General features: G+C 41.7%; 1 long non-coding RNA gene across 2 annotated transcripts; it reads right to left on the bottom strand.

Moving 5' to 3' along the window:
- Nucleotides 1–1,314: 1,314 nt before the first annotated feature.
- Nucleotides 1,315–52,570, bottom strand: LOC140478713 (uncharacterized). Of its 2 annotated transcripts, XR_011960859.1 has the most exons (4): nt 52,303–52,570; nt 11,879–11,959; nt 10,552–10,672; nt 1,315–7,539 (listed from the first exon to the last, which is right to left on the bottom strand). It is a non-coding gene; the product is annotated as an uncharacterized lncRNA (long non-coding RNA). The 2 variants fall into 2 exon arrangements; XR_011960860.1 differs by lacking the exon at nt 11,879–11,959.
- Nucleotides 52,571–72,089: the final 19,519 nt, after the last annotated feature.

The raw sequence follows: 72,089 nt of genomic DNA on the forward strand, positions 1-72,089 counted from the left end.
TTTGACCAGAGCATTTGTTTTATTCGAATGTAGTGAATGGTCATTTTTTTGGTTCAAGGAATGTCTTCAGAATGATAAATTGTATCAAGTTAATACCCTTGCCCTTTTGCTGCACTCAACCTATTCCACTAAATCATCAACCCCTCCCATGCCACCCATCCCAAATCATCGTCATCTCAAACAAATAATTTTAATGGGTGTGTCATTACACAAGAACAGTTATGATATTGCTACGAAACAAGGATATTGATGTGGATGAAGCTTGGTGATTAGGAAGCTTCAGTGATGAGTGATGAAATCATAACAGCCAGACTTCAAAGAAATAGATTTTAATCTTTGAATAATAGTGACCCATTGGAAGTAAACCTGCTTTATTAACTCAGGGCAGGATAGGGTCCCATTCTGCTTACATATTCTATAACCGCATATAAGGTAGAAAGAGTTATGAATATGCCATTTAATTGAGTATTTGGATTAGATTAGATTTCCTGCAGTGCAGAAACAAGCCCTTCGGCCCAACCAGTCTACACCGACCCTCCAAAGACTAACCCATCCAGACCCATTTCCCTTTGACTAATGCACCTAGCAGAATTTAGCATGGCCAATTCACCTAACCTACATCCAGAGGAAACCCACACAGACACAGGGAGAATGTGCAAACTCCACATAGACAGTTGCCCAAGGCTGGAATTGAGCCTGGGACCCAGGTGCTGTGAGGCAGCAGTGCTAACCACTGAGCCACCGTGCCACCCCTATTTATTTTAGTTCTGTGCCTCTCTCACTTTCTCTGAAGGTAGTGATTGTTACTATAGAAGCTCTGACTAGTGGAGAACTGAAGGCAACAAAATAGTTAGTTTAGGTTCTCCAAACCTTTGTTTATCATGTTCCTCAAAATATTTGCCAAGACTATTGTTCTGTCTGTGACACTGCAATAGTCTCAGAAATTCTCAAAGAATTATATTACAGCTGGAGAGGTAGAAAGAACTGAGATCAGAGTCATCAGGATTGTATCATCGAACTCAATCTCAAAGAATGTTTTGGTTGACTAACTGCTGTAATCATTGAAGTTAAAACTAAAAATGTTATGATGCACTGAATCAATGTGAAAGAGAGGGTTGTAAGCCGTTAGTGATTCATAAGATCAGCAAGTTGCATCCAGTCAAACTTTGAACAGGTTAGGCTGAGCGATCTTATGATCTTGTTGCACAGTACATTAGATTACATTATGAAAAGAATGTAAGACGTGCTAAAGCAACATGTAAAAATGAAATGAATACAATAAAATAGATGCAGGAAATCACATCTTCAGGTATAGATTTAATAAGACAATATTTGTAAACTTTAGATAGAATCGTAGAATCAAACAGTGTAGGGGAAGACATTTAGCCCATCAAATTAACACAGAAAAAAAAACTACTGTAAATCTACACTAGCCCCATTTTTCAGCATTTGGCCCATAGATTAGATTAGATTAGATTAGATTAGATTACGTACAGTGTGGAAACAGGCCCTTCGGCCCAACAAGTCCACACCGCCCCGCCGAAGCGTAACCCACCCATACCCCTACATCTACATCGACCCCTTACCTAACACTACGGGCAATTTAGCATGGCCAAATTCACCTGACCTGCACATCTTTGTGACTGTGGGAGGAAACCGGAGCACCCGGAGGAAACCCACGCAGACACGGGGAGAACGTGCAAACTCCACACAGTCAGTCGCCTGAGGCGGGAATTGAACCCGGGTCTCTGGCGCTGTGAGGCAGCAGTGCTAACCACCATAGCTGTGAATATTAGTAGAATTTAGAATGTATACATCAATAGCAAAATCGTTTACAATTTTATTTCCTTCCATTTGTCAAGGAATGAATATGTTAACATACTTTCTTTCATACTAGGCTTGTGTGGTGTTGACGTTTTAAGGAATGGAAAGGCTTGGATTTATTTGGTGACCGAGGATTTCCAATGGTAACAGTGGTCAATGTTGATATGTTGTGTCATGGGGCATAAGGAGGACAATTTTGCACTGAAGCACAATATTAATCCAAGAATTTAAAACCCCCATTATACAGAATTAGGCTGCTGATTCCCTCTAACAATGTCTCTCACCAAAACTTAGTGTGGAAGACTTAGGTTTAATGCTCTAAACTTATCCAGAAATTAACCCCCATCCTTCTGCCCCCATTAAACTCAGATGCAGGACAATAATTAACAGTATTGAGAAGGCCTAAAACAAATTCCTCTGCACCCTTTCAACACAGCCAACCCTCATTCCCCCCCACTACAATACTTGCCCTCTCCTCCTCACCTCCCCTAAAGCTCCTTACTCACTCCCTGAGGTCTAACAATGGTCTGCATTACTCCCTCCTGACAATGCCCATCCCCTGTGTATTGCTGATACTGGTTACCCATTCGTACATGGCACCAATGTTCTGTCCTTGTACATACACCACCACACTCTGACCTTGCTCACCATCCCTCCTCTTCCCAACAGGAGTTACTGGCCCCACACATGACATTGATCTCTAGCCTTGCACCCTGATAATGCTAAGCACCCTTCATTGTCACTCCTGACAATGCACACCCTACCCCATACCTGACAATGATCAGCTTCCCCGACCCCTCATAGCAATGTCCACCCCACCTTGCACCACCAGCAATGCTTAACCTCCCCCTCAACGTCCCTCCAGAGAATGCTCACATCCTGCACCCTCCACAACTCCTTTTCTTAAAACTTCATTTGTGGAAAATGGGCATCGCTGTCTGGGCCAGCATTTATTGCCTGTTCCTAGTTGCTCCCTTGAGCAGATGGTGGTGAGCTGACTTCTTGAACCGCTGCAGTCCACCTGCTTTGGGTTGACCCACAATTCCCTTAGGGAGGGAATTCCAGGATTTTGATCCAGCAATAGTGAAGAAATGGTGCTATATTTCCAAGTCAGGATGGCGAGTGGCTTGGAGGGCAAGTTGGTGGTGTTCCCATGTATCTGCTGCCCTTGCGCTTCGAGATGGAATTATGGGCATGGGTTTGGAAGGTACTGTCTGAGGATCTTTGGTGAATTTCCTACCTTGGTGGTCAGTTTGCCCTCTGCACCTCAACGAATGCCCCCTTCCACATCCTTAACAATACTCACACACCCAAGTCCCACAGCAGACTTCACTCCTGACAATAAACAGTAATATTCATGTTGCAGTGTAGTGACCCAAAACGTTTGTGTCCTTGTAATATATCTCTATAATTGTCAGCACAGTGCTTAGCAGACACAACAGGAAAACAAGATCTTGGATTGCATTCAGAAAGAACAAACAATATGAGGGAGGCTTTATTATTGCAAAAGGCATTTGCCCACTTCTAACCAGAGCAATTGTGCAGTTCTGGTAACCTGTGATAACTCATCGTAAGGGTAACATTGGTTTTGAAATGGTACGGAGTGAAAGGTTATGATGAATCTGAGATGACACAAAGATAGGTGGAGGAAGAGATGGTGTTGAGGAGGCCGGAAGGCTGTAGAAGGACTTGGACAGGCTAGGAGAGTGGGCAAAGAAGTGGCAGGTGGAGTACAATGTAGGAAAATGTGAGGTTATGCACTTTGTTTGGAAGAATAGAGGCATAGGCTATGTTCTAAATGGGGAAAGGCTTCAGAAATCTGAATTTGGGAGTCCAAATTCAGGATTCTTTTAGGTTAACATGGTTCAGTTGGCAGTTAGGAAGGCAAACGTAACGTTAGGATTGATTTTGAGAGGGATAGAATACAAGAGCAGGGTTGTGCTACTGAGCTGTATAAGGCTCTGGTCAGATCTCTGCTAAAACAGTACAGCATGGGAACAGGCCCTTTAACCCACCATATTTGTGCCAACCATTCTAAACTAATCCCATTTTCCTGCACATACTCCCTATCCCTCTATTCCCTGCCTATTCATGTATCTGTCAAATGCCTTTGAAACATTGCTATCCTATCTGCTTCTACCACCTCTCCATGCAGCACATTCCAGGCACCTATCACCTTCTGTGTAAAACATTTGCCTTTCACATCCCTTTAAAACTTTCCCCCTCTTACTTTAAACCTATGCCCACTACTATTTGACATTTCAATCCTGGGAAAAAGAAGACTGACTATCCACCCTATACATGCCTCTCATTATGTTATGTCCTTCTTTCAGGTCACCCCTCAGCTTCTGATGCTCTGAAGCGAAAAAAAACACCCTAGTTTTGTCCAACCTCTCCTTATAGTTAATGTTCCACTCCAGGCAAGATCCTGGTAAAAGACTTATGCACTCCAACTGAAGCCTCCAGCGTGAGGGGAATGAGTCCTGGAACAGCGCAACTTAGCTTGATGCAGCTGAGTGCCACTATAGAGTGGACTGGAGGTTTGGGGCGGAGTGGGGCATTTGTTGGACTGGGGCTTAGTATGGCCAGTCAGACCACATGCTGTGCTGCTATTTGAAATTCTTTGCCAAACTGTAATGTCAATCCTTTAACTGTGTTATAAAGATCATATTTCTAATTTATTTTTTAGACACTAAGTAATGCTAGTACTTTTTCTTTTATTCCTCCTTTGTATCCAGCATTTGTACCTCGATACTTGTACCTAAGATGGTGACATTAGAAGGCAGCCATTGTAAGAATCTTTCACTGTACTCCTAAACTGGAATACACGTGACCATAAAGGAGAAAGGATATTCTATTATTCCTATCGTGAACTGCACCCAGAACTGCACACAATATTCCAAATATAGCTTAACTAAAATCTTATGCAGCTGCAACATGACTTGCCAACTTTTATATTCAAAGCCCTGACTGATGAATTTGAGCATGCCATATACCTTCCTTACTACCTTATCTACTTGTGTTGACACTTTCAAAGAGCTATGGAGTTGTATCCCAAGATCTCTCCGTATACCAATGGTCCTGCTATTTACTGTTCATTTTTCCTTTGCATTGAACCTCCCAAAATGCATCATCTCACACTTTTCCAGATTACACCCCATCTGCCCTTTTTCTGCCCAACTTTTCAATTATCTATATCCTTTGACAACATGCCTCATTATTCCATAACTTCAATAATTTTCATATCATCTGCAAACTTACTAACCTGACCACGTACATATTTATAACATTCAAATCATTTGCAGAACACCACTAATGACACTTTCAGTCAGAAAAAAAATCCCTTCACAACTACCTTCTGTTTTCTATGGCCAAGCCCATTTTGTATTCAACTTATCAACTCACCATGGATCCCATGTGACTTAATTGTTAGGACTAGCATGCCACGAAGGACTTGTCAAATGCTTTAGTAATGTCCACATAGATAAGATCCATTGCTCTATCCTCAATCATCATTGTCACATCTTCAAGAGACTCAATCAAATTTGAGAGACAGGACCTCCCCCACACAAAGTCATACTGATTATCGCCAAGCGATGTGAGTAAATCTTGTCGCTAAGAATTTTCTCCAGTAATTTTCCTATGACTGATGTAAGGCTCACCGACCTGTAATTTCCTGAATTACCTCTGTTGCCCTTCTTAAACAAAGGAACAACATTGGCTATTCTCCATACTTCTGGGACCTTGCCTGTGTCTAAAGGGGATACAAAAATCTCTGTCATGTCCCCAGCCATCTCCTCCTTGCCTCCCTGGAATAGACTTCATTAGGCCCTGGACTTAACAACCTTAATGTCTTTCAAGATACCCTCATTCTTATTACTGAATGGCCTAGAATATTAACATAATTTCCCGGTTATCCATAAAAATCGAAAGAACTGTAGATGCTGCAACTAAGAGACAAAGATAGAAATTGCTGAAAAAACTCAGCATGTCTGGCAGCATCTGCAGAGACCAATCAGAGTTAACATTTCAGGTTGAGCAACCCTTCCTCAGAATTGATGGGAGCTGGGAAATGTCAATTTTTATGCAGAAGATTGGGTGGTAGGAGAGGGTGAGGAGCAAACAATAGGTGGGGATAGAGCCCAAAGAGAGAGAAGAGCAGTTAGACAGACAAAAGAGTGGATAACAGTCTGGCTAGGAGAGTGAATAACTGTTAATGGGGGCTGATGGTGGCCATCAATGGCTAGTGTTGTGGTTGTAAAGGATACTGGTGAGGCCACCTTTGGAATACTGCATACAATTCTGGTCACTGTTCTATAAGAAGGATGTTGTTAAACTTGAGAGGGTGCAGAAAATATTTACAGGAATGTTGCTGGGACTAGAAGGTTTGAGCTATTGGGAAAGACTGAATAGGCTGGGACTATTTTCTTTGGATTTCGGAAACTGAGGGTGAACTTATAGAGGTTTATAAAATTATGACGGGCATGGATATGGTGAATAGCCAAGATGTTTTTCCCAAAATAAGAGGATGTGGGTTTAAGGTGAGAGGGGAAAAATTTAAAAAGGACCTTATGGGAAACTTTTTTCATGCAGAGAGTGATGCCTGTATTGAATGAGCTGCCAGAGGACGTGGTAGAGGCTGTACAATTGCAATAATGAAAAAGCATCTGGATGGGTCTATGAATAGAAGGGTTTAGAGGAATATGGACCAAATGCTGGCAAATAGGACTAGGTCAGATTGAGACCTGGTCAGCACAGAATGAGGGTCTGTTTCTGTGCTGTACGACTCTATGATTTTATTATTGACATAAATGTTTTGTTCTAGTTTAGCTTGGGAAATGCTTTTCAATGATATAAATTCATTCATTGTTATTCTAATCCAACCTTATTGTTGGTCCATCTTGGGTGATGATAAATCTACAATATTTGTCGGAACATTTGTTGTTTGCTTTCTATCTGACTACTTTCATTAACATAATTCTAATAATGACACAAATACAGTACATGCAACTGCAAACTTACAGAACGACGCCAAAGGACTTATGGATAGGAAAAAGAAAACACTCCACAAGTGGTGAAAAATACATTATTCTCTTCTGGCTCAATTGTTTCTGCAGAAAATTGATGATTACGTGAAGAGGAAAGCATAAAATGCCATTGTTTCAGCGGAGGCTTGGAGTAACCATTTCCAGGTGATTTCCTGACCAGGGAAAGTTATGTAATATGTTAATTTCCGCCAGGTAGACTCCTTGGTCAGGACATCTTTTAATACTGCTGCACATTAGCAGACACACAGTCCTTGACAAAAGATAGATTCCTGTTTCAGGGCAGGAAACCCTCAACAGCCCGGGATCTTCCTACAGCTGCAGTCTTCATCCATCAACCACTGATATCAGCTGAATATCTTCCGCCTGGAATGCCATTGAGTGCTGTTTTTTCCTGAAAAAGGGCTTATGCTAAAAAAGTTGATTCTCCTGCCCCATGGATGCTGCCTGACCTGCTGTGCTTTTCCAGCACCACACTCTCGACTCTCCAGCACTCGCAGTCCTCACTTTCGCCTCCTTGGATTGAGCTTTGTCTCCGACCTTATCGTCATGTTGGCTCCGCCAGCAGTTGAGAATTTCTAATGACATTTGTCTCATGATCAAAGAACACTCAAACCTCTCCACCACACTATAGAGGCAATCCACTGAGAGGATTGTAGCATGTCGAGACCTAAAGGAATGCAAAGAAAGGAAATATTAAAAAAAAGATAGAGGCGAATGAATACATATCAGTTAATTAAGGTTATTAAATGGCATAATTATATTTGCATTCAATTAAGATTCTCACACTCGTTATCTCTTCATTGCAAACACGGGGAACAAACCAAATAGGCTAACAAAGCAGAGCCTAATTTTAGTTAGAATTCAAATAATTAATTCAGAATCTGTCAGTTCTTGAAGAAAAATTCACACTGTCAAATGATCTTAGTATGGACCAAAGTTATTTGACAAATGTTTTGCTTTTCTGTTGTGTCCTCTTGCACAAATTATTACTATTTGAAATATTTGAATTATTATTTTGTAAAATTCCAGTTCGGATAGGAAGCTATGATTATGCATGTAGTGTGTAATTTCTGAACTCATGTTTCAATGGTGGATTGGAATTAATGTAGCTTTGCAACCTTATGTATTGCAATAAGAAGTGACCCCCCGTTTGAATTGAAGCAGAACACTGAAAGCAAAATGTAATTATCTATCCACTTTTTTTTCTAAATGTCTAATTGCAGCATTAATAACTACCTTCTGAATTTTGAAGTACAGTTCTATTCAGCAGGATATTTTTTTTCTATGTCTGGAACTGAGAAACAGGCATTCAATATAATGTACTTTATAGGGTGGATGGAAGTATATTGGAAAATATTTATTCTGTCACCATGGAAAGCTGGACTTCAATTGTTCTGATAATGAAGTACTATATCTATGTGTGGCTGGTTAATTATTAATGCTTGAAAAAGAGAATAGGACTTAAGGAAGTTTAAATTGTAAGGAAAAGAAATTAAAATGAGACAGGGTGATTAGTTTGACCAGTAGCAATTAAGTTATTTTTCCTTGAACCTTGACTTGAAACACCACATATTCGACTGAGAGGAACGAATTTGATTATCATTCTGAATTAATTCCACATTTTACATTTTAAAATTGCCCTGGAGTATTTCAGATTTTTTTACCTTATCTTCCGACATACTAACTGTTCAAAGTAGACCTTTTAGCTGAACTGATAAAATTCAGGGCACTATTTGCATAATGTGCACTCACTTTTGTAATGGGCCAATATTGCATCATGATTTTCAAACAATTAAAGCAGCATTTGACAGTGCGGAGAGATATGTGAAGCTCTTGGAAGAAATGATATACCGTTTGCTTTTCCAGCTGCTGTAGCTTTACAAAATAAGTAAATTTAAACAGCAGGAAACACAAATACTCAGGCATTAAAATTACTTGTTGACAGGAAGCAGAAAGGTGGCGGGAGTAGCCGTGAGCTTTGATTCAGAACCTTGTAAGAGGCTTTGGCACAGTATCAGGAAAGCCACTCCACAGGAGCTGGAGTATCTATTGGTTTACTCTTGGCTGTCGCTTTCCAAACAGGCAAACTTCTTTGACTCTGTTAGCTATTTTTAACACTCAACTATTTTACCTCAAAATAAAACTTTCAGTCAACTGTTCCTGAATTCACATCATTAATTTAACACTGACATTTTTAAACATCCACGAATAAAAAGAAATGTAATCATTACACTTTTATTGGCCAAACACATTGCTTCTTTGAAATCTTCCAAGTGATAATGTACTTCACTTTGCCACAACATATTTTTAATCTATATTTAATCTATTATTTAGTTCAATTTTTAATCTACATGTTTTATGTCCTCATTCCAGACCTCTGTAGAAAATCTTTAATGTGTCTCTTAGAAATTAATACTTATTTTCTGATACTTTAGGTTGTGAAGAGTTAATTCTCTCTTTATGTGTGAGGACTATGCCTGGTAGAGTTGGCACCCTGTAGTTATTCATAACACTTGACTATCAAAGAACCAGTCTGCATTTGGGGGAGGGGAGGGGAGCAATCTCAGCATTTCCGGTTCCTTCAGAAAGTTGAGTCTTTGTGACCATTTAATATCCTTGAAGTTAACGTCATGGATTAAATAGGAAATTAAAAGCATTTTCAATGATTATATAGTGGCTGGTTGAAATAGCTTTCTTTCAAGTATGACTATTGTTTTTTGCTAATATTATTGATATCAGATGACATGTTCCTTAATGTTTCGATGACAAAGTAACTTTTTTCCTCTCATGAAGCCCCCACAATTGCTCCCCCATCAACTTAACCCCCTACCACCACAACCACCACCAGAAAGGGACTTTCTAATTGGTTATGAATGGCTCTGTGGGCTGAGAGAAAAGTCTTGACAGGAACCATATACGAGTCAAGTTTTCGTGCTACTAGAGTTAATTAGAATTACGAACATTGATGTGGTCAACTCACTCCCATTATTTTAATGGATACAGTACAGTTTGTGTATCACAAAGAGCATGCAAGTTGCCTCAGGAAAATACAGATTCAATAAAAAGAAAACAGCTTATATTTAATATTAATTTGCTATGATTGTGATCTTGGGGACATTATTCATTACTGAAATATGGTGGGGGGATTGCCTTTTATGAAAGCAAACCTTTGATTCATTTGCTTCTGGCTGTTTTTCATGGGCAGTGGAAAGGGGAAAAAGTGTAAGATGCCAATGAATGTAATGTCTTTTGATTTTGAAAAAAAATGTCTGCTTTTAGTGTGAACTGTATGAAGTCCCCAGCTGTGTTTGCCTCATGGAATATTACTACTTTTTGGGGAGCAGGTCAATGCTTCAAAATTAAATCAATTTTACCCCAAAAGTTTACAAAGGCCCTATCTTTCACCAGAAGGGAATTTCATTTCTTCTTTTGATGGAATGGTGTAAACTATTGAGTAAAAATTCCTTTGTGGTCTACTTGGTAAAGGAATCATTAATCTACTTCAAATAGATTGCTTAACAACTGCGTTAAGTTAGTGCAACAAAAGAATTTCATGCAAGCTCTTTAGCAGGAAATTGAAACCTTATTGGTCCATATAATTAGATGCTGCAGAAAAGAAAGGTTTATAGCATTTTAGTTTGCATACAGAAGTGCAGGGTAATGAAAAACAGGTGCTCACCTGGGTTTAAAAAAGATGACAGTGGGTGAACCAGGAATGTTATTGGACTGGTGATATCCGTGGCAGGTAGAATAAGCATATGAACAACTGTAGCAGTTGTAGGCCATTCAGCCTTTCGAGCCTGCCGTATCAATAAGATTAATGTTAATCTGATCATAGCCGCACATCCACATTCCTGCCCACCTCGAGAACCTGCCCCTTGCCTGAGAAGAATCTATCTACCTCTGCCTCAAACGTATTCAAGGACTCAACTTCTGCCATTAGAAAGCTCTAAACATTGTGAGAGGAATAAGAATTACCTAACCTTTGTTTTAAATGGAGGATCCCTGACTTTCAAACACTGACTCTTAGGTATAGTTTCTCCACAAGAGGACATATCCTTTCTAAATCTACTTTCTCAAGACCCCTTCGGAGCCTGTGGGCTGAATTGCATGTTTTATTTGACTAAGTCTGGGTTGTGTCAAGATTTTTGCCATGAAGACTAATGAGTCCTCTCACCATATTTTACCAAACTCGCCTCACGAATTACCTACCTGTTCCTAAGGTAGCCTCACTGCTTCTTACACACACTGTTGTCAGAACAATATGCCACTCAACATATATCCTCAAATCTATTAGTATCCTTAGCACTTGTGCCATTGGACAAGCATTCTCGGCTTGGAGCTGTCCTTTTGACATTTGCCCTGGATATGTCAGTCTGGGGGATATCAGCACTTGATTGTGTGAGCAGGGACCTGGACGTCTTGCCAGATGGGTGGGGCAGAGGTGGGACTTCCTCTTGCCCACGACTCACTTAGGAAATTTTGACACCAGTCCACGCCAGCTTTATCCATGGTTGGCATCGAGGTCAGTCATCTGGACAAATGCTCAGCACTGTAGGAAGAAGCTCACCACTCTTCCCAGGGTAAGCACCACTATCTTCTCTTCAACATTTCATACTTACATCTATCTCTGCCACTGCACAAATCTCCCACCAAGGCCCAGGCTCTACCACTCTCACTATTGCCTGAAATATCTTCACTCACCTGCTCTCACCCTCCCCAAAACCCCCTCGACACTACTAACACTGCCTGACCTGTGTGCTGCCTACTCATTTTCTTGGGACCCTTCCCCACAACTGTACCACCCACTTTTGTCTCCCTTAATTCATGCTTCTGCGATTCCTGGGGGAAAACAGACCACAATTGAGCAGGAAGAATCAAAACAGTTGCCCAATATTCAGCTTCTCATGCCTTGTGTGGAGAGGTTCCTGTCTTTGACCATCCTGAGTGGCTGATTGACTGTGACCAAGCAACGAGACTGGTATCTGAGGCTGTACTTGACTTACCTTCAAACCCAGAGCAAAGGGTTTCTGTCTTGTTCTGACTGAGGCCTGCTGCCAACCAGGATAACCATCTTCCCTTCATGTCTGCATCAAGTGACACGGCAAAACAGACAAGATATCAGTCAAGATTAGTGTGGTGCTGGAAAAGCATAGGACGCCATCCGAGGAGCAGGAAAATAGACGTTCCGGGCAAAAGCCCTTCATCAGGAAAGAGCCGAAACATTGATTTTCCTGCTCCTCAGATGCTGCCTGGCCTGCTGTGCTTTTCCAGCACCACTCTAATCTTGACTCTGATCTCCAGCATCTACAATACTCACTTCTGCCCAGAAGAGGTATTTCTGAAAAACCCACAAAGCAAGGCAACATTATGTGAGCATCAAGGTAGGTTCAGAGTGAGTGTGTGATGTGTTAGTGAGGAAAGATCCCAGAGATTGCAAATGTTGTGCACTTGTTCAAGAAGGGCAGTAGCGATGACCCAGGTAATTATAGACCAGTGAGCCTTACTTCTGTTGTAGGAAAGGTTTTGGAAAGGATTATAAGAGATAAGATTTATAATCATCTAGCAAGCAACAATTTGAATTCAGATAGTCAACATGATTTCGTCAAGGGCAGGTTGTGTCTCACAAACCTCATTGAGATTTTTGAGAAGGTGACCAAGCATGTAGATGAGGGTAGGACAGTTGACATGGTATACATGGACTTCAGTAAAGCCTTTGATAAGGTTCCACATGGTAGGCTGTTGGAGAAAATGCAGAGGCATGGGATTGAGGGTGATTTAGCAGTTTGGTTAGAAACTGGCTTTCTGAAAGAAGGCAGTGAGTGTTGGTTTATGGAAAATATTCAGCCTGCAGTCCAGTTACTAGTGGTGTGCTACACGGATCTGTTTTGGGACCACTGCTGATTGTCATTTTTATAAATGACTTAGACACAGGCATAGATGGATGGATCAGTAAATTTGCAGATTACACTAAAGTCAGTGGAGTAGTGGACAGGTTGGAAGAATGTTACAAGTTGCAGGGGGACTTGGATAAACTGCAGAATTGAGCTGAGAGGTGGCAAATGGAGTTCAATGCAGCTAAATGTGAGGTGATGCGCTTTGGGAAGAATAACAGGAAGGCAGAATACTGGGTCAATGGAAAGATTCTTGATAGTGTGGATGTGCAGAGGGATATTGGAGTCCATGTACATAGATCCCTGAAAGTTGCCACCCAGGTTAATAGTACTGTTAAGAAGGCATACTGTGTGTTAGGTTTCATTCATTGTGGGATTGAGTTCCAGAGCTACAATATCATGCTGCAACTATACAAAATGCTGGTGCGGCCACACTTGGAATATTGTGTACAGTTCTGGTACCCATATTTCGGGAAGGATGTTGAAGCATTGGAAAAGGTGCAGAGGAGATTTACCAGGATGTTGCCTGGTCTGGAGGGAAGGTCTTATGAGGAAAGGCTGAGAGACCTGGGTCTGTTCTCGTTGGAAAGAAGAAGTCTAAGAGGGGATTTGATAGAGACTTACAAGATGATCAGAGACTTAGATAGTGTAGACAGTGAAAGTCTTTTTTCCGAGTATGATGATGTCAGCTTGTACGAGGGGGCATAACTACAAATTGAGGGGTGACAGATTTAATTCAGATATCAGAGGCAGGTTCTTTACTCAGAGAGTGGCAAGGGCATGGAATGCCCTACCTGTCAATGTAGTCAACTCATCCACATTAGGGAGATTTAAACAATCCTTGGATAAGCACATGGATGATGATGGGATTGTGTAGGGTGATGAGCTGAGAATAGTTCACAGGTTGGCACAACATCGAGGGCCGAAGGGCCTGTTCTGCACTGTATTGTTCTATGTTCTATGTTCTAGATGTTGCCTTGTCCAGTGCAGTACCAGTCCATGAGTGGACTGTCACCTTGCTGTAGCATTACAATGATAGTTGCTGGTGCAGCCTGAGGTGGAACATTGAAGTGTAGAAACATGATATAACTAGTTTGGATATGCGTAACGATTGGAATGAGGGCCAGGTAGGTCTCAGTGAATATGAGATCCCTGGTTGGCCCAGGTTAACAATCTCAATCAGGGATCTCATACTTGATGAGATGTACCTGGCTCTCATTCCAATCATTGAGGGTGTGCCAAGGGGCTTTTCACAAGCAGGTACATAGCAGGTGCCCATTTCTGTGGACATTGGATGCATGTATTGGTATCCATGGAACGTACCCTGAGATGATGGTGCTTGGTGTCCAAAATGGCTTTCGATCAGGCGGATCCACCAGGTATCTGCTTGAATTTCTGTATTGAGTTTTCCTAATGCTGAGATTGTCTGGTGCGTTTTGTAAGATAGAAAGCTGAATATTAATGAGGTGAGTTAAGCTGTCAACAAGATATTTAGCAATACCGAATCCATGCTCATTGATTTCTCATCACTGTGCAACAAGAATCTGATTATGAAAAAGCATAAAGATAGTTGGAGATGTTCAGGATGACCCTCACCTCATGTATATATCTCGTCTATTCTTGCACCATTATATTATCCAATGCCAATCTCCTGCATCGCCTCCATATTCCCTGCACACCATTTCTTTCCAAATAATCATCTAATACTTTCGGATATCTCAGTTGAACATGTCTCCACCACTTTTCCAGGCAATGCAGTACGTGCCCTAGCTACTCCCTGAGAGAAAAAGGTTTCTCGCACATCACCCTTGCTTCTTTCACACATCACTTGAAATCTTTGCTCTCATACAGTCATAGAGATGTACAGCATGGAAACAGACCCTTCGGTCCAGCTGTCTATGCTGACGAGATATCCCAACCCAATCTCGTCCCACCTGCCAGCACCCAGCTCATATCCCTCCTAAACCTTCTTACTCTCATTCATTTTTTGTTTTATGAGCAGGAATATCTTCTCCCTATCAACTTTATCCAGCTCACTCGTGATTTTGATAACATAGAACATAGAACTTTACAGTGCAGTACAGGCACCTTCAGCCCTTGATATTGCACTGACCTGTGGAACAAATATGAAGCTCACCTAACCGACACTATTCCATTTTTGTCCACATGTCTATTCAACGACCACTTAGATGCCCTTAAATTTGGCGAGTCGAGTACTGTTGAAGAAAACCTCTATCAAATCTCCTCTATCCTTTTTTTCCTGAAAGCTCAACAGTCTCAACTTCTTTAAACTGTTCATATCACTGAAGTTTTTCATTTCTGGAACCATCATTGTACTTTCTGCATTCTCTCCATTACATTCACATCTTTCCTAAGATGTGATGCCCACAACTCTGCACAATATTCCAGCTCAGGTTCAACAAGCATCTTGTACAAGTTCAACATCATCTCCTTGTTCTTGTAACTCGATGTCCCTGTTAATAAGGCTGAGGACACGCTATGAGAAAGTCAGAACTGCAGATGCTGGAGATCAGTCGAAAAGTGTGGTGCTTGAAAAGCACAGCAGGTCAGGCAGCATCCAAGGAGAAGGAGAAATGTCCTTTCGGGCATAAGCCCTTCATCTGGAATCTATGTTGTATTCATTGCTCTCTATCTTTCCTGTCACCTTCAATGATCCGTGAACATAAACACAATATTGAAACTGAGTATTGCGAAAAAAAAAATTTCATTGAAGTTTTCCATCTTGAATTCTCAGGACAGGTCACCAATTTAATACCAATGTAAAGGAAAAACACGTTGTATAGGAGATAAGAAAGTCATGTGGATTGATTGGCAAGTGGACTCAGAATGTTCATTTCTCACTGTATATTGTGCAACACATAAATGAGCACAAGGCCATCAGTTTTGTCCTGAAAATTGCCCAGTCTATCTCAGACTGTTCCAAGGTTCAAGCAACAAATGAAGCTAGCTTTTTCACACTGCTACTTTGAAATGGTCAATGGCAATTGATATTGAATCATTGACCAGAAACTCAGCTGGACGAGGACGGCACAATGGCTTAGGGTTCAATTCCAGCCTCAGATGACTGTCTGTGTGGAATTTGCACATTCTCCCCATGTCTGTGCGGGTTTCATCTGGGTGCTCCAGTTTCCTCCCACAATCCAAAAGGTGTGCAGGTTAGGTAAACTGGCCATGTTAAATTGCCCAAAGTGTTCAGTCATCTGTAGGTTAGGTGCATTAGGCAGGGGTAAATATAGGGTAAGGGAATGGGTCTGGGTGGGTTACTTTTTCAAGGTTCAGTGTGGACTTGTTGTGGCAAAGGGCCTATTCCCACACTATACAGATTCTACATGAACAGTGGCCACAAGAGCAGATCGGAGGCTAGGAACGCTGTGGCAAGTAACACACCTACTGACTCGCCAAAGCCATTTACAATGATGTGGAGGTACCCAAGATCAAAAGTCGCATGACATCAAATTATAGTCCAACAGATTTATTTGAAATCACAAAGTTTCGGAGTACTACTCCTTCGTCAGATGAAGGAGCAGTGCTCTGAAAACTCTGACTTCAAATAAACCCGTTGGAATATAACCTGGTGTCATAGGTGTCATGTGACTTTTGACGTCACCTACAAGGCACAGGTCAGGGGTGTTATGGAATACTCTCCACTTGTTAGGATGGGCACAGTTCCAATAACTCTTACGAAGCTTGACACCATCCAGGACAAAGAAGCACGATATTGGCATGGCATCAACAAGCATTCACTTCCTCTACTACTGATGCTCACTAGCAGCAATGTTGAAATTGTACCACTTCCTCTGGCAGCTCATTCCATACACGCACCACCCTCTGCATGAAAATGTTGCCCGTAAGGTCCCTTTTAAATCTTTCCCTTCTCACCTTAAACATGTGCCCTCTAGTTCTCGACTCCGTCACCCCCCCAAAAAAGACTTTAGCTATTTATCCTATTCATGCCCCTCATGATTTAATAAACCTCTATAAGGTCACCTCTCAGCCTCCGATGTACCAGGGAAAAAAAAACCCAGCCTATTCAACATCTGCCTATAGCTTAAACCTTCCAACCCTGGTAACATGCTTGTAAATCTTTTCTGAACTCTTTCAAGGTTAACAACATCCTTCCTACAGCAGGGAGACCAGTCTTGCACTCAATATTCCAAAAGTGGCCGAACCAAAGTGATGTACAGTGACAGCATGACCTCCCAACTCCTATACTCAATACACTGACCAATAGAGACAAGCATACCAAACACCTACTTCACTACCCTGTCTACCTGTGACTCCACTTTCAAGAAAATATGAACTAATGAGCAAGTAATTCTGCTCAACATCTTTTGGATAGTAACCACTGCAAGTTTCTGTATAAAAATGTATGAAATCTAGCTATGTTTTCTTTTAATAAAAGCCTTTGTACAATCCTTCAGCAGAAATTTACATAATAGTCATGGAATTGTTACAATGCGAAGAGAAATTGGGCTAATCAAGTTTTGTTAGCACTGGTGTAATACAGTAACACATTGAAATATATTTTCAATATTTAGATATGTAGCCTTCCAGGCATTTGAGAATTTCCATTATAAAATAAACCACTGGTTCTTGAAAACGATTCATTGCCCAGTCATACTGATACAACATTGTATTCTTGTTAAATGCTGTCAAGAACATTATTATAGAAGTCGACACTATAGATGAGATTAGTACCTTAATGTGATACTATGAAAACTACTTAAGAATAATTACATTTTCTGATTTTACCCTGCTGTATCATTTAAATGGATTACAGGTTTAATATTTATAACATAATTTATAAAGATGCCAGAAGAATTAAGTTTCCAAGACCAAATCACTTGTGCACACCGATGAATGAATAATATAAGATAAAGATATCTACTTTGTGGAGCCATTATGGAGTTGAGAGCTGAGTTTTCAGGTACAGCAGGGGTAAGGTGGGATTCAAAAATATCAGCATTGGTGTTCATGCTGATTTCTCAGGGCTATTCCTCACACCTGCCATCGTCAGTGATATAGGTTAAGGATAAGCTTCGCTATCCTACCCAATCCATGAAAAAGCAATTCAGGTGGCTAAACTGCATTAACAGCTTAGCAGAAGTGGGTACTGCAGATGCTGGAGATTAGAGTCAAGATTAGAGTGGTGCTGGAAAAGCACAGTAGGTCAGGCAGCATCCGAGGAGCAGGAAAATCGACGTTTCGGGCAAAAGCCTGAATGAAGGGCTTTCGCCTGAAATGTCACTTTTCCGCTTTGAGAGCTTATTAACTGGTGATGCAGTGAAGTTTCACAGGGAACACAAAGGCTGCATGTGCTAACTGGGACAGTCTAACTGAATTGAGCTGGGTTCACAGTGGGATGCCACAAAGCATTAAGACCATAAGACATAGGAGCAGAGATAGAAGGCTTATGTAGATGCTTTAGAGTCAAAAACAGGACAATTGATAATGGGGAGCAAAGAAATGGCTAACCAACTAAATATACACTTTGGATCTGTGTTTGCAAAGGAGGAGAATATGAGGATTGCAGATGCTGGACATCAGAGTCGAAGAGTGTGGTGCTGAAAAAGCACAGCAGGTCAGGCAGCATCTGAGGAGCAGGAGAGTCGATGTTTCAGGCATAAACCCTTCCTAATGAAGGGCTTATGCCTGAAACATCAACTCTCCTGCTCCTTGGATGCTGCCTCACTGTCTTTTCCAGCACCACACTCTTTGCAAAGGAGGACACAAATACCAGTCAGGACGCTCATCAGGATATTGGGTAGGGTGAAAAATCTCAGTAATGAGGGGAGTTTGGATAGGCTGGGCTTGTTTCCCTGGACCAGAGGAGGCTGAGGTGAGATCTTATTGAGGTACACAACATTATGAGAGGCATAGGCATGGTAGATCATGAGAATCTTTTCCCCATAGCAGACTGTCAAAGTCTAGAGGGCACACGTTTAAGGTAAGGAGCAATTGTTCAGAGGGGATCTGAGGGAATTTTTTTCACCCAGAGAGTAGGAGAAATATGGAATGTGTTGGCTGAGAGGGTGATAGAGGCAGATATTCTCTCAACATTTAAGAGGCATCTGGATGAACACTTCAAATGCAGGGCATAGTAGGCTATGGATCTGTGTAGGTAAATGAGATTAGTTTGCTGTTTGTTAGTTAGCATAGTCATGGTGGGCAAAAGGGCCTCTTTGTATGCTGTATGACTCCAAGATTCTGAATGTTGGGGACCACAGGATTTAGTGAGCTGGGTGGAACTGAAGGAAAACAGGATTTGTAGGAAAATGGTGTTGGGCAACCCTGATAAATTTCTAGTCCCTGATAATCTACAAATCCCTAAAAGAAGTGGCCCCAAAAATAGTGAATGCATTGGTGGTTATGTTACAAGACTCTATAGATTCTGGAACAGTCTCTACAGATTGAAGGGTAGCTAATGTAACCCCACTATTTAAGAAGACAGATAGGGAGAAAATCGGGCATCATAAACCAGTCAGCTTGACCTCAGTAATGGGGATAAAGCTAGAGTGCATTAGAAAAGAATCAATAGCTGAGTGTTTGGAAAACGGTGAAAGGATTGGACAGAGACAGCATGGATTTACCAAAAAAGAAACCATGCTTGGCAAGTGTACTGGAATTTGTCAAAGTGACATTAGAGTTGATGATGGGGTGCCAGTAGATGTGGTTTATTTGGACTTTCAGAAGACTTTCAACAAAGTACCACACATGAGATTAGCATGTAAAATTAAAGCATATGGGATTAGGAATAGTGCACATTGAGATGGATAGAAAACTGTTTGACAAACGCCTAACAAAGAGGAGGAATAAACAGATCTTTTTCTGAACTGGGGCCAGTGACTGGTGAGACACAACAGGGATCACAGCTAGGACCGGCTATTCATATTATAAAATAATAACTTGGTTGAGAAATCGAAAAGTAATATCTCCAAATTTGCAGATGACCGAAACTGAGATGAGGATGCAGGGTTTCTTCAGTGTGAATTGGATCAGCTGAGTGAATTGGCAAATGTATGACAGATGTTGTGTAATGTGGATAAATATAAGGTTGTCCCTATATGGTGGCAAAAAAGAGGAAGGCAAATTATTATCTGAATGGATATAAATTGAGCGAGTGTACTGTGCAACAAGACCTGGATGTCTTTGTACACCAGTCACTGAAGGTAAGCACACAGGTGCAGCAGGGGTAAAGGAGGCAGACGGTCTTTATAGAGAGGAGTTAATTGCAGGGGCAAGCCTGACAAATTATGATTATGTAGGGTCTTAGTGAGACCATGCCTGAAATGTTGTTGCAGTTTTGGTCTCCTGATCTGGGAAAAAAAAACTTTTTTGCTGGAGAGAGAGTGCAGTGACTATTTCCCAAACTGATCCATGGAATAGTGGATCTGATGTATATGAGAGGAGTTTGAGTTGGTTAGGATTATATTCACCAGGGTTCCAAAGAATGAGGAGGCATCTCAGAAACCTACAAGATTCTAACAGATTCCTCAGCGTAGATGCAGGAATGATATGGTAGGGGAATCCAGAACCAGGGTCACAGGGTAAAGATATCAGGTAGACCATTTACAACTAAAATGAGAAAGGTTTCTTTACTTGGAGAGTGGTGCTCCTGTGGAATTCACTACCACAGAAAACAGTCGAGGACAAAACATCTCATGATTTCAAGAAGACATTTGATCTGGCCCTTGGAGCTGGATTGGAGATGTGTCATAAGACTTCTTAAAGGCTGGCACTTGTTAAGTGCCTGTGTCTGTAGATATGGGGTCCACGTGGTCAGTGTCCATGGAGAGTGCCCTGGGATGTTGTTATCCAGTGATTAACATTGAGGCCCTTTGGAGTAAGTGACGAGCTGAATTCTCCAGGTACCTGCTCTCATTTCCACGTCAAGTTTTCTCGATGTCTATTTGTTTGCACACTTGGTAAAAGAGGAAGCTTAACATCGTTGAGACGAATTAAGCCCTTACAAGTGATTTAACAAGCAATAGTCCTTTTAATTTACATTTCACTGCTGCGAGAAACTGTGGCACATAAATGGTAGAGTGACAGACTCTTGACTGGTCCTCACCAGAGTTCTCATCTGATTCTGCCACAAATCTTTCTATCGCCCATATTGTTCAGACTCTTTTTAACATGTTTTCTGACCTCCTGTCCTGAGAAAGTCTGCATGATAATAACCTTGAATTCATACAAAGTCCTAAGATACATGTTTCCACTATCACAGGCATGACACACTTGAAAGATACAAGGTAAACCATCAATGATTGAGATGAGGGGAGGTTTCTTCATCCAGACAGAGGGGAACCTACAGAATTCTCCATGACATAAAGCAGTCAAGGCCAAACATTGCACAATTTCAAAAAGAAGTTAGACGTAGCATTTGAGGCTAAAGAGATCAAAGGATCTGGGGAAAAAGCATGAAAAGACTATTGAGTTGGAAGATCATGATCATACTAAATGATGGAATAGGCCCAAATGACCAACTCTTGCTCCTATTTTCTATGTTTCTAAGTAGGCTAGTCAGCTCGTTCAGTCTGATCTGCTACTTAATGAGGTATGGCTGATCTGATAAACCTGAACTCCATTTTCCTCACATTTTCCCCATAACCCTTGATTCCTTTACTGATTAAATATTTGCTCATCTCAGCCTTGAATAAATTTAACAACCTGGTCCTGACTGCCCTCTGGGATAAATACAGATTCACTATTGTCTGTGAGAGAAGAACTTCTTCCTCATCTCTGTATTAAATAGATGACACCTTAATCTGAGATGATGCCCTCTGGTCCTAGACTCTCCTATAGGGGAAACAACCTCTCAGCATCTTTTAGATTAGATTAGATTACTTACAGTGTGGAAACAGGCCCTTCGGCCCAACAAGTCCACACCGACCCGCTGAAGCGTATACCACCCAAACCCATACTCTTACATTTACCCCTTCACCTAACACTATGGGCAATTTAGCATGGCCAATTCACCTAACCTGTCAAGACCCTGAAAGAAGCTTTTATGTTTCAATAAGGTCACCTCTCATTTTTCTAAACTCCAATGGGTACCAGCCTAACATAATGGTATTATGGCTGGACTATTGATCCAGAGACCCAGGAAATGATCTGCGGACCCGCGTTCAAATCCCGCCACCACAGATGGTGGAATTTGAATTCAATAGATATCTGGAATTAAAAGTCTAATGATGGCCATGAATCCATTGCCGATTGGCAGAAAAATACATCTGTTTCATTAATCTCTTTTAGGGAAGGAGACTATCATCTTTATCTGGTCTGACCGACATGTGACTCCAGACCCAAAGCAATGCTGTTGATAGCTATTTGCTTTCTGGGAAATTAGGATGGGCAGTGAATGCTGGCCCGACCAGCACCACCCTCATCCCATGAATGAATAAAAAACAGAGTATAGGCCCAATCTACTCAACCACTCCTCATATGAAGATTCCTCCATGCTCTGGATTATCTGAGTGAATCTTCTCAGGACTACCTCCAATATCAGTACATCCTTACAGCAGTTTGCAGTGTTCTAAGTGTGGTTTGACTAGTGTCTTGTAAAGCTACCCAAGATTCTTTTATATTCCATTCTCTATTAAATAAAGAGCCATCATTCTATTTGTCTTCCCTAGTACATAAGATAAGAACCAAGAGCAGGAATAGGCCATTCAGCATCTCAAGCTGCTCCACCATTTGATATAATAATGGCTGATCTCATGTCAGCCTCAATTTACTGAAGGTACCTGTTGAATTTAGATGCTAGATTTTTTTGCAATTGTTGAGTTACTTGTTTATTTGTAGCCCTTTTTGAATAAGGGCATTATATCATCAGTTTTTCAATCCTCTGGAAGTTTTCCAGAACCTAAAGGTTGTTGGAAGATTAATACTCATGCTTCCATTATCTTTGTTAGTTACAACCTTTAACATCTCAGGGTGCAGTGCATCAGTTCCAGGATACTTATTAGCCTTCTGCCCCATAGGTTTCCATAGTACGTTCTCCCCGTGATAGCTGCTGTTTTTTTTATTTCCTAAACCCTTTCGCTCCTGATTATTTAGTATCTCTGGAATGCTGTTAGTGTCTTCTACCTGTGAAGACTGATGGAAATTACTTAATCCACAGCTCTGCCATTTCCTGTTCCCACATATTTCTCCCCAGCCTTGTTCCCTAAGGAGCTTATGCTCGTTTTGGCCTTTCTCTTCCTTTTTATATATTTAAAGGAGCTCATTACTTGCTAGTTTACCCTGATGAAGGGGCCTTGTCTGAAGCATCGATTCTCCTGCTCCTCGGATGCTGCCTGACCTGCTGTGCTTTTCCAGCACCACACTCTTCGACTCTGATCTCCAGCATTTGAAGTCCTCACTTCCTCTTAGTTTACCCTCAAAGTTTACTTTCACCATTTTTATTTTTGTTTAGTTAGTTTTTGTTGGTTTTTAAAACATGTCCAATTCTCTGAATTACAACTCATCTTTGCCACATTGGATTTTTTTTCTTTCAGATTGATATTATCCTTTAACTTCTTTGTTAACTGTGGTTAGCTTATCCACTTCAGAGAATCCTTCTTCACCATTAGGATATATCTTTCAATCTTTTGTAATTATCTTGATTTAAGTTTTGCACAGTTGTTTCTGACCCAAGTTTCTCATTTTTAACTGAATGCTAAATTCTACCAGCTTACATTTAGTAGTTCCTCAGAAAACCTTTACTGAGGCCATTCATTAAACCTGCATTATTACTCATTACCAGATCATTATAAGCCTGATTCTTGGTTGGATTTGCAAGATATGTGTTACAGGAAACCGTCCCGAACACATACTCTGAATTAATCCTTGTGGGTGTCTTCACCAATGTGATTTTCCTAATCTACATGAGAGTTGAAGTCATCCAGGATTAATGTGTTGTATGGTCTCATGATCCCCTGATGTTTTCTCTCTTCTCTGCTGTACCTACTGTTATGGGGCCTTTAATCTACTCCCAACAATATTTTCTTCTCTCTGATATTTCTTTCTTCTACCCATATAAATTATTTATCTTCCAACCCAAGACCATTTCTTGCTATCACACTTATTCCATCCCTTACTAAATTAGCAATCATCTTTTCATTCCAGCCTGACCTTTTGAACAGTCGTATACTCCAAGATATTTAGTTTTTAATCTTCGTTTAACCATGCCTCACGTTATGAAGATGTGGGTGTATTTTTAAGAGAGTTCAAAACACAGATCTACCTGACAAGGCCAAGTGTTCTGAAAAAAAGATACAATGTTACAAGTGCTAGGGTAGCTGGTTACCTGAAAACAACAAAACAGATTCAAATTAGACCAATCAGTTTAAATTATACCCTGAAAAATACCAAAACTGCAATCCAGTTTGAAGTTAGTATATTGACAACCTTAAACACCAATGACACAATCTGATGCTTTGAGGGTATAAGACCGGGAAAAATTGAACAGTTGAGAGGAGAATTACCAAGGAGGAGAAAGTGAGGACTGCAGATGCTGGAGATCAAAGCTGAAAAATGTGTTGCTGGAAAAGCACAGCAGGTCAGGCAGCATCCAAGGAGCAGGAGAATCGACGTCGATTCTCCTGCTCCTTGGATGCTGCCTGACCTGCTGTGCTTTTCCAGCAACACATTTTTCAGGAGAATTACCAAGCCAATGACATCTGCACACTGCCCAGAAAATTGGCTCTCTACAAGGTACCTTTATTGGTCAGTAACCTGTGAAGCAGTATCTCCAAGGAGAAGAAAAAAAGACTGAAATGCAGAGAAGAATGAAAGCTGCCTGGTTTTGAGATAAGAAGTTTTGTTTTTTGTAAATCTTAATCGGGGGGGGGGGGTTTATTGGACTAGTATTGTATAGGAAAAAGTAAAAGATTAGAGGAAGGAATTGTAGATAGTTGTTAGTTAGTTATTCTCTGGTATACTTTAAGAAATAAAGTTGTTAATTTTTACTTTAAATAGTCCTTGGCCTCTTGAACTTTCACACATAACTGCACGGGATAAATCTTTTCTCTGTTGCAAGTTTACATTAAGCAGGAGAGTTTATCCTGTGTCGTAACATCTGTAATGGCTATAAGATCATACCCACTAACCTCTATTTGTGCCATTAGTTTATTAATTCTGGTCTATACACTATTTAACTAAGGAACCATTAATTTTATCATTTACATATGCATTTGCAATCTGTCTTTTCCTGTCCTAAAAACCGCACGGCTACCTTCAATACTTGATCCTGCAACATGAATGTTTTCACTATTGTGGGGTGGATGGAATAAGGACAGAACCTGTCGTCATCAATATCTTGTGGCTATCACTGACCAGAAACTTAACTGGATAGCCATACCAATTACTGCAGAGGCTGGAAATGTTATGTCCACTACTAAAAAGTCTGTCTACAAGTCAAGAACGAGTCAGGAGTGTGATGGAATGCTCTCCCACTGTCTGGATGAGTGCAGTTCCAAAACCATTCAAGAAGCATACTTCATCAACACTTTATTCACCACCATACACATACATTCCCTCCACCGCCAGCGCACATCAGCAACATTTTGTACCAAAGAACTGCAAGATCAGTGCTAAGTCCATTGCTTTTTGTCATTTATTAGATATGAATATGGTTAGTAGGTTTGAAGATGACACCTCAATTGATGGTGTAGTGGACAGTGAAGGAGTTATCTCAGAGTACAATGGGACCTTGATCAGATGGGCCAATGGGCTGAGACATAGTAGATGGAGTTTAATTTAGATAAATGTGAGATGTTGGATTTTGGGAAGGCAAAGCAGGATAGGACTTGATGGTAGGGTGCTGGGGAGTGTTGCTGAATAAAGAGGCCTAGTGGTGCAGGTGCTTAGATCCTTGAAAGTGGATGAGGAAGTATATGGGATGGTGAAGAAGACACTTAGCACACTTGCCTTTATTGGCCAGTGCATTGAGTCTCGGAGTTAGGATGACATATTGTGGCTGTACAGGAAATTAGTGAGGTCACTTTTAGATTACTGTGTTCAACTCTGGTTTTCCTGTTATAGGAAAGATGTTGTTAAACCTGAAGGGATTCAGAAAAGATTTACAAGGATGTTGCCAGGGTTGGAAGGTTTGAGCTATTGGGAGAGACTGAATAGGCTGGGGCTATTTTCTCTGGAGTGTTGGAGGCTGAGGGGTGACCTTATAGAGGTTTACAAAATCATGAGGGGCATAGATAGGGAAATAGACAAGGTATTTTCTCAGGGGTGGAGGAGTCCAAAATCACAGGGCATAGGTTTAAGTTGAGAGGGGAAAGATTTAAAAGGAACTTAATGACCTTGATGGAATCCATCCTTGAGGGAATCACAAAGTGATGTTCAAAAGGCAATAATGGATAACTAAGAATTATCATTAATTTGCAAATTCTGAATGCAATGTTCATTAGTGTAGTGTATATTCAAAATATTTGGTAAATTGCATCATTGAAATTGCTCCCTGGTATCTATTAGTATTTAATAGATTAATAATTGAAAAACAAATATATATTATCTCACTGATTCTTATCTGGTGTTATTCTTCCGCTTTTTAAAGAAAGACTGGTCAACTTAAATGGAACAAAATAGCTTCTTACCCTATCTCCACCTCAGCCCTGGTTAAGACTGACAACAGTTGCACTGTTTTTGTTCAGGCCCAATCAGTACTTTCTGTCCCTTTTTTGTCCTGTGGCCTGGTTGGACCATTCCTCAGTTGGGACAGTAAAAGATTGCACACAAAAAAACTCACCACCTCCTCTTAACTTTGAATCAGATTGTGATTGCTGAGCACCCTAGAATCAAATCTTTTCTTAAACCAGTGTGTCTCTGCTTGGCAATAAAAAAAAACTTTCCATTAAGTAGCTCACCTCTTGACTGCCAAAATCTTCTTTCATGTAAACAAAATTCAAGTTAGTGATGCGATGGAAAAGTCATTGTTTGCTGGAATGGGTGTTGTCTTCACACTGTATATTGAAGGAGATCCTCAAATTGGCATTCTCATCAATAAACTGCATATGTACTGCATCCATCAAAGTTGCTTTAACAGCAGTTCCCTCCCCTGTGACTTCTACCAACAATGGGAAAAGAACAACAATCTTTTGGGAATGCCATTAACCAGAAAATCACTTCAAAATCACACACCATTTGGAGCTTACTGTGCCTGGCACTGCCTCATGGGAGGCCCTTCACTAAAAGTACAACAGCTGTCCAGAAAGTCTTCAAAACAGTCTTCATCGCCCACAAATTTACTTGACAAAACCTTTCTGAATCAATACCTTGCCTAAATTGTAAAACTAATCAGTCACTCAGAGTTTAATTTGGATACTGTGATAAGAATCATATTGATCACTAGTGCAATCTTAATGACGTTCTGTCAGTCAAGAGCAGTTTGATAGTGAACTTCAAGCTTCATAAAAGACATATTAAAGTGCACATACATGTTGCAAACACCATATTATCTTTGAGAAGCATTGCATCAATAATGAATTACTAAATAATGAATTATCATTGTTTTATTCTAATATTTGTATTTTCAGACTATATTGTGAATGAATATATTTGATTTGATTAATATTGTCACATGTGCCGAGATACAGTGAAAAGTATTGTTTTGCGTGTTATCCAGGCAAATCATACCTTACATAAGTACATCAGGGTAATAGAACAGAATGGAGGACATAGTGTTACAGCTACAGAGAAAGTGCAGAGGAAGATCGACTCTAATGTATAAGACATCTGTTCATAAGTCTGACAACAGCGGGAAGAAGCTGTTCTTGAATCCGTTGGTATGTGATTTCAGATTTTTAAAAATCTTTTGTCTTATGTAGCAGAGTGTAAGAGAATGTAGCTGAAAATGTGTTGCTGGAAAAGCGCAGCAGGTCAGGCAGCATCCAAGGAACAGGAGAATCGACGTTTCGGGCATAAGCCCTTCTTCATCTCGAAACGTCAAATCTCCTGTTCCTTGGATGCTGCCTGACCTGCTGCGCTTTTCCAGCAACACATTTTCAGCTCTGATCTCCAGCATCTGCAGTCCTCACTTTCTCCTGTAAGAGAATGTAACCAGGTGGGAGGGGTCTTTGATTGTGTTGGCTGCCTTACGAAGGCAACTGGAAGTATAGGCAGACTTAATGGATGGAAGGCTAGTTTTTGTGATGGACTGGGCTGCATTCATAACTTTCTGTAATTTCTTGTGGTCTCCGGCAGAGCAATTGCCATACCATACTGTGGTGCATCTGGATTGGATTCTTTCTACAGTGCATCTATAAAAATTGGTTAGAATCATAGTGGATGTGCAAAATGTCTTTAGAAGAGATACTGGTGTGCTTTCTTGACTGTGGCATCGACATTGATGGACCAGGATTGATCATTGGTGATATTCACTCCTAAGGATATGAAGCTCTTGACCATCTCCACCTCAGCACCACTGATACAGATAAGGATGTGTCCTTCACTTCCTGAAGTCAAAGACTTTGCTTTGCTGACATTGAAGGAGACTAAGCTGTCTATCCCTTCCCTATATTCTGACTCGTCATTGTCTGTGATCCGATCCACTATGATGCTGTCTTCAGCAAATCTGTAAATGGAGCTAGAAGTGAATTTGACCACATGGTTGTGTACGTAAAAGGAATTACAGTAAGGGGCTGAGTGTCCAGACTTGCGGGCACTAGTGTTGAGGATTATTGTGGAGGAGGTTTTTTTGCCTATCTTTACTGATTGCGGTGTGTACTGTTGCTTTTTCATCATAATTGTATATTTTATAAAGAAGACATATCTGGCCTTTAAAATAATAGACACAGGACACAGAAAAGGGCTACCAGACGTCACATGTCTGATTCCTGTTATGACATTGCCAGCCAAAAAACAGAAAAAAGGTATGTTATTTCAACAGCAATGATAAAGACAAAAACTTTGAAATTGTTGATCTTTGGACAAGACAATGTCTACAGGGAATTTTAACATAATTGCTTTTAACTCTTCGGACAATAATCCATCAAAAGTAAATATGTCAGCCATCTTAATCTGAACTGTTAACATAGTGGCACATAATTTGAAATTGAACTTCCCAGGAAAGTGTCTGGGCAACATCATAGAAACATTCTCCTCTCACAAAAGATGGATGACTTCTCCAATATCAAACTGATTTCTGCTGAAGGAATCCAGGCAATTTACAGCTGCTATAACCACAGAACAAAGGAGAAACAACAAACCTTTCTCTCTCAAAATCAGCTTTCATTTCTAAGTCAATCTGTGCAAGCAACTTCAAGGATTCAGCTACAGGAAGGTATCGAAGTTCTTTTCTGTTAAAACTTTTGAAACCATTGACCTTTCTGCAGAGATTTCAAATAATATCACTGCATGAGCAATCCAGACCAGGAACATTCTGATGACGTGGGTGTGAAACCCACTATAGCAGCCATTAATACAAGCATTGTTAAAAATCACACAACAACAGGTTATAGTCCCACATGTTCAATTGGAAATACAAGTTTTCAGAGTGACTGGCTACCTGATGAGGGACGAGTGCTCTGAAAGCTTGCATTTCCAAATGAACCTGTGGGACTATAACCTGTTGTTGTGTGATTTTTAACAATGTGTGTATTAATGGCTGCTATAGTGGGATTTACACCCACGTCATCAGAATGTTCCCGGTCCAATACTGGCAGTTCCAGATCATTCATTTATAGTAATTGCTTTAAGAGCACATTAAAGAGTTCAATTGCCTTCATTTCTCAGTCCTTTGAGTATAGGAGTCGGAAAGTCATGTTGGCTGTTGTAAAGGATGTTGGTGAGGCTTCTTCTGGAGTACTGTGTCCAGTTTTGCTTGTGCTGTTATAGGAGGGATATTATTAAGCTTGAGAGGGTTCAAGAAGAGTTTTACCAGGATGTTGCCAGGTATGGAAGGTTTGGTTATAAAGAAAGACAGATATGCTTGGACTTCATTCACTGGAGCATAAGAGGTTGAGAGATGACCTTATATATGTTAATAAAATTATGAGGGGTATAGATAGCTTCACCGTTAGATGCCTTTTCTCTAGGATGCAGGATCTCAAGACTAGGGGGCACATGTTTAAGGTGAATGAGAGATTTAGAAAAGACATGAAGGGCACACTTTTTACATAGAGGGTATTTGCATACAGAATGAACGTTCAGATGAAGTGACTGATGTGGGCACAGTTACAATGTTCACAAGACATGAATAGGACATGTTTGGAGGGATATGGGCCAACACCAGGCAGAATGGGATAATTTTGTCTGGGATTATGGTTGGCATGGATTGTTTGGACCAAAAGGTCTGTATGACTCTATGTGACTGTATTCACCAGTTGCCATGTAGAAGCTTCTCAGAGGTCAAGTGCAGCCAAAATACACCTCATGTTCTTCCATTAGTGACTGGTATAAAACTGTTGTGACATAATCTGCTACGGAGGTGATTGTTTTAAAGTGAAGAAAATAAGACACAATAGAACTGAAATTTGCATCTATCCAGGAGTGTTTATTACTTTCCATTTAACCTCCAAGATAGGCCATGGACAGTTGATTATCCGCAATGTAAGCATTTGTCTCAATGCTAACTGTCTCCCTTCTTCATGGAGTCTTGAACACAGAATATCGTGCCGAATAGTTGGCAAGTAACCCCTGATTGGCCACAATGTTGTGAAGCACAAAACAACAAACTGCAGATGTCTTAAGCTCTAGGTAATTCAAAAAAGGCATAAAGCTTGAACATGCTCCTTTTATTTGCAAATAACAGGTGTATGAGGAGTACAACTAATTACCTTAAATAGATATAAAAGTTTCCAAGCAGAGTCATTTTCCACAGATCTGCTGGATTGCTCCAGCACTTTATTATAGCATTACTTCAAATCTCCAACATCTGCTTTTCATTCAGATTGGTTTTTAGTGTAGTTATAAGTGCACTCATAATTGTTCAGCATGTGCCAACCAACCACAGAATAATGTATAACAGTGTGTCTCACTTTGGGTTTTGTAGCTCTAGCCATGTAATACAAAATGCCAATACACTTCAGAGAACATTGTAAAAAGAAATTATGACACTGAGCGAGAGTCTGGTAACTGAAAACTGATTCCAGTGACTGTAGAACTGATGAAGAGTCACCACACTTGAAGCATTAACTCAGCTTTCTTCCCATAGATGCTGTCAGGCTTGCTGAGTTTCTCCAGCTCTTTCTGCTTTTGTGTCAAGTAGGATTTTGTTGACTTGAAGATGTAGGTAGAATTTTGGATGATCTTGTGTTCATGGAGAATGGAACATGGGAGACCAGCCAAAAACGGCCAAGTCAGAGTTAACAAAAGTATGAATGTGGATTTCAGCAGCAGATGAGCTCGGTCAGACAGGGAAGCTGAGCAATGATTCGGACATGGACATTGGTAGTTTTTTTTGTAAATGATGTAGCATGAGGTTAGAAACTCAACTTCAGGTCAAATGTAACATTTAATCTCAGGTTGTTCAGCAGAGTGTTTCACAATTGTGTATTCACTTGTCTTGCCAATGGATTCACCTGAGTAGCAATGCTACTCCAGGAACTGATGAATGGCCATTGGACAGCTACTGACCTTCAGTGAGGAAGACTGAGATTACCCCTGCAGGATTTCCTTGAGTAGTTCCATGCCTTGAAAGCCTAGCTTCAGATTGTAACATCTTGGTACAGGTAGCAGCAGTCTGGGGTAGCCGGTTGAGAGGCAATACCAAGGGCATTTGCAGAGCGACAGGGGTGGGAACAGGAATGTTCTCATTTTGTGAAAGGAGACCAGGTTCATGTTGCACAGAATCAATGGCACTCATCCAGGCCATGCCTCAGCTATTCTGGTCTTCTACTGGAGGACAGATTACTGGATGGCTATGAAATCTTACATCCCATTTTGAGCAGTGATGCTGTCTAGAAGCCTAGCCCATGCTATAGTTAGACCCAGAATGCCCTTGGGGGAGTTTTCAGGATTTTGACTGAGTGATAGTAAAGGAACAGCAATATATTTCCAAGTCAGGATAGTGAGGGGCTTGCAGGGGAATGTGGAGGTGGTGGTGTTCCTATGTGTATGCTGCCCTTGTCCATCTAGATAGAAGAGATGGTGGGTTTGGAGGGTGCTATCTCAGGATTCTTGGTGAAATTCTGCAGTGCATCTTGATGTAATGGTCAAGAAGGCACAACAACACCTCTTCTTCCTCAGGATGCCAAGGAACTTTGGCAAATCCATAAGGGTCCACACCCAATTTTACAGATGCACCATAGAAAGCATTCTATCTGGTATAGCAACTGTTTTGCCCAGCACCATAAGAGGCAACAGAAAGTTGTGAACACAGCCCAATCCAAGTCAATTTTCCACCTATTGACTCCATCCACACTTTTCATTGCCAACCAACATCATTAAAGACCCCTCCCACACCAGTTATAATCTCTTCCAATCTCTTCTATCAGGCAGAAGATACAAAAGTTTAAATAACGTACCAACAGAGTCAAGAACAGCTTTTTCTCTGCTGTTATCAGACTTCTGAATGGACCTCTCAAATTTCAAATCTAAAGTTGATCTTGCCTTTCGTGCACCTTTGTTTCAGCTGTAGCTTTGTATTCCTCACTCTGTTCAATCACCCTATGATCGTTGTGTTCTTGTATGTTATTATCTGTCTGTATTGTACACAAAACAAAACTTTTCACTTTACTTAGATACATGTGACAATAATAAATCAAATCAAATCAAATCAAATCAAAAAGTAGGTAGTGCGCATCTGAGTGCGCAGACTGAGTGTCTGTGGAGGAAGAAATGGATGCTTATGGGTATGGCACCAGTCAAACAGGCTGCTTTGTCCTGGATGGTGCCACCTTTCTTGAGTGTTGTTGGAGTTTCACCCATCCAGGCAAGTGGGGAGTATTCTATCACACTCCTAAATAGTGCCTTGTAGATGGTGGACAGATTTGGGGGAGTCAGGAGGTGAGTTACACACCAGTATTCTTATTCCATGACCTGCTTTGTAACCAGTGTTTACATGGCAAGTCTAATGGAGTATTGGTAACCCCCAGGATGTTGATAGTGGGGGATTCGGTGCTGGTAACACCATTGAACGTCAAAGCTAGTGTGGTTACACTTTTTTATTATTGGAGATGTTTGTTGTTTGGCATTTGTATGGCACAAATGTTCCTTGTTACATTATTAATCGTTAACAATGTTAATTGTTGGCAATAGAAACTGTTTGACTCCACCCTGCACCATGCCAAGAGAATGTTCAGTACCGATGACTTCCGGTAGCCGGACCTGCCCAACGCTAACCTGTGGCTCAGAGCTGCTCGCTCCAGTCTTGCCTCACTCTTGTGTTGTCTTGTAATGTGTTGTGCAAAGCATGGAGTCTGATCTCAAATCCATCATTCCCAAGGGAAATCGTCTTCTCCACTACTGCTAGAGATGACTGCCCCAACCCAGAACTTTGATCTACTGGCTGTCAAGATGTTTCCATTCTCCTGGAGTAGTTTTACCATCATCAGTACTAAGATGTGAACTTCTGTTGATTTTGCATCCATCCTGCACTGTTCCTGCCCTGGATATGTTTTTTTGTAGAGGGAGGATTATTATTTCTACCTGTCCTGGTTTAGTTATATCCTTTGATTTATTTCTGTTTGATTACTGAAGGTTGGACAGAAAGTGACCCCAACCAATCAGTTTTTGAAAAAAATATTCACAAAGCTGGAAGTGATATGGCATTGTTCATGCATCAAAAACTGATACCTGGGCTGAGAGTTGGTGAGGGGTCAGTGGTGCTATTTAATGGGTATACCACTAAAAACAATGTTGATTACTGAATCTTCACATTCGCCCTGGCCACTCCTGGTTAACACATGCTGAATGCAGTTCCTGTCGAGTTTTGAGTTTTTCTTGTGCTCTTCAAAAAGTTGTTTATAGTGTTGCTGAGCCCTGATCTGTATATCTGTAAATAAACACTAAGTTCTATCTTGCAAATAAAAATAAACTGGTCTTTAAATGGATATTGGACTCCCAGTGTTACACATTGAATCACAATGTGGTCGAGAAAATCATGAACACTTATCTGATAGTCCTGTTTTTGAGTTGTAACAATCTATGAATTCGGGCCTAACCTCACATAAATTTCCTCATCATGTGGTGCTTTGCTGCAAGTGATTTTTCATCGATTTTATTTTATCTCTCAGCCATGCTGATGTCAAAATCCTGTCTCTCTGGTTAGAACAAAATGGGTCAATATGGTCCATAATTTGAACCTGACAACTTTCCTGGTCTATCTATTCACTGGGCAGGGATTTGTGGCAATGGGATGTGGAGGAACTTTCATCGTTTTCAGAAGCAAAGCAGCAGGTGAAAGAGATGACAGATGGTCCACAGGGTAGAAAAGAAGTAAATGGCCAGCCAGCGACACCCACATCTCACGAGTGAATGTAAAGAGAGTGAAAGACAATATAGTGAGAAAAATGTCTTGGGTCACGTAAGAGTCTGGGTGTGCTTTTTACATCTGTTTGGTGTGTGTGTGTGTGTATGTGTGTGTGAGAGAATGTGTGTGCGCGTGTGTGTGTGCGCGCATGTGTTTGTGTGTGTATCAGCATTAGTGAATAGAACCAATGTGGATCATTCCTCTCTGTTTTTGTGAGTGCAAAGTAGAGATCAACTGAAGTACTTGGTCAATAATCAATTGTCGATTTTAGAGAGGAAAGATACGTTCACATTGACTGTACTGCTTTCCTAGGGAAGTTCTTGTCAGGTGATTGTGAATGGCACTGGAGATAATTGTAAGCAACCTCTTAGCACAGAATATGTCACCAAAATTACCAAAATTGATCTGAATACAAATGAGAGAACACTTGAAGAAAAAGAAATTCAAATTCAATTTTTTTTGCATTGTCAAAAGCATTGAACTGTTTTATATAATCATTTTGATTTTAATGTAAAATAAAAAAAACTGTAAACTATAAAAACTGTAAAAAAAACTGAATAAACTATATTTTAAATGACAGCAATATTGCTGTTAGCTACCATTCGACTAACAAGTCAGTGCTTGTTAAGCTTAGTCCCTGAGCTGAGGCCCTGAGTGACTGATTTGATTAGACCATTTGAGTGAGAATATGGCTGCACAGGGGCTATGCTAATAGGAGTTAAACAATAGGCCATCACTAATCAGAGACCTCAAGGTTGTAGTGAGGTTAATTGTTATGTGGGTGGCTTGTGGAAAGAAGGCTTGACTGGTTTCAGCCTCTGTGGAATTGAATTATGTGAAAGGAAAGCCTCGAGGGCATGATTTTGTGTCTTTGTACCCCTTTTCTCATGTTTAAATCTACATCCCTTGCAAATGCCAATCCAATTCTCTGTATGTGATAACTGCCACATTCCCCCCCCACCCCCCCCTTGCCCCCACACAAAAAAAAATCAGGTCTCAGTCCAATCTGAAGAGACGAATCCAAACAGATCACTATTTTATGAGAATTGAAAAATTACACTCGTACATGTGAAGACTTAATTAATAGTTTCTGAGTTTACCTAAAAGTTTTTGTTTGCAAGGTACTGAATTTTCCACTCAAATTAAATTAAAAATATTGAGGATAATCTGGACTTGCCAAGAAATACAGAAATGTGTCAAGATCAATTAACCTGTTGAGGACAATGACAAGTCCCACCAGCTCAAAAGGTGCCTAATAATATCTCTGAGCAGGTTGTATTGAAAATATCTATTAAACTAGGAACAGATCTTGTTTCCATTATTTAGTTCTGGGCAATGGGCAGGATTGTTGCTGGAAACCATCACCTCAGGGTCACTGATTCATGTGATTTATGGCATAAACCTGTGTGTAAACACAACCATTAAAGACAGTACAATAAATAGCTGGCCTGCAGAAGAAAGGAAACATTGGTCACCAATGTCATAGACACATTAGCATTAATTACCTTGTACACCTCCTATATATAGCTCAATGTCTACACTTACCTTCACGGTTGAATACAGTGCAGTCGGTTGTGTTCATTATGAAACATGTTCACTGGCCCATCACACAGACTTAACAGTCTCACTGGTCTGTTGCCGGATTCAATAACTTTCATATGGTAGGCAGTTTTAATTTAAAGGCAACAGGGAATGTAATAGACAGGTCTAATGGTGGGATTGCTACTGAGACTGGAAAATAAATGTTTTATTACAATGACATAATTTAGGCAAACCACCAGTGACATGAAGCAAAGTCTTTGCTCCAAAATTAAAACATTGACTACTTCATGGAGCATTGGAGGCTGAGGGGTGACCTTACAGAGGTTTATAAGATCATGAGTGGCACGGATAGGTTAAATAGACAAGGTAGGCAAGGTATTTTCCCTGGAGTCCAGAACTAGAGGGCATAGGTTTAGGGTGAGAGGGCAAACATTTAAAAGGGACCTAAGGGGTGACTTTTTCACGCAGAGTGGTGTGTGTATGGAATGCGTTGCAGAGGAAGTGGTGGAGGCTGGTACGATTACAACATTTAAAAGGCATGATTTGGAGATGCCGGTGTTGGACTGGGGTGTACAAAGTTAAAAATCATACAACACCAGGTTATACTGACAGGTTTAATTGGAAGCACACTAGCTTTCGGAAGGAGCGTCACTCTGAAAGCTAGTGTGCTTCCAATTAAACCTGTTGGACTATAACCTAGTGTTGTGTGATTTTTAACATTTAAAAGGCATCTGGATGGGTGTATGAATAGGAATCGTTTTGAGGGATAATGGGCCAAGTGCTAGCAAATGGGACTAAGTTAGGATATCTGGTTGGCATAGGCGAGTTGAAGCGAAGGGTCTGTTTCTGTGCTGTACAGCTCTATGACTCTATGACTCTATGTGTAACGTGTGTAATGAGAAGTTATAGTTTTAGGATAAAGGGTAGCAGATTTCAAACAGAGATGAACAGAAATTACATCTCTGAAAGGGACGTGAATCTCTGTGATTCACTGCTCTGGACTGTGGTAGATACCAGGGCACTGAATAAGTTTAAGGAGGAGATAGACAGATTTTGAATTAGCTATGGCTTGAAGGATTAGGGGGAGTGGGCAGGAAAATGGAGCTGAGTAAAGCAGTCTTGAGGGGCTGAATTGCCATCTCCTTGAATTGAATTGAATTAGTTTTATTTTCACCTGTACTCAAATGAGTACAGTGAAAAGTTTACAAGTCGCCATCTTATGGCACCATCTTAGGCACAAAGGTACCCAAGTGCAGACTCTTAAGAATACGTTCTTCGGGAAAAGCTTAGAAAAGTAAAGAAATAAAAAGTCCAGCACTACAGATCATAGGAATGAGTTACAAACATAATGAAATTAAAAAGTTCAGAATAACAGTCTTTCAAACCCAGTTCACACTTGCACTGAGCCTCATGTAACTGAAAGTCTGCCACCTGTGCCAGACTCACCAACGTAGGGCGCACTTTAGATCCATCTCTTCGCCACTGAGCCCCCCCCCCCCCCCCCCCCCCCCACCCTGATGCAGTTGAACTCGTCATGCAACCAAGAGTCCCAGGCTCCACTACTGCCTCAATGATGCCAGGAGTTGATGGCCTAGTGGTATCATTGCTGGACTGTTAACCCAGAGACCCAGGTAATGTCTGGGGACCTGGGTTTGAATCCTACCGTGGCAGATGTTAGAACTTGAATTTAAAAAAAGAGAGTGTGTAATTAAATTTATAATGATAACTATGAATCCATTGTTGATTCTCATCTGGTTCACTAATGACCTTTAGGGATGGAAACTGTCATCCTTACCTGGTCAGATCCACAACAATGTGGATGACTCTTATCTGCACCTCTGGGCAATAAATGCTGTCTATCCAGTGATGCCCTTATCCCGTGAATGATTACATTTTTTAAGAAGTCCCCGGTCCGGGCATAATGCACTGCTGCTGCTACCATGCCAGCACCAGAAGTCCCGCTCAGGGTGTACTGCCACCAGGAGTCCCTGGTCCCACTGCCAGACTAGGCCACTGCCACGCCAAGTGTCCACTTCGGCTGCAAATGTCCTGCTCTTGGTCCTAGTCCAAGCACACAGACTGTGCAGAAGTTATAATTAACAGGATCTTTTATTCCACCAGGATTAAATCTTTATATACATTCATGGAAAAAATATACCGAAGCAGAGGAATGAACTATTTATAATAGAAACCCATGGCTGATACTTCAGTAACACCAGGAGCACCTTCAGTTAACTCCTGGCCTCTAATCAGGCTGGTAGGAGAGTTTGATTAATTAACCACCTAGGGCAGGGTTGCTGGCATGGTACCTAGGCTCCTGGTTGCTGTATATTTGCTCCAACTCTTCTTCCCTGTTCTCCACAATTACCATCAAAGGCTCCTATCCATGGCCTCAGTTCATATATTTCTGCCATCTGTAATTCCAGCTTTTAACTTCTTCTCCTTGCTGCTGGTCTTTGTTCTTGTGACATTTTGCCTTGCCTCTTCTTCAGCCTGCATTCAGGCTATGCAAACCCTGTCCAAGCTGCAGAGATCATTGCTCTTTTCCCTATTGGCTCACAGAGCTGGTTGGCTCTCGTGATTGGCATCTTCGAGGCACTGTACTCTACTTATTGGGAGCCAGTCCCCCATACACAATGCCCCACATTTGTTGGGCAACTCCTTAATGCACATCCCCTCATCATTTTGTCCTACAATGACAGGGTTACTCTTCATGCTTGTTTGAAGATTACACTAGTGTAACATTGCTGTGTGGAATGCTCTGCCCCAGAGGGCAGTGGAGGCCCAGTCTCCGGATTCATTTAAGAAAGAGTTGGATAGAGCTCTCAAAGATAGTGGAATCAAGGGTTATGGAGATAAAGCAGGAAGGGGTTACTGATTAGGAATGATCAGCCATGATCATATTGAATGGCGGTGCAGGCTCGAAGGGCTGAATGGACTACTCCTGCACCTATTGTCTATTGTCTATTGTCCTCTGTATGATGGGCAGTACAATAGCTCAGTGGTTAAGACTGCTGCTTTGCAGAATTAACGACCCAGGTTCAATCCCAACCATAGATAACTGTCTTAATGGAATTTGCACGCTCTGCCCATGTCTGTGTGGGTTTGTTCCGGTTTCCTCCTACAGTCCAAAAATGTGTAACTTAGGTGGATTGGCCATAGGAAGTTGTCCAGAGATGTGCAGGCTAGATGGATTAACAATGGGAAATGCAGGGTTACAAGGACGGCATAGGTCTGGGTGGGATGAGCTATGGAGGGCCACTGTGGATTTGATGGACCTAATTGCATACCTCCACACTGTAGGGATTCTACGATCAGTTAAACAATTAATTCTAAGTACTTTTTTCAAAGTGTTTTCCTTTATTTTCCCCCTTAGCCTAATGTGCATAAAAACTCTGGTCTGAAGAGCAGAAGAATAAACAAATAAGAGATGAAGGAGACAGACTTGTGGTGGTGCAGAGAGGAAAAAAACCAGAGATGCAAACATCCAAAAGTGTTGCACATGAAAATTCCAGCAGCACCATCTAACCTGTACCATAGTTATGAAAGTTTTATGCATCACGTTAAGAGTTCCTTCCTAATCCACCAGAGGTAGAGGCGCAAAAAAGTTGAATAATTCAAGACAATGCAGAGAAAATGATGGATCCCTTTGGGAGATCCAAACTAGTCCAGGAGACCATACTGAACTTTAGTTATCCTATTTACCTATCCTTTGCATTGTGTCTTTGACAGCAAACAAAGAACTGGTCAAAATCTCTGTTGTAGGTTCACAGTAAATCAGCATTACTGTAAAGCTTGCAACCTTTACATAGATCAGGTAATAGCTGGGCAAAGAAGGAATGTATAACATTCTCCCTCTTGTAATTTATGTTCATGACTTTGATCTTCCCCAAATTCCAAACTGAAATGATTAGTCAGCATTCATGTGAGACGTAGGACAAGTGTGATTTTATGGACATGAATGAAATCCCTCCTGGATCCATGCTTCTCTAAAGAACAGTGGTCTAACAGATTCAGTCTGAGGGGAATCTGATAGAGGTGTATCAGTTGATGATTGGCTTGGACAGAGTGGATAGAAAGCAGCTGTCCCTCTTATTTGAAGGTCAATAATGAGGGAGTATATTTTTTAATGAAAAACAGGAAGTTTAGAGAGGGAAAGTGGGGACAAGTTGTTTCACCCAGAGGGTGGTGGAAATCTGAAACGTATTGCCGGGGCGGGTACTTTAAGCAGGAAATCTCATAACCTTTAAAAAGTACTTGGATGAGCATTTGAAATGTTCTGACAGGGTCAAGTGCTGGAAAATGGGAATAGTGTAGATTTAGGTCAGTTTTTGTTCATGCAGACTTGATGGGATGAAGGACTTTTTTAGATTAGATTACATTACAGTGTGGAAACAGGCCCTTCGGCCCAACAAGTCCACACCGCCCCGCCGAAGCACAACCCACCTATACCCCTACATTTACCCATTACCTAACACTACGGGTAATTTAGCATGGCCAATTCACCTGACCTGCACATCTTTGGACTGTAGGAGGAAACCGGAGCACCCGGAGGAAACCCACGCAGACACGGGGAGTACGTTCTTCAGTACTACATGATTCTATAGTTCTAACTGAGTCGCTAAGGTATTTCAAACTGAATATCAATAGTTTGTTTTTCTAAAATGCTTTTTCCAAAATCACACAATAAATTAACAGGTAAGGGGACCAAAATGTACGCAGTATCCAAAATGTGGCAGAAATTCAGTCTGGTACAGGGATAAATGATACATTTCAGCTTGAAATGGACAGTCCTATGAATTGAAACCTAGGTTTTAATTGCTTTAGTTATTGTTTTACACCAATGGTTATGAACATTTAAACAGTTATAAATTAATGGACCAGGATCTCACAAGTTTCAGTTCTATTTTAGGAAAGCAAATCTTAGCAGCATTTATACACTTAATGGTAAGGTCCTAGGGAGTGTTGCTGAACAAAGAGACCTTGGAGTGCAGGTTCATAACTCCTTGAAAGTGGAGTTGCAGGTAGATAGGATAGTGAAGAATGCGTTTGGTATGCTTTCCTTTATTGGTCAGAGTATTGAGTACAGGAGTTGGGAGGTCATGTTGTGGCTGTACAGGACATTGGTTAGGCCACTGTTGGAATATTGCATGCAATTCTGGTCTCCTTCCTATCAGAAAGATGTTGTGAAACTTGAAAGGGTTCAGAAAAGATTTACAAGGATGTTGCCAGGATTGGAGGATCTGAGCTACAGGGAGAGGCTGAACAGGCTGGGGCTGTTTTCCCTGGAGTGTCAGAGGCTGAGGGGTGACCTTATAGAGGTTTATAAAATTATGAGGGGCATGGATAAGATAAATAGACAAAGTCTTTTCCCTGGGGTCGGGGAGTCCAGAACTAGAGGGCATAGGTTTAGGGTGAGAGAGGAAAGATATAAAAGATACCTAAGGGGCAACTTATCACGCAGAGGGTGGTATGTATATGGAATGAGCTGCCAAAGGATGTGGTGGAGGCTGGTACAATTGCAACATTTAAGAGGCATTTGGGTGGGTATATGAATAGGAAGGGTTTGGAGGGATATGGGCCAGGCGCTGGCAGGTAGGACTAGATTGGGTTGGGATATCTAGTCGGCATGAATGGGTTGGACCGAAGGGTCTGTTTCCATGCTGTACACCTCTATGACTCTATGACTCTATGCATGGCAATTTATAGTCCCATTCACACACAAAACATTAAACTCTGAGGCAACAGATACATAGGAACTCTACCATTTGCAATTATCCTTCCAAGCCACTCACCATCCTGACTTGAATATATATTGCTGTTCCCTCACTGTCACTGAGTCAAAAACCTGGAATTCCATTCCTAAAGGCATGTGAGTCTACCAATGGCACAAGGATTGCAGCAGTTCAAGAAGGCAGCTCACCACCATCTCAAGGGCAACTAGGGATGGGCAATAAATACTGTCCCAAACAGATATGCCCACATCCCATGAATGAATTAGAAAAATTGTTTTCCTCACACATTGAGATCTGCTTGGAGTTGGTTAGTTAGGCTATTCGCATCTTAGTATTATCTCTAGATCATTCCTTTAACATGTCGTTATGGGTCATTAATTTACCTCATATCAGTCAAAATATCTAACACTGATGTTTGTGTGATATTGGACTGGCATCTAAGCTCCATGCAGATCCAAAGCCATTGGTGATGATGCTTTAGCTTAGGCTTTAAGTCAATATTGCTACTTGCCCAATGAAATACATGGCTGTTTGCATGTGCACTACTCTGAGGATGGTTAGTCTTTCTCTCAAGGTATAATGTCCTTTTTAGGACATCTCTGTTCTTATATTGGCTTCGCTCTTAAATTTCCAAGTCAAGGTCACATTGATGCAGATGTGGAAGCACGATAGGTAAATAAGCAGTAGATATAAATATGTAAAATTATGTGTTTTGTTAGTCAGAGTTAGAGATGTGAATGTGCATTAAATGGTAATATTTAAAAACACTGGGGAGTAAAGGGCACCTTGATATAGTGGGGAAACAATTGTAAAAATAAATTTGCTTTTCACTTGAAGTATATTGGCTAAAAGGTCACCTGATGTAAATCCTTCACTCTGGGAGGCTACAGTCTGATAAATTATTGAAAAACAGAACAGAAGGAACTATAGATACTGGAAACCTGAAACAAAAACACAAGTGGCTTGAGAAACTCAGAAGACAAAAAAACTGCAGATGCTGGAATCCAAAGTAGACAAACAGGAGGCTGGAAGAACTCAGCAATCCAGGCAGCATCAGGAGAAAAGGAAAGTGGCTACAGTAGTGCCTCGACTTACGAACTTAATCAGTTCTGGGACCCAGTTTGCGAACTGAAAAAAGTTCACGAACTGAATCAATTTTTCCCATTGTTCGGATAGCGTAAGAATGCTTGGACGTAGCAACGAACGCTGTTCACAGCGCACGCGCCAAAGACGAACTGAGATCATGCGGGGCCTGAGAGCTTTTGCATTCAACAAGCTCATAGCAAAGCAGAACAATGAAACCACGTGGTCACACACAGGCTTTTTGCATTTGTACCTTCGTTCGTACCTTGAATTTTGTACGTATGTTGAAGCAAAATTTTACATACAATCCTGTTCGTAAACCGATTTGTGCGTGAACAGGGTCGTTCGTATGTCGAGGCGCTACTGTATTTGATTGACTGTAGAAGGGTGAGAGGACTGAAGGAATTTACCTTAGAATCAAGTATATCGCAAGCAGTATTGCAAATGATCAGCGAGGTAATCTTGCATTACTTTTACTTTTCAGTAGTTTGCACAGCATTTGAAGTTCCTTAAAAGTCCAATCACTGCATATTAGAGGAAATGACACATTATCAGGAGCTGAATATGTATGAATGATGGCATGTGCAGGCAAATCACTCAGGATAACACTATACCATGTGATGATTGCAGTTTGTATATATTTCATGTTGCTAGGCCCTGGTGTCAAATCCTATGTGAACATTTAAACAGTTTATACCCCTTTTGCTTCTCTCAGATGTAAAACTGTGCGAATGAAAGTACAAAAAGTTATTCCATGCTTCAGTTTGTGTGTCACTTGTGAAAGGAACACTGGCCAGAGAATCAAGACTAGAATGACAACTTGCATAAGTCATTCAAGTAGTAAAGGTCCCACAAAATGCATCACCAAAGTAATATCAGGTAAAACACTTACACAGTCAAAGATGAAGAGATCAGGCCAGGTGATTAATTGCTTAGTCAGAGGCAGCTTGTAAACAAAACGTACAGAGGTGAAAGAGGTAGGGTGTCAGTGAATCTTAGTGTGAGGTGCCAGTGTTGGACTGGGGTGGACAAAGTCAGAAGTCACATGACACCGAGTTATAGTCCAACAGGTTTATTAGAAAGCTTTCAGAGTGTTGCTCCTTTGTCAGGTGAAGTCAGGACTCCGAAAGTGCTCCGAAAGCTTGTGATTTCCAATAAACCTGTTGGACTGTAACCTGGTGTTGTGCGACTTCTGACTGAATTAATTTTGAGGAATGGATTTTAAAAGTTTCAGATGCTTGAAGGTATGGTCACCCAACTTTTATTTATCCACTAATGGAATATGGATGTTACTTGCAATTCTAGCATTTATTGCTGGGGTAAAGGCACAACTGTCTGCAGGTGGAGGAATGCAAAGTTGGAGAATTGCATCACAATGCTCGAAACATGGGATCACAGAATCATTTCTCAGCAGCAGTTTTGTTTTTTTGCATGCATCTCTGCAGTGGATTGAAACTCCACTATAACGTTCTTTTTCTTCCACAGCTTTCCATACATTTCATGAAGAGCATTTGGATACTGGTGGTATTAGAGCATTGCAAACACTTGGTCACATGTTAGCTGATTCTTGTTGTAAGGATATTTCATTTATACTGTTGTATGTTCACTATAATATCACAAATACATCCTGTATCTAACATGCCAATAAGTAGAAAATACAGAAATATAACAGTATAAATAAAACTCATGAGATTATAGACAAAACTGACTCAGGTATAGAATTCTGAATGCAGCATCCTTATTTCATTACACAGTATAGTTCATCAAACGTCTATAATCTTTACGAATTTACCAGATTTCAATGGAAGTAATTAAATCAAGAATATGTTAATGAAACTGAAATGTCAGGTTAGAAATGAGATGGAAATAGCAATCAGGATGGACAGTAACCTTCCATATGGAATTCAAATAATTCCAGTCATTTTCAAAAATCTCCACAGCAGTGGACACAGTGACACAATACAGAAGTGATATGCTGGTGGTGATTTACCTGGATGACTTCTATGCATTAGCAGTCAGATTTGAAAGGTGCCTTCAGGCATGAAACTGTTTAATTGGATTACCGAACAGTTTGGGTTTCACCATCAACTGGAGAAAGGTCACAGATCCTATGCAACAGCTGGTCTTCTTGAGAGTGTTGATTAATACAGTGACGGGTGGCGCACATCTCTTAAATCAGACAAAATATCTGAACTGTGTGAAAAAGGCTTTCACCTTTCTCAATCGGAAATAGTTGCTGGGCTACATAGCAAGAGAAAATGAGCCGAGTGGCCAGTGTAATCCCTCGGGAGAGTAGACATCTGTGCACCTTGTTCGCAGTCACAAGCAAAACCCAACAATCCTTCGCGTAAGACAAAAATAAACTTGCTGCAAGGAATATTACTTGGGGTAGATCAATTGTTACCACATTTTCAAAGGCCTATTTCCAGAACTAGGGAATTAATAATCCTAAACAAAACAATTAAGAAATGAATGCTTGAGGAAAATAATAAAATCTCAAAAAAAACCATTCATAATTGCAACATTTATGAGCACAAAAAAGAGAACTATTACAAACCCAAACATAGCCTCTGACTTAATCTCTGTCTTTGGTCTGCAGGAGGAGGTTAATAATACCTTATGTAGTATTAATTGGAAATCTAAACGTGCATTCATCTAGAAAATGTTATATTTTACATATTTAGTGCTGTGTTGCAGAAAACAATATTGAAAAAAGGACTTTTTTTGGTGAGTTGTCTGCTATGCCCTACTTCAATGACTTCTTAAATTATCTCAGTTTAGAATCCTCACTTATCTTTTCCTTCCTTTATGTCACTTTAAAGTCCTGAATGCAGAATCAATCTGAAGCTAGATCTTTCTGACTGCTATCAAATGCAAAGAAGCAAAGAACAAAGCCGTCCCACTTTAAACTAATGCACTTTCATTATAAAGGAGCAGTAGCTCGGTTTTGTAAGTGGGTGCTGGTCACCTTTGAACATCTAAGTTCTCATCAGAACTCAAAAGGCAAAACTATAAAAATGAAAGCAACAAATTGCTTATCAGATATTCTCAAAAAGATCACTAACTATATTTCAGTCAGAACCATGGTTAGCATTTCAATCTAGCCTTGAACCATGGATGCAAGAAGAGAAACTGAGAACTGTAGATGCTGGAGGTCAGAGTCAAAACGTGTGGTGCTGGAAAAATATAGCTGGTCAGGCAGCACCTGAGGGGTAGGAGAGGCGACGTTTCGAGCATAAGCTCTTCATCAGGAATGTGGGCAATGAGGTGGACCCAAGGGGGCTGAGAGATAAATGGGAGGGGGATTGGGGCTCAGGGAAGGTAGCTGACAATGCGATAGGTAGATGAAGGTGGGGGTAATGGTGATAGGTCGGAATGGAGGGCAGAGCGGATAGGTGAGAAGAAAGATGGACAGGTGGGACAGGTCAAGAGGGCAGTTCCAAGTTGGAAGGTTGAAGCTGGAGTAAGGCTGGGGGAGGGAGATGAGGAAATATGGACGCAAGAGTGAGAGTAATGGCCCTTGTCCTCAAGGCAGAATTCAACAGATTATGGCACCAAACAGCCCTCGCCAAACTAAGACCAATGAAGGTTGAAAACAAAATGAAATTTCCTAGCAGAAAGGAAGATGATTATAACTTTAGCAAAAGCCTCAGAGAACAGTATCCTTGGGTCAACAACCTTCAACTGTTGCATTGATGAATTTATCTCTGGAGTTGGGTTGTTGGCTGAGGATTGAGAGTTGAACTCCATTTTCAACACCTTCAATAATGGAGCAAGGCATTTCAGCCTTACAATAATCTGAATTGACATCACAATATGTCTGCCATAAATGTCTAGACCTTGAAGTGCATTAGCAGTGCTATTAATTTTGGTGTCTATTGAGTCTATCACTAGTGTTTATCATCTAGATATGCTACATGTTTATCAAGATACACTACAGAAATTTACCAAGGCTCCTTGGAAAGCACCTTCCAAATCCACATCTACTTTCATCTAGAAGGACAAGGGCAGCGGATCCATGTGAAAACATGACCTGAAAGATTATCTCCAAGCCACTTACCATCCTGATTTGGAAATATAACACCATTCCTTCACTGTTGCTGGGTCGAACTCTTGGAACACCCTCCCCAACAGATTTATGGGCATACCTACATCGAATGGATTGCAGAGATTGAAGAAGACAATCACTACCACCTCCTCAAGGGTAGTTAGAGATAGGTAGCCAGCAAATCCCATACGCCCTGGATGACCTTTTTAAAAAAAAATTAAAGTAGAAGTTGAACTGGATCAACAATACCAACAACATGGCTAAGGGCAGGGCAGAGACAGGCTACTCTGTGGTGCGTGATTCAATTCCTCAATTCCTCATCTACAAGTTTCATGTCACGAGCATGATGGAATATATCTGCAATACTATTTAATGCCAATTTGGACAGTGCAATTTGTTTAATATGGAATAAATTTCCCCTCCCTCCTTCATTGGTTACACTATAGCTGATGTTAATATGATATGCAGTACATACAATGCACATCAGGAACTTTTGAATGTCACCTGGATTTCGCAATTCAACCTCAATTATGAAGATGACAGAGGCAATATTAACTGAGCACCATAACCTCCAGGTTTCCCTTGAAATTATTCAGCCAACTGGGACACCAATTGATCAATTTGCATAATCATTAAGTCAGTATTCTGTTCCTCCCTACTTAACTTTATTGGACACTGTGACTGTACAAGGAAAAGACTCCATCATTATCTTCTCAGAGCAGCTACAGAATGGTAATAAACTAAACTTTGCAATGATTCCCCATCCCCACGACAAACATAAATGGGAAATTTTGTTCAAGGTTTTCACAATCTGGAATGTATGGCAATATTTTAGACACTGATGCCATTCCACTGATCTATTGGAGAACTGTCACTAAAATTCTACTGAAATGTGGTTAACTTTCAACATTTGATTCACTTTAATTATCCTCTGGTTAGCAATTTACCACTGCTGGACTCAAAAGCTGTCTCTATGTGTGAATCAGAGAACATTTTGTGAAAATTCAAATACCAGGAGCATATATTAAAAACTGAAATTAATATTCAGTTTATACTTCAAAGGTCTCATAGTTCCAAAATTTATCCATTGATGCTGAAAGCTTTCGTGGTAGACACATACATGATTCACAGGGAAATTTCTTTATTTAAGTGTATTTCGTTGAAAAAAAAGTTTTATGATTGGTTCATATACCTGCTCCTCAAATTATTTTAATGGATTGTATCAGTAAGTCTTTAATTTGCATATGCATAATGTACTACAATTTCCACACACATCTAAAATTCACTAAAGCAAGGTCCTTGCACTTATTGAGTATCTTTCATTATCTTAGGAAAATGCGAGTTAACTATTTTAAAAGTAATTGTTTCATTACATGACAATTGAGTTAAGCTGGCAAGTGCAAAACTAAAAGTTTCGATAGAATGTATCTTTTTGTCAGAAATATTATTGAAGTGCTGTTGTAGTTGTTTGGTATGCACAATATGTGCATTGCAAGATTCCATAAAGAGAACTTAGTTCAATCTCAAAAAAAATGAAATGGGACCATTTATATTCATTTGAGTCAGTATGCTTAGCTTTGGCAGCCAGTATGAATGGCTCAGAGAGTAGGAGCTCTGGGAGAGAGCAGGTTGTGAGTTCAAATTCCCCAGTCAGCCTTTTAGGGTGGAACGGTGGCTCAGTGGCTCAGTGGTTAGCACAGCTGCCTGACAGCGCCAGGGACCTGGGTTCGATTCCAGCCTTAGGTGACTGTCTGTGTGGAGTTTGACATATTCTCCCTGTTACTATGTGGGTTTCCTCCAGATGCTCTGGCTTCCTCCCACAGTCCAAAGGTGTGCAGGTTAGGTGAATTGGCCGTGCTAAATTGCCCCATAGTGTTCATGGATGTGTAGATTAGGTACATTAGTCAGGGGGGAATGTAAGTATTAGGGTAAGGAAATAGATCTGGGTGGGATACTCTTCAGTGGGCCAAATGGCCTGTTTCCACATTGTAGGGGGTTCTATGATAATTGGTGCAAGCAACCTTCAACAAAGCAGTTAATCCCACACTATCAACATCCTGATAGGTACCATTCACCAGAAACTCAAATTGTTGAGCCATAAAAATTCAGTGGTCACAAGAGCAGGTCAGAGCCGAGGAACACTGCAATAAGTAACTCAGCTTCTGACTCTCCAAAGCTTGCCCACCATCTCCAAGGCACAAGTCAGGAATGTGATGGAATACTCCCTGCTTGCTTGGAACAGAACAGCTTCAACAATCCAGGACAAACCAGCCCGCTTGTATGACACCGCATTCACTAATATTCACTGTCTCCAACACCAATAATCATTAACAGCAGTGTGACTATCAGAAACAGAAATTGCAGGAAAAGCTCAGCAAGTCTGGCAGCATCTGTGGAGAGCACTCAGAGTTATCATTTCAGGCCAAGTGAACCTTCCTCAGAACCGATGGTAACAAGAAACATGTCAGTTTATATGCAGAAGATAGGGTGTGGGGAGGGAATAAGGAGTAAATGATCGGTGGGGATAGAGCCTAAAGAGTGAGAAGAACAGTTGGACAGACAAAGGAGTCAATAATGATCTGGCAAGGAGGGTGAATAGCTGTTAATGGGGACTGTTAGTGGCTAACAATGGGTTATGTGTAATAGCAGACTGTGGCGATAACAAGACCTGGTGTGTGTGATTTGGGGTAAGGACATGGGAGAGCTGAAGCCCTAAGGTTGTTGAACTTGATATTGGGTCCACATGGTTATAGAGTTTTCAAGTGGAAAATGAGATGTTGTTCTTCCAGCTTGTGTTCAGCTTTGATGGAGCACCACAGTGAGCCTGAGACAGAGATGTTGGTCAGGGAACGGGGTGGGGTGTTAAATTAGCAAGCAGTTGGAAGCTCAGGGTCTTTCTGCAAGACAATATCTGCATGATGCTCTGCAGAAATTCAGCAAGGCTCCTCAGGTAGTACCTTTAAAAAAATGATCTCTGCCATCTACAAGGACAGAGGCTGCAGATACACAGCAATATACAGAATGACCTCGGTTATCCGAACATCAATTATCCAAATTTCCAAATAAGATCTCAAGATCCCGTAAAAATGTCTCGTTCAGAAAATTGAGATTGTTCTGTAACCATCAGGGCGATGGTGTGGGGTAGGTGGCTAAGTGATGGCCTAGTGGCATTATTGCTGTAGTTTTCAACCAGCATTCAGCTACTGTTCAGGGAACCCCAGTTTGAGTCCTCATACGGCAGGTGGTGGAATTTGAATTAAATAAACATATCCAGAATTAAGAATCTACTTGCGATTTTGGAGAAGTTTTGTAGCTCAGGTTATAAATTTGCTCACTGAGAATCAATAATACCATTGTTGAATGTTGTGAAAATCCATCTGGCTCACTAATCTCCTTCAGGAAAGGAAATCTGCCACCTTCGCTTTGTCTGACGTACATGTGACTCTAATTTCCATGGCAATGTAGTTGACTCTGAACTGCCCTCTGACCTTGCTGAGCAAGCTACACAGTTGTATCAATTGTGACAAAGTCTCAACAAAGAAATGAAGTGGGGTTAATGACCTGGCATCAACCTAGACAATGGAAAAAATGGTCCTGTTGATTCTTACTAACATCTGGGGGCTCATGCCAAAATTAGGAGAGCTGTCTCACAGACTAGTCAGGCCCTGGCCACACGACGCCTGGAGGAAGAGCACCTCACCTTCCACCTAGGAACCCTCCAACCACACGGGATGAATATTGATTTCTCCAGCTTCCACATTTCCCCTCCTCCCACCTTATCTCAGTCCCAACCCCCGAATTCAGCACCGCCCTCTTGACCTGCAATCTTCTTCCCGATCTCTCCACCGCCAGCCCCTTTCCGGCCTATCACCCTCACCCTCACCTCCTTCCACCTATCGTATTCCCAGCGCCCCTCCCCCAAATTCCCCCCCCCACCTTTTATCTCAGCCCGCTTGGCACACCAGCCTCATTCCTGAAGAAGGGCTTATGCCCAAAACGTCGATTCCTCTGCTCCTTGGATGCTGCCTGACCTGCTGCGCTTTTCCAGCACCACACTTTTCAACTCTGGTCTCCAGCATCTGCAGTCCTCACTTTCTCCGAGTTGATCCCTTACTATACCCTTTATTGTGGTATCCATGTGGTCTGCAATTGGAGAAATTGAAGACAGTAGCACTATATTGATCATATTGACCTTTGGGCAGAACAGCATAGGTTCTTGACAGAGTGAGACCTAACATCTAGTCCTCCTCAAATATTTTGCAGCGATGTCTGTTGTATCAACGTAACCTGTAACTAGTTGCTAACACGCAATTTCTTGTGAGTTACAAGTGGCTCTTCTAGTTAAACCAGGAAGCAATTTTCCTCTATCACAGTAGACCAAACAGGCCCTAGAGTTTCCAACATTTGCAGAAGATAGTATCAGCAACTTTCATCATGAGCAGCAGCTCATACATCGCAGAGAAGTGAAATGTCCATGCAATTTCATGTCAGGGAGTTTCAATTCGCTGATGACTGTTTTGCCCCATTAAAACAGCCAGTTGGCTGAGACATCAAAGAGTGCCCAAATCAAAACGTGTCTACAAGAGAGAAGATGCGAAGTGGACACGAATCTCAGCATTTCAGTTTAACCATTTTCTTTAGACGATTCCTTCAAGTTTACTAATATTTTCGTATCATCAAAGATTCCCTACTAAATATCTGAAATCAGCATGTTCTTGCTCTCTGCTAATCACAATTGCTGAACACCATATGCATTTTAAAGATAGCATTTTGCAGCTCAGCTAACACTTTACTCTCTTCAAGCAAATTCCATACACATGCATACTTCAAACTTGAATTCTTTCGAAATATCAATTTGAAAATCTGCTTAATTTATTTGAGTAATCAAAAACAACTAAATCACGGTAAGAAAGTATGTAAACTCCAGTTATTGCTGTGGATGTCTTTCATGTCAGTACTGAGAGAATTTAAGTGGAGAAATATTATTTCAGAAATTAAAAATTAAGTTATTGTCATTATAAGGCAATCCTTTGAATAATTATCCAAAATACAATTGTCTGGAAGAACAAAGTCAAGCAACTTATTGCAGTGGCAATAGAAATTATTCAGAAAACACTATTTACAATGTCAAGTCAATTTAGAATTGCTTTAACAGTTTTAGAATTTACACTGCCATGACTGCATATACTAACAAAAGATGTTAGCAAAATTGACTCATATTATCTGTGAGAGTGGAGATTGTTGGAGGATGGTGTTTGGGAAGAGTAGCAGTGAAAGGAGAATGTAAAATGAAAACTCAAACACACAAAATTAAATATTCCTTAAAAATGACCAACGTTCTCCAAAAGACTCTGAATGGACTGAAGAGGGGAAAAGACAGAGAGCTAGTGGAGAGAGAGAACGCTGCTCCCTTGATATGTTTAAAAGATCCAGCCTTAATCTGTATCAACTGAAGTAACAAAACATAATGTGAGTTATTTCCAATATATACATTGGTGATTATCTTGGATCTGTATCCTTTTTCTCACCACTGGTGAGAGAAATGCAGTTACCTTGATTCATAAATTATTTGTCTGTGAATGCTAACCGAGGGAGAGAAAATTAAAAAATAACATGGATTCGACTACTGCTGATAGCCTTTAATTATCCTGTTTGCTCTTCAAAAGCCCTCACAAAGATGAAAGTGTTATGTGGCACTCACCTCTGTTAACTCCCTTTAAACATCTGAAGCTTCCCATCTCCTCCAGTCAACATAATAAACAGCACGTAAAAAATCCGGACACCCGCTCTATTCAACTTCAGCTGGGAAGCTGTATGCTGCTCAGATGTTCGTTGAAATTGAAAAACAATTGGCCCATTTACGCCACCTCCACTCCGCGAGCGAGCCATCTTTGATTTGAATTTATAAGTGAGTCGCTGTCCTCAGGTTCAATGAGGTTAGATAGGGAAGGCAGAAAATCCCTAGCACGCCAACCTGCCCAGCAAATGGCCAAATGTTTATTCAGCTGAAGTTTGGAAGGGAGCCCCCACATCACTCACACAGCCTCGCAGCATATGTGAAAAAAAACTTAGAAGTTTGCATGTGATACATAGTAAATTAGATGTCAAGCAGCAAGAGGAATTCAGGGATTGATTTGCAGCTTTTAGCCGGTCTCTTTTACTGTCAGAGTTTGCTTTGAAAGAAGCATTAGAGATTCCTGTCACAGATGTTTCTTTCATAAACTGTTGTGGGAGAATGACATTCTGCAAAAATGGTTTACTACTTTGCTTTCTTCTCTTGGGAAAACAAAGTGCGCTGAAGAGCTTGGCCAAATAGGCCAAAGGAAAGCTCTTCATTTATGCCACAATAGCATTCAGTTGCATGACATTTTCAGAGCTGATCTTAAAGGCTGTGTTGGCAAATGTAAGGGTATTTATACCAAGAGTGTGCCATTGATTCCGTGCCACTGGGATTTTTTCTCTGCATTGTTTGACTGAGAGACAAATTAAATTTCCCCGAAGTTAGGCATGTTATGGTGTGACAGAGACCTGAGCTGATGAAATCAGATCTTGTCAAGTACACGCTAAGCAACGTGTGATCTGTTGGTTCAGCTATTAGCAACAAAGCTTGGTTATGAATTCTGGTCTCCAGCATTTGTGCAGGATTTCAAAAGGAATACTGATGGAGACTGTCATTCTAATCAATAACAGCAATGGGTGATAAGATTGGAAGTAGTGAAAAAAGATTTTCTTTTGGAAAGGGGGAGGTTTATCATCATCTAGCTCAGCTGTGATAAATGATAATCCATAAATAAAACATTGTTTTGTTTCGTCTTTCATCAATCTTTCCTTTATAATTGGTTATTGCTGTAAATTTAGATTGTGTGGGTATTTTCAAACATAAAGATGGATTTATAGTTGGCTCAAGTTAAAAATTTGTGGAGGTGATGATTTAAAGTTGGCTGCTGACGCAGACTTTATTGACAAAAAAAGCAACAAAAGACTCTACTATTTAGCAATGTTGAAAAGAGAAGAGTTGAGTGATGACGACCTGCTTATGGTGTGTAAGTCATTGATTAGACCATGCTTTGAATACACTTGGCAAGTATGGCACACTATATTGTCAACCAATGGGTGCAGTAAGTTCAAACCTATTCAAAAGGCTTGAAAAATAAATTATGAGGCTTAGTTATACATAAACCCTCAAACACCATGTTAGAAAACAAGAAGAAAAGATTTGTGTGGAAGATTTGCAGCAACGTGGTTATAAGCATTGTCCATAGCTGTCCACACTGCAGATATGCCCTTTGAAGATTTTGTTATATAATTTGAATGCAATCAAATCATGATAAATACCGTTGTTTAAGTGAGCCTTTTTTTAAAAAAATAAGGTCTTTTTCATCTCCGAGGATTCTTGGGACTATAGTGGTTCATGCTAAAGCAAATACCTCTTGCTTATGACAGTTTGAGGTTTAGCTGGCCAAAGTGAATGAGTATTAATGTGACTTGAGATGTTAAAGAAGTCAAATACAAAATTAATGCGTTCAAAAGCAGCCACAATTCTGCATTTAATTTGTGCATATTTGTCAGTACATGGGAACCCCTGTGAGACAGGTAGAGTGTGATTGTCAAAGAATAAAAGGTTATATAATAAACAACATCTTTTATTAAAATAAATGTTTGCAGATAGTGAAAGCGTGACATGATAAGCTGGAAACACTCAGCAGGTGTGGCAGCGTCTGTGAAGTGAGATCTGATTGAACTCAACACTGAATTTAAATTTCCTTGCTGAGTTTGGCTTTTTGTCACATGTGACTGTTCCCCTTTTTTCCTGGTCTTGGAAATGGGAGTGATTAGAATTGAGGATTGATCTTACAGATTCAGATCCCATGCACTATTTCCACTGTTCCTTGTAGTCATCATGAATTTGCAGAAATCTGACTCAATGGACAGAATCTTATCCTGAGACTGGTGGTGAATTTGGAGGTATGGAGGCCAAGTACTGTAATTAGCCAGTCACAACCCAGGAGCTAGCCATCCCTGCCCATCAGTGTGTTTCTGGATTAATGGTGCTGGAAGAGCACAGCAATTCAGGCAGCATCCAAGGAGCTTCAAAATCGACATTTCGGGCAAAAGCCCTTCATCAGCGGTTTTTGCCCGAAACGTTGATTTTGAAGCTCCTTGGATGCTGCCTGAACTGCTGTGCTCTTCCAGCACCATTAATCCAGAATCTGGTCTCCAGCATCTGCAGTCATTGTTTTCACCAGTGTGTTTGTCTGGCAAGGTAGCTCACATCTCCAACATGTACTTCAAGAAAGCCAAGAACACTGCTGTCTCTTTAGTGAAAGAAATTTGGGGAAGGGAGGCACGTAGGAATTCGATGGAAGCTGAAAATAGTTCATGAGGTTAACCATTCGTGAAATGAGTGAACTTCTGAGGAGATGTAAAGGTTAAGCAAGAGGCAAGTTGCTTGTTCCCCTGGTCTGCCCGCTCAGGTACCCATGGGTGATGTCCTCCATGGGCATATGAGGGCCCCATCACTGATTGTCTCTTCTGCATCTCTGCACAGGCAAACCAGACCATCAGAACATCAGCCTTGACTGAGGTATAGGAGCAGAAGTGATTAAATTAGTGCGCCTCGAGTAGGTCCCCACTTCTATGTTCTTGTTCTCCGTCAGTCATGTCATCATCCATCTGAACTCCTTTGCCATTTGAGAGGTGGAGAGTTTTTTGTTACACCAAGTTGAGACACTGACTTGCCAAGCACGGAAACAGACCCTTTAGTCCAACTTGATCATGCTGACCAGATATCTTGACCTAATCTAGTCCCATTTGCCAGAACTTGGCTCATAATCCTATAAACCCTTCCTATTCATCTACCCATCCAGATGCCTTTTAAATTTTGTTATTGTACCAGCCTCCACCACTTCCTCTGGCAGCTCATTCCATACATGTACCACCCTCTGCATGAAAAAGTTGTCCCTTAGGTCCTTCTTATATCTTTCCCCTCTCATCCTAAATCTATGCCCTCTACTTCTGGAGTCCTCCAACCCTGGGGAAAAGACCTTGTCTATTTATCCCATCTATGCCCCTCATATTTTATAAGCCTCTATAAGGTCACCCATCAGCCTTCAATGCTCCAGGGAAACCAGTCCCCGCCTATTCAGCCTCTCCCTACAGCTCAAATCCTCCAACGCTGGCAACATCCTTGTAAATTTTTTCTGAACCCTTTCAAGTTTCACAACAGCCTTCCGTTAGTCAATGCTCAAGACCACCATGCTCTCTGTTGCCTGCCACACTTGGTATCCCATACCAGTGACCACTCTGAAGGTAAAACTCAGAGTAATGGTATGAGACACCATGGCATTCATGGTGAACCTGAAACCATATCTCTCCAGTCCTGTGCAGTGTCTCACACATTTTCTGATCCTGCTATATTGTGGCTCTCTTTTTTGATTACCCCTGACACTCAACATCTGTCTCTAGCTGAGCAGAACTTGGAAGAATCCAATGACTTCCAATGTGAATTCTATACTGTTGTCACAATCTCCTCACATGCATCAGCTCACTCCTAATGATTAGCTCACCTTTATAAAACCCAACTAACTATGTTGGAGGTCTCAACAAGTGTATTGCATCTGAGCTGGTGCAGTGTGGACATGATTTTGGAGATGGTGATTATTCTCTAAGTGCACAATCTCCTCTAAGAAATCGTCCACATTTTCAAACAACTAGTTTCTGTATCACCCATGAAGGACTTATGAGTGGTAAGACACTTGAACTAGGAGTGACAAGGTGAAAGAGTTCAATGGTCAACATCCTCACGATTCAATGGTTGCAGGCATCAAGTCAATATGAGGGAGTGATGTGTGTCATGTAATATTCAATCCTGGATCAGATCTCTCAGAAACCATAATCTCATGTCTTCTATAAGAATTAAAGAGCTATGACTGGACGTCTGCCTCACTCCTCTGCCTCTCTTGGCTGTTCACTCTCTTTTGCAAAGAGTGAAAGAAGAAGAGTTATGAGTGTGCAAAATATCATGTGACGAGATTATGTCATGATAATATTTGCGGGGGATGTCTGTCAGGCATTACTTGAGATGCCAACAAATAAGATGAGTGTCATTGGTAGTTGAGCAGTTGAGTATCATAGATCTTAAAACATATGAGCAACAGTGGGTCATTCAGTCTCTCAAGTCTTCTCTGTAATACAATAAGTTCTGATTGGGTCCTTAAATGCACTTTCTTTCTCATTCCCCATAATCTTTGAATCCCTTGTCAATCAAAAAATCTATCTAACTCAGCCCTGAACATATTCACTGATGCAGACTTTGTTGCTCTCTTGGTTAGAGAATTCTAAAGATTAACAACAGACGAAGTTCTTCCTCATCACCATTTTAAGTGAAGGAATCCTTATTTACAAACTGTGCAGTACTTCCGGACTCCCCTTGAGGGGAAATATCATCTGAGCTATCACCCTGTAAAGCCCTCTCAGAATCTTATATATTTCAATAATAAGCCTGAAACTCTGCTTGGTACACGTCTAACCGCTCAAACTTTGTTCAAACCCTGCCCTGTTCATCCGAGTGCCACTTCAATACACAACCCTGTTCATCCGAGTGCCAACCTCTCTGCCTTAGGCTTGCTGCAGTGCTCCAGTGAAGGTCAGTGCAAGCTGAAAGAATTTCATCTCATTCTCCATTTCTGAATTGATTTTAACAATTTTAGGGCTTGATGCTCCTTCTCCCATGTCCTTAATCCAACTCCACACATCAGGCTTTGTTATCACATGGTCTGCGATTACACACTATCCATTGTTAACCACTAATAGTCTCCATTAGCAGCTATTCATTCTCCCAGGCTTTATCCACTCCTTTGTTCGTCCAACTGGTCTTCTCTCTGGTTGGGCTTTATTTCCCCCCCATTGTTTACATGTTACTCCCTCCCCTTACTCTCTCTTCTGCATAAAAGCCAACTTTTTCCTAATCACTATCAGATCTGAAGAAGGGTCACTGGACCTGAAAGGCTAACTCAGATTTTTCTCCACAGGTACTGGGTGGCATGGTGGCACAGTGGTTTGCACTGCTGCCTCACAGTGCTAGAGACCAGGGTTCAATTCCCGCCTCGGGCAACTGTCTGTGTGGGTTTCCTCTAGGTGCTCCAGTTTCCTCCCACAGTCCAAAAATGTGCAGGTTAGGTGAATTAGCAATGCTAAATTGCCTGTAGTGTTAGGTAAAGGGGCTAAATGTAGGGGAATGGGTCTGGGTGAGTTGCTCTTTGGAGGGTTGGTGTGGACTTGTTGGGCCAAGGGGTCTGTTTTCACACTTTAAGTAATCTAAAAAACTGCCAGATCAGCTGAGATTTTCCAGCATTTGCTTTTTTTTTTAACTCCCAGGAATCAGCTGAGTGAACCTTGCCTAAACTGCTTCCAATGCAATTAACTATATCTTTCCCTGGGTAAAGAGACTGTACAGAGTACTCCAGCTGCAGCCTCACCAAGTCCCATAAATTGTAACAAGACTCCCCTACTTTTGTAATCCATCCTACTGCCAATGAAGACAAAATTCCACTTCACTGTACCTGTGTGGAGGTGCCTCCAGAGAAAAGGTCAAGGGAAAGGATTGGGTGAGCCTAGAAGTGATGTGATCTGAGGGGTACTGTACCAGAGAAAATTCATAAAGGTCAGAGTGTAGGGTTGACACTTGTAGGTGACTTGATTAGTGGTGCTGGAAGAGCACAGCAGTTCAGGCAGCATCCAACGAGCAGCGAAATCAACGTTTCGGACAAAAGCCCTTCATCAGGAATAAAGGCAGTGAGCCTGAAGCGTGGAGAGATAAGCTAGAGGAGGGTGGGGGTGGGGAGAAAGTAGCATAGAGTACAATGGGTGAGTGGGGGAGGAGATGAAGGTGATAGGTCAAGGAGGAGAGGGTGGAGTGGATAGGTGGAAAAGAAGATAGGCAGGTAGGACAAGTCCGGACAAGTCTAGGAGACAGTTACTGAGCTGGAAGTTTGAAGCTAGGATGAGGTGGGGGAAGGGGAAATGAGGAAGCTGTTGAAGTCCACATTGATGCCCTGGGGTTGAAGTGTTCCGAGGCGGAAGATGAGGCGTTCTTCTTCCAGGCGTCTGGTGGTGAGGGAGCGGCGGTGAAGGAGGCCCAGGACCTCCATGTCCTCGGCAGAGTGGGAGGGGGAGTTGAAATGTTGGGCCACGGGGTGGTTTGGTTGATTGGTGTGGGTATCTCGGAGATGTTCCCTAAAGCGCTCTGCTAGGAGGCGCCCAGTCTCCCCAATGTAGAGGAGACCACATCGGGAGCAACCGATACAATAAATGATATTAATGGATGTGCAGGTAAAACTTTGATGGATGTGGAAGGCTCCTTTAGGGCCTTGGATAGAGGTGAGGGAGGAGGTGTGGGCACAGGTTTTACAGTTCCTGCGGTGGCAGGGGAAATTGCCAGAATGGGAGGGTGGGTCGTAGGGGGTTGTGGACCTGACCAGGTAGTCACGGAGGGAACGGTCTTTGCGGAAGGTGGAAAGGGGTGGGGAGGGAAATATATCCCTGGTGGTGGGGTCTGTTTGGAGGTGGCGGAAATGTCGGCAGATGATTTGGTTTATGTGAAGGTTTGTAGGGTGGAAGGTGAGCACCAGGGGCGTTCTGTCCTTGTTACGGTTGGAGGGGTGGGGTGACATCCCATTCACTTTACCCACCATGAGGAGGTCATGAGTTAATGAGCCAGAGGCTGCACTCCTGTTGCTTAATTCATTAGCAATTTTCAACCATAACTTCCTAGCTTCAGATTTAGCCCTCTTCCTCCCCTCAACTGGAAACAAAGTTTCTCTAACTCTCATAGTGCACAGCATGATCTCATGGGACATTTCAGAGAACTGAGGGATAATTGTTTTGAAATGAATTAAGACTATGTGGAATTAAGAACTAGACTTACAGCTGTCACGTGGATTGTCCTAAAAACCTATCTAGATCACAATTGTTTCTTCAGAGAAGGAAATTGGCCATTTACCTGGTCAGGTCCTCATATGACTCCAAGCAGCACAGCAATATGTTTGATGCTTAACATCCTGTGAATGAATTACAAAAAAAATTCTTCCCACAGAGCAGAATCCAACACTTAAGTTATTGTCTTTCAGTTGCCTGTTGTGGAATGCTTCTATTGTGTCCCTCACTAGGTTCATTTTCATACAGAGGTCTCCATTATCTGCTGCAGGTCTTGATCAAGCTTGATCTCTCTGATTAGTTGGGACTACAGAAATGCTGAAGTTTTATTGAAGAGCTATGGAAAAATGTGTTCCAGAATATCTGAGTTTCCTACCTATTGCCAACATTTCCACTATGAATAGATCCAAATATCAAGAAAGTCCAAAGGTTCTGCCTGCCACATTAATTAATCAAGATAGTCACAGAATCCCTACTTTGCAGGCCATTCAGCTCATCAAGTCTACACTAAAGAGTGGACTATACTTCCAAACAGTGTCCCATCCTGACCCACTTCCCTACCTAGTCCGTGTAACCCTGCATTTCCTATGGCCAATCCACTTTGTCTGCCCATCCCTGGACACCACGAGACAATTTTGCATGGCCAATTCAACTAACCTGCACATCTTTTGACTCTGGGAGAAAACCGATTAAAGCACATGTAAAATGTATAAATTTTTCACTGAAAGTCATTCAAGGATGGAATCGAACCCAGATCCCTAGTGCTATGAGGCTGCAGTGTGAACCAGCATATCTAGCTTTTGATATTTGCTGTCACGTCTGTAACCAGGGAAAAAATAAAGTATAAGCAACCTTCCATTGCTATCAACTAGTCTTCAGGAATGTATAACATTAATGATTGAAGATCTCTTCATTATCGAAGCTTTCTGCTGAATGGATCTTTTTAAAAAATGTACTGATTTTAACATTTATACCGTCATACAGAATGGAAACAGATGCTTCGGTCCAACTCATCCAACATGGACCAGATATCCCAATCTGATTTAGTCCCATTTGCAAGCATTTGGCCTGTATCCCTGAAAACCCTTCCAATTCAAGTACCCATCCAGATGCCTTTTAAATGTTGTAATTGTACCCATCTCCACCACTTCCTCTGGTAGCTTGTGCCATACACACACCACACTCTGTTTGAAAAGTCCTTTTAAATCTTTCCCCTTAAACCTATGTCCTCTGGCGTTGGACTTCCCTACCCTAGGAAAAAGACCTTGGCTATTTACCCTGTCCATGCCACTTGTGACTTTATAAATCTCTATATGGTCACTCCACAGTCTCCGATGCTCAGGGAGAAAAGTCCCAGCCTGTTCAGCCTCTCCCAATAACTCAAACCCTCCAATCCCAGCAAAATCCTTGTAAATCCTTTCTGCACTCTCTCAAGTTTAACAATATCCTTCCTATAGAAGAGCAACCAGAACTGTACACAGTAATTTAATAGTGGCCTCACCAATATCCTACGCAGTTGCAACATGACATCCCAACTGCTATACTTAAAGTTCTGACTAACGAAGACAAATACGCCAAACACCTTCTTCACCAGCCTGTCCACCTGTGACTCCACTTTGCTAGTTCTCAGTTCCAGCCTGAATGTTATCTAGGTCTTGGTGCATGTTGTAGATAAGTGGGGAAGTAAGATATCGTTCTATATTCCCTTATAATTTGTGCCATTTTTGTTGTCATTGGCAATCATTCATTAATGTGTATAATTGTCTACTGAGAAAATTCCATGTCATTGGTCATGGATTCTGAAGGTCTTTGTGTGGCTGATGAGTTTGATCCCAGAACTGCATCTCCGACCACACATTTGGCAAGTATTTCCAGGAGTTGGGCATGATCTTTGGTCTTGAGATCGCTGGCATTTCCTTCTCTGGTTCTTCTTCCTACCGACAGAAGCTGTCAAAGAATTGTGTCCCTTCAGTTTCCTCCAAGTCAGTTTCTTCTGAATGAGGGTGTCCAATGTATTGACACCTGCATTGCATTTCTTAAAGAGAAGCCTTTAGGGAGTCTTTGAAATGCTTATAGTTTTTGCAAATCCAGTCTAACAAACAATACCTTCTATATTGTGTTACCTACAAGAGCAATATCAAATGGAATTGTCAATGTATCCAAAGGATCAGCTATGCAAAAAATATACAAATTGACATTAAATTAATTGTGATTAAAGTTAATTGACTTGAAATATTAAATCCGTTTCTCCCTCCACAGATTTTACAGACCAGTTGAACATCTCTAACAACCTTTGTTCTCCTGTTGAAGCGTTCTTCGTTCAGAAAGATGGTGAAAAACTGACTGCTGTGAAAAATGGAGATTCCACATTGGTTCAGTAAGTGTTGTGTTGGGACTAAGCTGAAGTGTTGCAGACTGGTACATTCCAAGGTCCAGAACTACGTGCTGTGGGATGCACTAAAGCTCAGGGTGGCTGCCGCCAAGGCACAGATGGGGAAGACCGCTAAGATATTTCTGCCAAAGTTAAATGAGTTCAGAGACAAAAAAAAACCTACAGATACTGCAATCCAAAGTAGACAGGCTGGAAGCTGGAAGAGTACAGCAAGCCAGGCAGCATCAGGAGGTGCAGAAGTCGACATTTCGGGTGTAATCAGAATGGGGGTCAGTTATTGGACCCACATCATGCCTCAAATGTATGTAAATATAATCTTGTACAAGTAAGAAATGCCTTTGATTTGTTTGCTGGATAAATGCCTTTGGTTTATTTCTTCATATTAGATTACCTACAGTGTGGAAACAGGCCCTTTGGCCCAACAAGTCCACACCAACCCTCCGAAGAGCAACCCACCCAGACCCATTCCCCTACACTTAAAACTATGGGCACTTTAGCATGGCCAATTCACCTAACCTGCACATCTTTGGACTGTGCCTCTGTGTAGAACAAAACTGCTTTTGTGACTATTTATATAAAGGTATTTATAAGAATAAAGTATCTTTTTGAAACTAATAAAATATGCTGGGGCAAGGTGAGGGAGTTTTATTCCGCATTTGATGTGATAATACAACAATGGACTGTTTAAGTGACCAAAGTTCAAACATGTTTACATGTTTGGAGTGACAATATCCCTGATCAGTTTGTTAAATTTCCTTCAACAACTGATCAGCATAAATTCAGAATATGTCAGAGATACAGCAAAGTTTTCAAGGCACTGGCTGAGAGTTTGCTATCGCAGGCACTCTTAACAATCTCTGTCTGACACATTTAGCTTAAAAAATGTTTGCATGACAACTTACTGAAATATGAGGTGTGAGGGAAACTGGGCATTTGAAACCTGACTGAACAGAAAAAAGAGCTGAAAATGTGTTGCTGGAAAAGCGCAGCAGGTCAGGCAGCATCCAAGGAACAGGAGAATCGATGTTTCAGGCATCAGCCCTTGTTCAGGAATGAGGAAAGTGTGTCCAGCAGGCTAAGATAAAAGGTAGGGAGGAGGGACTTGGGGGAGGGGCATTGGGAATGCGATAGGTGGAAGGAGGTCAAGGTGAGGGTGATAGGCTGGAGTGGGGTGGGGGCGGAGAGGTCAGGAAGAAGATTGCAGGTTAGGAAGGCGGTGCTGAGTTTGAGAGATTTGACTGAGACAAGGTGGGAGGAGGGGAAATGAGGAAACTGGAGAAATCTGAGTTCATCCCTTGTGGTTGGAGGGTTCCCAGGCGGAAGATGAGGTGCTCTTCCTCCAACCGTCGTGTTGCCATGGTCTGGCGATGGAGGAGTCCAAGGACCTGCATGTCCTTGGTGGAGTGGGAGGGGGAGTTGAAGTGTTGGGCTACGGGGTGGTTGGGTTGGTCTGTCCGGGTGTCCCAGAGGTGTTCTCTGAAACGTTCCGCAAGTAGGCGGCCTGTCTCCCCAATATTGAGGAGGCCACATCGGGTGCAGCGGATGCAATAGATGATGTGTGTGGAGGTGCAGGTGAATTTGTGGTGGATATGGAAGTATCCCTTGGGGCCTTGGAGGGAGGTAAGGGGGGAGGTGTGGGCACAAGTTTTGCATTTCTTGCGGTTGCAGGGGAAAGTGCCGGGAGTGGAGGTTAGGTTGGTGGGGGTTGTGGACCTGACGAGGGAATCCACAAACCTGACTGCCCCGGCCGACCCATTGTCTCAGCCTGCTCCTGCCCCACCGAACTCATCTCTGCATACCTCGACACGGTCCTGTCCCCCTTAGTCCAAGAACTCCCCACCTATGTTCGGGACACCACCCACGCCCTCCACCTCCTCCATGATTTTCGCTTCCCCGGTCCCCAACGCCTTATCTTCACCATGGACATCCAGTCCCTGTACACCTCCATCCCCCATCACGAAGGACTTAAAGCCCTCAGCTTCTTCCTTTCCCGCCGTACCAACCAGTACCCTTCCACTGACACCCTCCTTCGACTGAATGAACTGGTCCTCACCTTGAACAACTTCTCTTTCCAATCCTCCCACTTCCTCCAAACCAAAGGAGTAGCCATCGGCACCCGTATGGGCCCCAGCTATGCCTGCCTCTTCGTAGGATATGTGGAACAGTCCATCTTCCGCAGCTACACTGGCTCCACCCCCCACCTTTTCCTCCGCTACATCGATGACTGTATTGGCGCTGCCTCCTGCTCCCACGAAGAGGTTGAACAGTTCATCCACTTTACCAACACTTTCCACCCTGACCTCAAATTCACCTGGACCGTCTCAGATTCCTCCCTCCCCTTCCTAGACCTTTCCATCTCCATCTCGGGTGACCGAATTGACACGGACATTTATTATAAACCAACCGACTCCCACAACCACATAGACGGAGCACCCATGGGTTCACCGATCTCTGGACTCATAGCAGAAGCAGTAATGCAAAAGTTAGAACAAACAGTCTTACTGCAAATTCAACCCAAACTCTGGGTCAGATATCTGGATGACACCTTTGTAATAATTAAAAACACAGAAATAGAGAACACACACCAGATCATCAACGCCACACTCACAGGAATCCGATTCACTAGAGAGAAAAAAAAGGACAACCAACTCCCATTCCTAGACGTGATGGTACAGAGAACACCGAACGGAGAATTCACCACAAAGGTATACAGGATATCCACACACACAGACCAAGTCCTAAACTATGAAAGCAACCACCCCAACACACAAACGAAGTTGCATCAAGGCACTATTCAAAAGGGCCACAACACACTGCAGCACACCAGAACTGCAAAAAGAGGAAGAGGAATACCTATACAAGGTATTCGCCAAAAACGGATACCCTCGCAATTTCATCAACTGATGCCTAAGGGAAAGACAACGGAACGAGGACATGCCGCAACCCAAAGGACTAGCCACACGACCATACATCAGGAGCATTTCCGAACTGACAGCCAGACTACTGCGACCACTAGGACTCATAACAGCACACAAACCAACAGCCACTCTCAGACAACAACTCACCAGAATGAAGGACCCGATACCCAACATGAGCAAAACCAATGTAGTGTACAAAATCCCATGCAAGGACTGCACAAAACACTACATAGGACAAACAGGAAGACAGCTAATGATCCGTATCCATGAATACCAACTAGCCACGAAACGACATGACCAGCTATCCTTAGTAGCCACACACACAGATGACAAGCAACGTGAATTTGACTGGGACAACACTACCATTATAGGGCAAGCCAAACAGAGAACAGCCAGGGAATTCCTAGAGGCATGGCACTCATCCACAGACTCTATCAACAAACACATTGACCTGGACCCAATACACCGGCCACTACAGCGGACAGCTGGAACTGACAACCGGAAGCGGCAGAGACAGGCCACTATAAATGCCGAGGAAACAGCACAAAAGCGCTTCATAGGAGGCTCCCAAGCACTGAGGCTGTCACCTAGACAGGGGACGAAACGTTTGCAAGACAAATTCCCAGCTCGGCGAACAGATCCACAACAGACTACACCTCCTCCCACCCTGCCCCCTGTAAAAACGCCATCCCATATTCCCAATTCCTTCGTCTCCGCCGCATCTGCTCCCAGGAGGACCAGTTCCAAAACCGTACCACCCTGATGGCCTCCTTCTTCAAGGACCGCAATTTCCCCCCAGACGTAGTCGATGATGCCCTCCACCACATCTCTTCCACTTCCCGCTCCTCCGCCCTTGAGCCCCGCCCCTCCAACCGCCACCAGGACAGAACCCCACTGGTCCTTACCTATCACCCCACCAACCTCCATGTCCAGCGTATCATCCACTGTCATTTCCGCTACCTCCAAACGGACCCCACCACCAGGGACATATTTCCCTCCCCTCCCTCATCAGCGTTCCGAAAAGACCACTCCCTCTGTGACTCCCTCGTCAGGTCCACACCGCCCACCAAACCACCCTTTTATCTTAGCCTGCTGGACACACTTTCCTCATTCCTGAAGAAGGGCTGATGCCCGAAACATCAAACCTCCTGTTCCTTGGATGCTGCCTGACCTGCTGCGCTTTTCCAGCAACACATTTTTAGCTCTGATCTCCAGCATCTGCAGTCCTCACTTTCTCCTGAACAGAAAAAAGAACCATGTATTCTCTTAATCAGATTCAGAATTTGCACATTCTCCCTAGGTTTCCTTCAGGTGCTGCATTTTCCTCCCACAGTCCAAAGATGTGCAGGTGAGTTGGGTTAGCCATGCAAAATTGCCCATAATGTCCAGGGATTGTGCAGGTTAGGTAGATCAGCCGTAGGAAATGTAGGGTTACGGGGATAGGATAGGGGAGTGGGTATAGCTGGGGTGCTGTTTGGAGGATCAATGTGATCTCAATGGGCTGAATGGCCTGCTTCCACATTGTAGGGATTCTGTGATTCAGATTTAAAGATTAAAAAAAATGACTGTACATGGCTTGAAAGAAAAGTATAAATTAGAGATTAATTCAATGCTAAATCAGATGCAAAAAGAGAAATGGAATGAGAGAAAGAGAGGTTGGAGAGAAAAAGAAAGAAAAGGAATTTAAAAGACTTTAATTTGAAATTTAAATTTTTGAAATCTGCAAAAACAATTAAAACCTGAAGAAATGAGTCTCCAACAACAAAGACAATAATGTAAACATACATAGTACTGTTGACAAAAGTAAATATTTAAACTAAAACTCTTCAGAGGGACATTATAAAACAAAGTAAGTGACCAAGTTACGTAAGCATTTAATAGTTAAGATGAACAAAAACCCCATAAAAGAGGTGGGTTTTAAGAACTAGAGTAAATGAGTAAATTATGGGAGACAGACAGAAATATTATGGGTGGTATCCCAGAGTTTGAACGTTAGGCAGCTGAAAGGATGGCCATTTAATAATTAAACCCGAAAATGTATAAGTAACCAGCATTAGTGAAGGACAGGTATCTCAGAGGGTTTGTCAGGCTCCAGGAGATTTGTAAGATACTGGCAAGGCCATGGAGAGACTTGAAAGGAGGACAAGCGTTTTAAAAACAAAATGTTTCTTGACCAGGGCTCATTTTAGATCAATGTGCCCTGAGGTGATAGAAGATTGGAACTTGATGTATGCTATGGCATTAGCAGTCGAGCTTTAGATGGTCTCAAGTTTACAGAATGTAGAGGAGCAGCCAGGAGCACCCTGAAATACTCGGGTTTAGCAGTAATAATTCACATTTATACTATTTAGTTTACAGTGTCAGTGAGGCTGGTTGGCATTAACTACAGTTATCACATCATTAAAAGAGTAGCAAGACTCACCTTTCAGTAGTGGGTTTAGATTATATCAATTGTGTACACATCACTAAGTTAAAAATCACACAGCACCACGTTATAGTCCAACAGGTTTAATTGGAAGCACACTAGCTTTCGGAGCGACGCTCCTTCATCAGGTGATAGAAGGATGAAGGAGCGTCGCTCCGAAAGCTAATGTGCTTCCAATTAAACCTGTTGGACTATAACCTGGTGCTGTGTGATTTTTAACTTTGTAACACCAGTCCAACACCGGCATCTCCAAATCATGTACACATTACACCATTCTATGGTAAGTCAGACTGTGAGCTACTGTTTCCACAAAACCTAACAAGAGCAACTTCAGCGTTTTTCAGTTTAATTGCCCATCTGAACCCCTCTCCTCTGCAGAAGAGGCTGCCCCCTAGTCGAGCAGAGATGCTAATTGTGTCTTCATTACTTTGACAGGAAAATCTGGGCAAAAGTTTCCACTTTTGAATTCAAATGACAATTGTAAATGATTTAGATTTCATTTTTGGTTTGTACTAACATGCTTATACATTCTTTGTGCTGCATTTATGCATGTCCAAAGTATAATTTAATACTTGTGCCACACTGTTTACATTGCACAAGTGTAAAGTGGAATTTTGCATTTTGAATCAAGGCCTGCTTAGTGTGAGTGTCACTTAAGAAGAAACTTTTAGCTACAAAGTGTACTGTTCAACTGATGCGTAAAAGGACTTCTCTTTTTGATATTGTTGTGAGATTACAGAGAAAGGGTTTCATATGTTGGACAGGTAACAGGTACATCAAGGTTTTGCATTTCCATTCAAGATGGTTTTCTATCTCTGCATTTTCTTTCTGTTGCTGTGCCATTTCCTTTGAAGAAAGTAGGCAGATGACCTGCCTCTGGGCCTCGACCATTCCCAGTAGGGGATGCCTAGGTTCTGGTTGACTTGGCCTATGGCTTTCCCTCCCTCCTTCTGGGATAGTGCCTTTTCAGTGATCAGCACCTCCTCCTGACAGCTGAGCTCACAGTATGAGCACATTGTGTGGGATGACACAAGTATGAACCTGTGTCAGCACTGCCTCCTTCCCTCCAGTACATTTATTTTACTGTACATTATCTCGAATAGTGCTGTGATACGACATTCTTGGTGGGAATGAAACTGAATGAAAAGTAAAATTTCTCGGGGGGGAAATTAATTTACATACAGCAGCATAAAAAGGGGTCATAACAAATGGGCAGTCAGTTTATTTTAAACAATGCCCCACTTTCTAACCACAGAAAGTTCATGGAATGATAATTCACACTCTTTTCGGAGAGTCTTCATTGTCTTACTGTTGCTTTCACTTGGCTTGTAATTAAAAATCTTGGCAGCATGTCCGAGTCAATGAAAAAAATCTGGTGCAGTGAAATATAGGCTGCTGGTTTGCTACAAGCCTCTTTCACGCTTATAGTATAGACTAATTTCACACTCAAAGTGATTGGAAAACTAGTCGATCAAGATCATTTTGTTGACTATTGGACAAGTGTTCTTGTCATATAAATAACCTTGGTATCAGTGCAGCTTTAAGTGTTGTAATTTGACTTTTTATATGTTATTTTCACTCCACGGCAGAACAACAGACCATCAAGGATGAAAACCATCCAATGTGAGATGATATGATAAAGTAAATGAGTTGGAAATGACTTCTCTTTTTCAGTTTTATTTTAACTGTAGTACAGAGAGCTGCTCATCCATGTTCAGCGAGAAAGGCTTACATATGAGGGAGCAGTGAGCACATTGAACTCCTCTATATTTGGTGCTGTTGTGAAACCAAGTCCCCAGTAGGGCAGCACAGATATTTGTCCACCTTAAATTTAGAGCAGGAGCATATACAACAGTGTAGCATCAGGGTGATGACAGGAAATAAGAAATGTACTGAAACATGAGCAGAGGATATTTGCAACAATAAAATGATGCTCGCACTTTGACATAAAATTTGGGGAGGTGATGGCCTGGTAGTATTATCAGTGAATCAGTGGCTTTGAGGTATGTAGGGAAGAGGTCCGGGGAATACTGGAAAGGGTGAAAATAGATAAGTCCCCTGGGCCTGATGGCATTTATCCTAGGATCCTCTGGGAAGCTAGGGAGGAGATAGCGGAGCCATTGGCCTTGTATTTTATGTCGTCGTTGTCTACGGGAATAGTGCCAGAAGACTGGAGGATAGCGAATGTGGTCCCCTTGTTCAAGAAGGGGAGTAGGGACAGCCCTAGTAACAATAGGCCAGTGAGTCTCACTTCTGTTGTGGGCAAAGTCTTAGAGAGAATTGTAAGGGATAAGATTTATGAACATCTGGATAGGAATAATGTGATCAAGGATAGTCAGCATGGTTTTGTGAAGGGCAGGTCGTGCCTCACAAACCTTATTGAGTTCTTCGAGAAGGTGACCAAGGAAGTGGATGAGGGTAAAGCAGTAGATGTGGTGTATATGGATTTTAGCAAGGCGTTCGATAAGGTACCCCATGGTAGGCTACTGCAAAAATTACGGAGGTATGGCATTGAAGGTGCATTAGAGGTTTGGATTAGGAATTGGCTGGCTGGAAGGAGACAGAGGGTAGTAGTTGATGGTAAAGGTTCATCTTGGAGTGCAGTTACTAGCGGTGTTCCACAAGGATCTGTTTTGGGACCATTGCTGTTTGTCATTTTTATAAATGACCTGGAGGAGGGGCTTGAAGGCTGGGTGAGCAAGTTTGCGGATGATACGAAAGTCGGTGGAGTGGTGGACAGCGTAGAAGGATGTGGCAGGTTACAGCGAGATATAGATAAGTTGCAGAGCTGGGCAGAAAGGTGGCAAATGGAGTTCAATGTAGCTAAGTGTGAAGTCATTCACTTTGGTAGGAGTAATAAGAAGATGGATTACTTGGCTAATGGTAGGCTACTTGGTAGTGTGGATGAGCAGAGGGATCTTGGTGTCCATGTACACAGATCTTTGAAAGTTGCCACCCAGGTAAATAGTGCTGTGAAGAAGGCATATGGCGTACTGGGCTTTATTGATAGAGGAATTGAGTTCCGGAGTCCTGAGGTCATGTTGCAGTTGTATAAGACTCTGGTGCGGCCTTATCTGGAGTATTGTGTACAGTTCTGGTCGCCATACTATAGGAAGGATGTGGAGGCACTGGAACAGGTGCAGAGGAGGTTTACCAGGATGTTGCCTGGCATGGTAGGAAGATCGTATGAGGAAAGGCTGAGGCACTTGGGGCTGTTCTCATTGGAGAAAAGAAGGTTTAGCGGAGATTTGACAGAGGTGTACAAGATGATTAGGGGTTTAGATAGGGTTGACAGTGAGAACCTTTTTCCGCGTATGGAGTCAGCTGTTATTAGGGGACACAGCTTTAAATTAAGGGGAGGTTGGTATAGGACAGATGTTAGGGGTAGATTCTTTACTCAGCGGGTTGTGAGTTCATGGAATGCCCTGCCAGTATCAGTGGTGGACTGTCCCTCTTTATGGTCATTCAAGCGGGCATTGGATAAGCATATGGAGGTTATTGGGCTAGTGTAGGTTAGGTAGGCTTCAGTTGGCGCAACATCGAGGGCCGAAGGGCCGTACTGCGCTGGATTTTTCTATGTTCTGTGTTCTATGAATTATTAATCCAAGGACCCTGATAATGTTCCGAGTCTGAGTTAACCAGAGTAGTAGGTCAGCAAGTGAATTGACCGAGGAAGGGTTACAGATGAAGGCCAGGAAGACTAAGAGGAAGAACGGATAGGGAGACATTACTGAACATGACCAGACTGGCAATCTGAAGTTTATTTGCTTTAACGCGAGGTGCATGACAGGTAAAGCAGATTAACTTAGAGCTTGGATTAATAGAGAGATAGAGAGAGACGTAAAAGTGTGACTGATCAGGGAGAATATCACAGCTGTACTGAGGGATGGCACTTTGGAGGGCTCATCCAGCAAGGCATTATGGGTAGAACTCAGGGATAGGAATGGTGCAATCACTTTGATGGGATTATACTACAGACCTCCCAACAGCCAGTGGGTGATAGAGATACAGATATGTTGACAGATTATGGAAAAACGTGAAAACAGCAGGATTTCTGTGGTGGATGAGTTTAATTTCCCCTTTATTGACAAGAGTCCCTTAGCGCCAGGAAGTTGGTTGAAGGGATGATTTGTTAAGGTGTGTCCAAGAGGGTTTCTTGAAGGAATATGTAAACAGTCCAACTAGAACCTGATGGGATTCATCCCAGAATATTGAGGGAGGTGAGGGAGGAAATTGCTAGGCCTTGTATGAAATCTTTGGACACAGACAAGAATCCAGAGGACTGGAGAATAGCCAATGTTATTCCTTTAATTAAGAAGGGCGACAGGGATAATCAGGGAAATTAAAAGCCAGTGAGCCTTACGTCAGCAGTAGATAAATTATTGGAGAAGACTCTTGTGAATAGGATTTACTCACATTTGGAAAAGTATGGATTAATTAGCAACAGGCAGTATGACTTTACAGATCATAGAACAGTTCAGTGCAGTACAGGCCCTTTGGCCCACGATGTTGTTCCAAGCATTTATCTTAATCTAAGATCAACGTAAACTGCACACCCCTCAATTTACTGCCATCCATGTGCTTGTCCAGCAGTCACCTAAATGTCCCTGATGTCTCTGATGAGACTTTGTGCAGGGAAGATCGTGTCTCACAAATTAATTGAGATTTTTGAGATGATTGATTAGGGCAGGGTGGTAGACGTTGTCTCTGTGGACTTTATCATGGCAGGCTGACACAGTGAGCTGGTAAGATGGATACAAAACTGGTTTGTTCATAGAAGACAGAGAGTAGTGGTGGAAGGGTATTTTTCGGACTGGAGA

This window comes from Chiloscyllium punctatum, chromosome 6 (genome assembly GCF_047496795.1).
Source record: "Chiloscyllium punctatum isolate Juve2018m chromosome 6, sChiPun1.3, whole genome shotgun sequence".
Classification (NCBI taxonomy): Eukaryota; Metazoa; Chordata; class Chondrichthyes; order Orectolobiformes; family Hemiscylliidae; genus Chiloscyllium; species Chiloscyllium punctatum.